This window comes from Talpa occidentalis, unplaced genomic scaffold (assembly GCF_014898055.3).
Source record: "Talpa occidentalis isolate TD23 unplaced genomic scaffold, MPIMG_talOcc4v2.1 talOcc4.13, whole genome shotgun sequence".
NCBI classification, from domain to species: Eukaryota; Metazoa; Chordata; class Mammalia; order Eulipotyphla; family Talpidae; genus Talpa; species Talpa occidentalis.
Genome location: NW_023601322.1, coordinates 1,006,304 through 1,074,213, shown reverse-complemented (window position 1 = coordinate 1,074,213; position 67,910 = coordinate 1,006,304). Strand labels below are relative to the sequence as shown.

The 67,910-nt window shown below is 60.7% G+C and overlaps 1 protein-coding gene across 4 annotated transcripts; it reads left to right on the top strand.

Moving 5' to 3' along the window:
* Positions 1–8,329: 8,329 nt before the first annotated feature.
* On the top strand, positions 8,330–64,177 carry ZNF236 (zinc finger protein 236). 4 transcript variants are annotated; one of them, XM_037508393.2, is made up of 32 exons: positions 8,330–8,384; positions 15,356–15,498; positions 16,601–16,765; positions 22,502–22,680; positions 23,922–24,046; positions 26,193–26,365; positions 28,017–28,160; positions 29,187–29,390; positions 30,243–30,471; positions 36,388–36,660; positions 38,022–38,225; positions 42,381–42,522; positions 42,978–43,238; positions 44,465–44,718; positions 45,367–45,468; positions 45,886–46,037; positions 47,294–47,397; positions 48,936–49,087; positions 50,482–50,691; positions 51,624–51,909; positions 52,384–52,487; positions 53,302–53,667; positions 54,280–54,425; positions 54,516–54,756; positions 55,070–55,249; positions 57,525–57,680; positions 58,289–58,476; positions 60,067–60,198; positions 61,272–61,469; positions 61,925–62,054; positions 62,776–62,952; positions 63,414–64,176. In XM_037508393.2, the coding sequence occupies exons 1-32, from the start codon at positions 8,330–8,332 to the stop codon at positions 63,536–63,538; spliced, it is 5,700 nt and encodes a 1,899-aa protein (XP_037364290.1). In that variant the 3' UTR covers positions 63,539–64,176. The 4 variants fall into 4 exon arrangements, with proteins under 4 accessions (XP_037364290.1, XP_054549960.1, XP_054549959.1 ...); XM_054693985.1 differs by lacking the exon at positions 8,330–8,384 and having other exon boundaries at positions 15,075–15,498; positions 47,312–47,397; positions 63,414–64,177; XM_054693984.1 differs by lacking the exon at positions 8,330–8,384 and having other exon boundaries at positions 15,075–15,498.
* Positions 64,178–67,910: the final 3,733 nt, after the last annotated feature.

The following is a 67,910-nucleotide window of genomic DNA, read 5'->3' as shown; positions in this document are numbered from 1 at the left end:
CACTTCAAGTGCCGTCCACCCATCGCACCCGCTTCCCAGCGTCCCCGAGAACACACCCTCCCGGGCGCCCCGCTCCTTTGCGGCTGTCGGGGGTGTTTGGTGAATACCCAGCCTGCCCTCAGCTCATCCTCCCTCCGCCACCCCGGAGCCTCAGGACCCGGGCATCAGGTGTCTGCTTGTTCACTGCCCGCCGCGCAGACGTGCCTGGAGCTTTCCACAGAGACAGACTCAAGGTCCTCCACCCGCGTCCCGTCGCAGAGCTGCGCCACTTTCTCCTTCCCGCCGTCCTTGTCACTGCGAGCCCCTGACGCCCCCCGCGGGCCTCCTGGCTGGCTGACGCCCCCCGCGGGCCTCCTGGCAGGGTCTCAGGAGGGGGCTGGAACATCACCGTGTCCGGGGGCACGCGCTGCGACCCGCCAGCGCTCTCCCGGGAGGCCTCGCGGACTGACACCGGCCATGGGGAGAATGAGGTTGGCGCGGGGACAACTTTAAAAAGAAAACTGGGCAAGAAGGGGGGGTGGAGGCCAGGAAGCGAAGCACCGAAGTTTGGGCGTATTTTTACCCCTAAACACGAAGCCATTACATGGTAAAACCGCTTGTACCATACATGAGACTTCACGCGGCACTGAAAAAAAAGCAAAACAAGAAATAAATGGCGTGGAGAGGGACATGTTGCCTGAAATATCGCGGGTTCTCTGTCTTTCCCTGGGTCGCACGCAACAGAAAGCGAAAACCCTGGTGGTGAGCACGGAGTCTGACCCCCAGGGGCTGTCCCTCCGCCGGCGTGGCGTCCCTTCTCCTCGCCCAGGACGCGTGGGGGCAGGGTCACCGCTCCGGCCACAGCCGCGACCTGGCCCTGCGGCGCGCGCCCGCCTGCCGGCCCCGGCTCCGCCCGCGGTGAGGCGCGTGGGGCATCTCACACCCACCACGCCACAAACAATTGATTTTGAAAGTGCAGTTCTGTGGAAGAAGTAAAGAGCAAAGTCCCCAAGGCAAGAGCATGGACCGCACCGCCCTTCCCCGACCCGCCCCCTGCGCTCGCGCGCCCGTCCCGGCCGCCCCCGCCGCGCCGCCTGGTCATTTTCCCATCAGAGTAAAACGCGGCCCGAGAGGAGCCTCAGACGCACAACTCAGCGGAATGAAGCAGCTCCGCGATGTTGCGGGGACCCAGTTCCTACCCCTGCCCGGGCCCCGCGCCCCCCGCCCGGGCCTCTCCCGCAAGGAGACGGCGGAGCACCTGCTCCCCGGCGCGCGCTGCGGAGGCGCGTCCTGCACGATGCTCTTTGGGCCAGTGAGACGCCGCACATGGAGCGACAACCCCTTCTGCTGCCCCCTCGCAGCCGGTGGACATTGGAGCCATGTCCACTTTCGGGCCAGCGTGACTAGTGCTCTGTGAACACGCGTGTGCAAGGTTCGGAGGCCTTGCGCTCACCTGCCCGGGCGCTCCCCGCGGAGCGGCGCTGGGCGGTGCGGGTGCTGCTGGGGGCCACCAGGGCGCGGGCGGGCGCTCCTCAGGACGCGGTGGGCAAGGCCCGGCCCTGGGGCAGCAGCTCAGCGGGAGAGCCGGGGGCAGCCCGCGGCTGCTCTGCCTTAACCTTGCTTGCAAGAGAAGAGAGGCCACAAGTAGGCAAATACCTCCGGGCCGGGGAAGCACCGCGCGCGGGCGGAGGCAAGTGAAGTGTCAGGCTTTCCCGCCCTCCCGCCATCAGGACGGATGGTGGCCCCTGCGGTCGTGCTTGCACGCCTGATGGCGGTGCCTGGAGCGGGGGTGGGCAGACGTGGGCGGGCACCACCGTGCTGAGAGACTGGGCTTATAAGGGTGGCGTCACGGCCGCCAGCAGAGCCTCCAGCAGAGGGAAGAGAAGAGAGTGAAAGAGAACAAGGCCACGAGAGAAGGCCGGAAAGCCCAGAGAGTGAAGATTCCCCAGGGGCTGGGAGGCCTTCCAGCCTCCTGCCCCCCCCAAACCCCGCCTGCCTTGTACCTGGTAAACTCAAAAAAAACCTGAAAAAGCACCCAAGGGCTGCAAGAGTCTCCTTTTCCCTGTCCGCTGGGGTCAGAGATTCTGCACCGTGTCTTCCCGCTGCCACGCCGTCTTTCCTGGAGGTGCTGACAGCCTGTCGAAGGCACAAGGTCTGGTCGCCCGGAGTGTGGGGTGTAACCCTGAGCCGGTCCACCCTATGCCCCAGGACAGCAGACGCCCACTTCCTGGCCCTGGCTGAGCCGTCATCCCAAGTGCCAGTCCCGTGGGGGCACTTGGACCTTCTGGAGACTCACTGCCCAGTGTCTGTGCCTCTCCCAGGACAGCAGAGCCCACAGCGCACTCCATCCTCCCCCGCAGACGTTGTCAGCCCCCCAGCTCTTCTCCAGAGTGATGCCCCTCTAGGGCTGGATGAGCGTCGCTGGAGAAAACCATATTCTTCATTCTTTGGCGAATCTGAGCTGGTCAAGCCAAGAAGAAATAGTGAAGGGGAGGGCAGCTCCTCGAGGACACGTCCTCGGCAGCTTGCCCCAGGCCCCACGCAGGGCACGGCAGAGAACTGGCCACTTCCCCACGGCCCCAGCAGCTTCCAATCCCACCACTGTTCACGAACACGCCTCGGGGGACTTGAGAAACAACCAATGTTTTCACCAATTATATTTGTGATAGGATGTGCTGACTTCATGACAATGAAATGTATTTCAAGGGTGATTCCTTGACCTCCAGGGGCCTGAACCCCTGGCCAGTGCTGCCTCTCAGCACTGGGCCACCTCTTGCTCTTCAGCAGTGCTGACTCCAACTGGGGAGGGGCGGAGGCGACTCTGGGCACCTTCACCTGGACAGCAAGCACCCCGCGGAGGGTTCAGGAGTGTGACTGACAGCCGAAATCCTTTCTGGGTATGTGGCCGGACCACCGTCGCCAGGAGGAAGTCACCGGGGATCTGGAGACAGGTAAGGAGCGGGTTTCCAGGAGGACGCCAGGGGCTCTCACCTCAGGCACAACGGGATCTTTCACACGCAGGGCCTCGGGGCGCCCCACCCTCCAGGAACAAAGTGCAGCCTGTTCCCCCATGGACCCAGCTGCTCACTGTGCAGTGACAGACTGGCCGGGACCCATTGGGGCGGGGCACCTGTCTGGAGGCCGGCCCCCACGTGTCCTGAGCTCGAGGGCAGCTGGGGACATGTACAGTAAGTGGAGACAGTGGGCGTGTCCTGAGCTTCCAGGTGGCGAGTGGCCTCTGTGCCCGTTGCTGGGTGGCACAGTGACAGTCCTTGTGACCACAACGGGGCCACCCTCATATTCAGCAGGAAGGCAGTGGCCAGAGTCTGCTCCAGCAGACAGTGACCCACGATCCCCTCGCAGGGCTGCCCCGGAGAAAGGCCCGTGAGCTCAGGGCGATGCCCAGCTCGGGAGCCGCTGAGGAAATGCCGGCAAGCTCCTGAGAGCAGGGCTGGGGCGGGGGCCTGCTGCAGGGCTGGGCCGGCCCTGTGGCCATGTGGGGCAGGGCCCGCCGTGACCCTGTCTTCACGGCTGAACTCCATCGAGAGGAAAACTCAGAAAGAACCCGAAAGCCAGATTTCAGGGATGTGGCAGGTCCTGCCCAGTCTGCCCCCCTGGGTGGGGCGCCTCGGCGACGGCGCTGGGCGAAGCCTTTATCTCTTCTCTTAGTGGGCTCACACCACCCCACGGAATCAGTCATTACTCTGGCCAAGGAACCGCACCGTGGTGCGTCCACTTGGGTTTTTGTAAAAAAAGTGACAAGGGCTCTGAGCGATCTCTGCTGGCGACTCAGTTCTGCGCTACATTTAAAGCTGTAAAAATAGTAAATCAATTATCTGAAAAATCCCCAGCTGCTCATTAGCAGACGTCAGCAATCACAGCTCCAAGTAGCCGGCACGAGCGCCCCGGCCGGCCCGCACAGGGGATGGGACAGCTGGCGCCACCCTGCCCCGATGGCAGACACACCTGACCGCTGCGGAGCGTGCCCGCCGCCGCCCGCCGTCCCTCGTCCCGGGCCCACCTGTGTGCCCTTCCGCTCCCCATCCGCCCACTGGCGCCAGCTCTCCATCTGTCCTCTCCTGCTTCTTCCCCTTCCTGCCCCGCTGCAGCTCAGCAGGACAGCGCCCGCCGGGTGGGCCGCAACCGGGTCTGGGGTCTGCAGCACGCGGGGGCACGGAGGGCTGAGCCCCGTCCTCAAAGCCCAGCCCGAGTTAGACAGGAGCGCGGGGTCTCTGTGATGGGGGGAGGCGCCAAATGACATTGAAACCATAATTTCCCAAATGACGAAGCAAGCAAATAGGCCACAGAACAGAATGGTCATGCTGACCATATGCATTTCTCTGGGGAGAAAGAAAAAATTCAGAATATATAGAGGGTTAGCATAGGCCACGCAGAAATACATGTCTAGTTATGAAAACAGGAATGAGAACAGGCAGATGAGTGAAGAGGAAAGGGCTGGAGTCCGGCCTCACTAGTATCCGGGAGGCCCCAACAGGAATCCGACCCCACGGGGCCTGAAGACGAGGCGGCCGTGGCACTTGGGCGCAGGAAGGACAGGACATTGCAGCCACCTGCATCCGCCCAGTGCGGGCCCAGGCCATGTGGCTAAGGAGGTCCCTGCAGTGTTATTTGTAACAGCAAAAAACTTCAAAATAGCCTATTTTGCCAGCAGAAGGGAGACCGGACCAGCCAGGTGCGCTGGCGCCAGGTAGGCAGAGCAAGCAGGTGCCTAAGAACAGACACCACAGGGCCTGCCCCGCCGAGCCCCACACCGCGGCCTAGACGGGGGATAGCACCTCCAAGATGGACCTGCCCGTCTCCCCGGTTACCCTGCAGGTAGGATCCTGGCGAAGCTGGCAGGAATAACCCTTAGGCTCTGAGGAAAACATGGTGACTGAAGGGCGGGGTTGGGGGTGGGCGAACAGGCCGTGGCCTGGAGGGGTGAGGGGTGCTCCCAAGGCGCAGTCATGTAGGTGGACGGCCTATGTCCAAATGTTTCACGAGCAAAATTGTCAGGCTCCCGGTCCAAAGCAAGCAGTGGGAAGCCCACAAGGGGCAAGAGCAGGACAGGGAAAACCAGCCCGCAAGGGACAGGAGGGCTGCAGACCCTGGGAGGGGCTGTCGGTGGCAGAGACGGCTGTGGCTGTTGGGCTGGAGGGTGCACAGAGGCCTCGGCCAGGGGCAACACGGCGGCCCTCAGCAGAGGGGAGCAAGGGGTTCCCGTGGGCACAGATGCTTGCAGGTGACGGCGGGGCCTGAGCGGCACTTGGAGGTGTGGGTCCGTGGGCCCCAGGCCTGGGGTCAGCCAGCCCCCTTGACACGCGCTCCCCAGCGAGGCGGGGCTGGGAAGGTGAGCCTCGAGGGGACTGCTCACTCACACATGGGGAAGGGGTTCCGCCTGAGGAGCTTGTGGAGAATTCCGAGGGGGCTGCTGACTGAGGAAATGCAGGGTTCAAGGAGCGCAATCAAGGGCTGGACTGAAACCTGGGTGTGGTGTGGGCAGGGAGAGGGCAGGCAGCCCTGGAGGACGAGGCGATGCCGAGGCTGCTGGGGGCCCTGTGCCTGGCCTGCCGTGAGGGGTGGCATGACCCCCGGCCTGCATGCGCTTAGGACCCCGGGGCCCGAGGGAGCAGCAGAGCTGCGGCAGCCCGCAGGCTAAGATGGCGGAGGCCAGAGCATCTCTGAGGGGGCCTGGACGGGGTGGGGGCCCGGGGCAGCCGACAGGTCAGCAGGACGGGCACCTCCGTCCTCTCTGTCCCTAGGCCTCAGGGTGACGCGCAGGCATCAGTGTGTTTAGAATCAAGAGGTGGGGTGGGAGGCGCCCCCATCTCAGCGAGGCTGCCTAGCACCCAGCCTGCAGGGGGCAGCTGACTCCGTGGCCTGCTGCTTGGGCATCTTTATCACAAGCAGGTGGAGCTCTCCCCGGGCACCCCAACCTTGGGCCAGCTTTCAGCCATTATCCAACAGGCTCTTCCTGGAAAGGGGTCCTGGGCTGCCGCAGGTGCCCAGGGCGGTGGGAGCTGTTGGCTGGGACCTAATAAACTGAAGGCGCCGTCCTGGGCTACGCACGCGGCACCTGCATCTCCGTGCAACGAGAGGCTCGCTGTCGGCGGCCACCTGGAGTCTGGGGACACCAGGCAAGGTCTAAGCCTCCCAGACTGTCACCCCCCAAATTGCCCGAGGGACGTTGGGACATTCCCCAAGCTGGGCGAGCCTGGTCCCAGCAGGCAGCCAGGCGCGGGGGCGGGGCTCAGGCTGGCAGGAAGGCCCCACTTGCACAAAACCTCTTATTTTGGGGGAGGAGCCAAAAGTCCCTCCTGCTTCCAAGCAGGAGACACACTGAGTAAGCTTTTGTGTCTGGGCTTCCCCAGAGCATCGAGGCCAGGCTCCTGCTCCTGCTCCAGGCAGGCGGGAAACAGAGCCAGAGGCGCGGCCCAGGGGGAGGGCCCAGGGGCGGCCACTCCTCAGAGTGCCCTGTGATCTCACCTGTCCCAGGGAAAGGAGGAAAAGAGCAGCCGCCACGCCCTCTCCCGGGGCCGCGCCTCCAGCGCTGTCTGCAGGCTTGAAATGAATGACCGACCAGTCGGTCCAGCTTCTAAGCTTCCTAAAGTGCCTCCAGACTCTGGCGTCACCCTATTGTGCCCTGCAGCCCCGGCCCCCCGCACCCCGCGCCCGGCTCCCAGCTTTGGTTCATTCCAGAGAATCCCGAAGCTGTTTCCCGCCTGCCTGGAGCAGGAGCCTGTCAGCAGAGGTCAACGTCCTTTCAGGACATAAACGCTCCACTGGGTGCCGGATGTGCCCCACCTAATACAGGCCATTTAGGGCGGACCCTCAGGGACCACCACAGTCAGCGGTGAGAGGTTGTCCTCCACCGTCAGGAGCAAGACAAGGGGCCCGGCTCCCCAGCAGTCAGCCCCGCCGGGGGCCGGGCCAGGGCAGGCGGGCCAGGCCAAGAGGGAAACCGCGTCCACATCAGAGGAGTGAAAGGCACCTGCCCGACCGGCCTCCGCCTCCCGTGCAGGTGCGCGCGGCACAAGGGACCCCGCGTGTGGCTCGCGGCCGCCCCGGCAGAGACTCCGGCAACAGCGCGGAGCAGCAGCGCGAAGCCTCTGGAGCGGGCGGCCCGGGGCGCGGCGGGTGGAGCGCGGGGCTGGGAGCTGCCCGAGGGCCCCACGGGGCGCAGACCCCGCCTGCCGCCCGCGGCTCCCGCGCGTGTGTGAGCCGCTCCGCTCCCCGCTCCGGCTCTGGGGCGTCCCCGCGCCCCTGTAACGCCGGCCCGGGCCCAGCTCTCCTGGAAAGAAACAAATCTTTAAAACAACAGCCCTGGAGGCCGCCCCTCGGGGCCAGGAGGCCGCCGGCCAGGCGCGCGTCCCCGTGGCCCCGGTTTCTCCCCGCGCGGGTCTGGTTGGCGGACGCAGGCGGCTCCTGCCGGGGACAGCGGAACCGACCCAGCGCGGCGGGACTGTCGCGCGCCCCGCCGCGCCCCCGGCCCCGCCACGACCGGCCGCGCCGGGCTCGGCGCGTGGAGACGGCGTCGCGGGCCCCGGGCGGGCGAGGGGTCGGGCCGCCCGCGACGCTGGCCGCGGCCTCCGCAGCGCGAGTTCGGTCCCGGCCGGGGGAGGCCCGCGGGCGCCCCGATTTCCCCCCCCCCCGCGCCCCGCCGTCCGGGGGCCTCCCGCCCTGCTCGGGCCGGCCCCGCGCGCGTTGCCGGGAGACCGCGGCGCCCCTCGCGGGCGTTCGACGACAAACCCGAGCGCGCCCCGAGGCCAGAGCCCCGAATCAGACGCGCTCGGCCGACACCCCACGCGGCGGCTCCGCCCGAGGCCCCCTCGGGCCGCCGAGACGCCCCACGCCGGGGCCCGGGCGCACCTGCCGGGGGGGCCGCCGGGGGGCGCCGGCCGGGCCCTGCGGCCGCCCCTCCAGGTGAGCCCCGGCCCCGCGGGGTGAGGCCGCCCCCACAGCCCCGGCCCCGTCCCGGCCCCGTCCCGGCCCCGTCCCGGCCCCGTCCCGGCCCCGTCCCGGCCCCGTCCCGGCCCCGTCCCGGCCCCGTCCCGGCCCCGTCCCGGCCGCCAGGAGCCGCGGCGCATGCGCCGCCCGCCGCCCCCGCGCCCAACGCCCAGCGCGGCCGCCGGGCCATGGAGCGCGTCGCCGCGGGCGCGGGGCCGGCCCTCCCCGGGTCCGGGCCCCCGTGAGGCCGGCGGGGCGCAGCGGCCTCCCGCCGCCCGCCCGCCCGGCCGGCCGGCCGGCCGCTCCGCCCGCCGCCGCCGCCGCCCGGCGCGCGCCGCGCCCCCGCGCCCCGTCCCGCGCGTGCGCGCTGCGCCGGCGTCCGAGGAGCGTGCGCGGGGCCGCGATGCCGCGGGGCCGCCCCCCGAAGCCCAGGCAGAGCCCGGCGCGCGGCGACTCCGGTAAGCGGCCGCGGGGCGCGCGGGGCCGCCCCCCGCACGGAGGCCCGGGGCGGCGGGCGGGGGCGCGGGCGGGCGGGCGGGCGGGGCCGGGCGGGCGGGCCGCGCCGCCGCGCGCCCGCCGCCGCCGCCGCCGCCGCCCGACTGCCGGACCGCAGGGCGCGGGCGGAATGATACGCGGCGCGGCGCCTCCGCCTGGGCCTACTTTCCTGGGCCGCGGCGGCGGCCGGCGCGCGCCTCCCCCGCCCGCCGCTCCCTCCGCCCGCCCCCGCCCGCCCGCCGCCCGCCCGCCGCCCCGCCCCCGCCCGCCGGACCCCCGCCCGGCCCCGGGCCCCCGCCCCTCCCCCGCCCCCCGCGCCGGCGCCCCGCGCCCCGCGCCGGCCCGGACCCGCGCGGCCCCGCCCCGCCCCCACCCGGCCGGCCCCGCCCGCCCCTCCCCCCTCCCCGCTTCCTGCTCGGCCCTGTGGGGCCCGGCCCGGCCCCGCCCGCCGCCCCCCGCGCCCCGCGCCCCCCCGCGCCCCCGGCGCCGCTGGGCCCCGGCCCCGCCCCCGGCCTGACCCGCCGCCCTGGCCGCCGGGCCTGACCTCCCAGCGCGGCCCGCGGCCGGGCCCGGCGGCTGGCGGAGGACGGGGCGCCCCCTGCGGCGGAGGCGCGCGCCGCGGGCCGGCCGGGTCGGGCCGGGTCGGGCCGGTCGGGGCCGGGTGCCCGGGCCGGCGGGTCGGGGGCGCCCGCCCGTTGGCCCGGCTTTCTGGACGCGCGGGGCGGGGCGCCCAGAGCCAGAGCCGGGCCCGGCCGCCAGGGTCGGGCAGCAGCCGCCGCCCGGACAGGGTGCCCGGGGCCAGGCCTGCGGCTCGTCCCCCGAAGCCCCGGGAAGAGTCCGGCTGCGAGGGTCGGTCCCTCCCCGAGCTCCGCGCTGGCCTCCGCTCTAGTCATTTTGTCACGGAGCAGCGACCAGGGGCCCGGCCTGGCCGGCGGGAGCCCCCGGGCGCCACCTGCCCCCCTGGGCGGACGTGCTGGCCTCGGGCAGGTGTGCTGGCCCGGGCAGGTGTGCTGGCCTCGGGCAGGTGAGCTGGCCCGGGCAGGTGTGCTGGCCTCGGGCAGGTGTGCTGGCCCGGGCAGGTGTGCTGGCCCGGGCAGGTGGGCCCCCACGTGGGGACCAGAGCTGGCCTGGGGCCCGCGAGGGGTCAGCGCAGGCCCATTGCTGGGCCTTGGCGGTCGCACCCAGTGTTTCCCTTGGGGTGTCCCGTCGGCATGTGTCCTGCCACGCCCGAGCAGCGGGGCCCCTTCCCTTGGAGGGAGTCTGGGGTCCAGGGGCCGTGGGCCTGCCTGGATGCCCGTCCCACTCCAGCCCCACACTTGCCAGTTGGTAAGCCGGGTCCTCAGGACGGCCTGACTGACCCTTGTAGTTTCTGCTTCCAAAAGGCGTTTCCGGGCGCGCCCACCCTCTGCAGCCCAAAGGCCCGGCAGTTGTCCAAGGTCCCGACAGGGCTTGCTCAGTGTCTCCCCCGGAACCCGCGGGCAGCCGCGGTGGCCTCAGAAGTCAGCCAGAGGCCTGCGCTCCGGTGCCAGCTCTGCAGTGGCACGGGGGCCCTTGACGGTGAAGCCCCTTCCTGGGGTTCCCCGGGGCCCTGGCCTCTTCCCTGGCTGCTCTGCTCCCCCGGTGTGCCTCCACAGCGCCCCAAGTGCGCGGGGCCCCGGCCGCCCGGTCCTGTCTGGGGACTCTGCTCTTGCTCACCCTGCAGGTCTGGGTGCTCCAGCTTCTGAGGCCCCTTCCTCACCCCGCGCAGCGGGCTGCCCAGAGGACCGGCTCCCGGAGGAGCTGCGGGGCCCACTTGCCAGAAACACTGAGCAGCTGGGGTGGGCCTGGAGGCTCTGGCCGGGTCTTGTCTGCCTCCGCCTGCCCCGCTGCCCTGCGCCCGTCTCCACAGCGTGGCGTCAGCCGGCCCCGCCGGGCCCCTGTTTACTGCTGGGGGTTGTTGGTGGTGCTTGGTTTCCCGAGCGCCGAGCTGCAGTGCCGGGGGCCCAGGGGCCGCCCGGGAACTCAGAGACTGGCCAGGTTCTCGCCTTGTCCGCAGTTTAGCCCCCACTCTTGCTCCATTTAATGACCGCCAGGGCTCGGGACTCTCCAGGAGAAGCGCGAGTGCGTGACAGAGCCGCTGGCCGGAGTCGTTGCTTGGCTGCATGGAGCCTCCGCCTCGGCACGCACAGCCCTCCGCGGCCCTCGGCGGCCCTCGCTTCCCCCTCTGCTTTATTGAGATTCAGTTGATGCCACACGTAGGCCCGGTGCGCCTTCGCGGGTCTGACTCCGGGCGTGTGAGATGATGGAGCAAGTCTGGTTAGTACCCGTCATCTCACAGGTTCCCCAAAAAGTGCTGTTGCTGAGGAACGGCAAGACTGGAGGCCCCTGTTGCCCCGTCCTCACCGCAGCCTCGGCGCAGGGCTGGGCCCCGCGAGTGCGGTGTCCGCAGGGCCGGGTGGCCTGTCCGTCCACGGTGCGAAGGGCGTCATGGGCGAGGTGGCTGTGCACGCGCGGGCTGTTGTGTGGGCGTCTGTCCGACTGGCCGCCCGCCGTTTGTCAGGTAAGTGCCGGGACACGTCGCTGGCTCCTGTGGCGACTCCTCCCAGGGGCGACGCCGTCCCTGCGCTCCTGAGTGGACAGCCTCGCCGCCGTCAGCCCCTGGTGTGCTGGCGTCTCCTTTTCTCCCCCAGCCGCTCCGCGCCTGCCAGGGGAAGCTCATGTCTCATTTTGCAGTTTCCTCGGGAGGCCGGGCGAGCGCCTGCGCCTCTGCTGCTTGGCCGCGTGCAGGCGGCGTGTCTCCGTCGTGGCTGCAGGAGTCCTGTCTCTGTCTGTCTGTCTCGCACATGCTGTGTTTGTGCTGGTGCGTTCTAGCCACTCTTGCAGGGGCAGCTGGGATGAAAAGGTTCCCAGCTCAGCGTCCCGGTCGGCAGTCCTTTGCTCTGGGACCTGCTTGGGGTCTTCGGCAGCTGCCGGCAGACATCCGCCTGCGTTTCCACCTGGAGGCGTTGTTCCTCGTCCCGCTGAGGGTCACACAGCATCTGCTGCCTTTCCTTCACGATGGGAACTTGTGTTCACTGCGGAGAGCCACCGGGCGGGCGGGGCCCTGCGGGCGGGTGGCATCTCGTGGGCCTGCCCTGGTCTCAGCGTCGTCCCGTCTTCATGGCGTCGCCTTTAACCCGAGTTTTGGTGCCTGATGGGTTAAGTGGAACCCTCAACTTTGGCTTCTTTTTTGTGCTTATCTTGATAATTTTTGGTACTTTTTGGTTTCCCATAGATTCCACAGCCAGCGTGTCGGTGTTCATGAAACGTGGCGGGTTCTTCTTTCAATTTCTGTGTTGCTAATTTATTAGTTTTTTAAATTTGATCTGGTGGCCAGTCTTCCCCCTCACCATTTATTATTTCCAATAGTTCCCTATAGCTTATTTTAGATTTTCTGTTTGATCACGTTTGCTGACATTAACAGGTTTCTCTCTTATTTCTCAGTCTTTATCACGCTGCTGCTTTCTCTGGTGTGTGTGGAACTGGCTGGAGCTTTCCTTAGTGCTGTCTGGTGGCCTTGTTTTTTAATTGAGAGGTTTAGTCTCATTATATTGAAGGCAGTTATTTGCTATTTGGGGTTTGAACTTAATATCACCATTAATTTTTTGCTGGATTCACTCCTTTATGGTCCACCTTCTTTCTGGCCTTATTTACTTAATGAAGTATTTTTAAAACGTCATTTCTGCTTTTCTGTTAACCTGCTGTGTGTTCTTTGACTGGTTTTCTAGCATTTGCTGTTGAGAATATAATGTGATCCTTGACCTTTACAGTCTAAGTTAATGCTTTTACCACTTCCCAGAAAATTCTGAGCTGTTTGATCACTTCAGTTCTATTCACTGTGCCCTTTCTGTCTCTTGATGTGCTGTTCGCGTGTGTCTCCATTACATACAGATCTGAGCCCTCAGAAGACATTTTTTTAAATTATGTGGTAAAATGCATACAGTATCACAGTTGTCCTTAGAGACGGTGTAAAGTCCACCACTCATCGCACTGAAGCTTGTTGTTGTGGGGCCGTCACCATGATTCGGTTCTAGAACTTTTTCATAGCTGCAGATGAAACCCTGCAGCCGCAGAGCCCGCACTCCCCAGCCTCGGGCGCTGTCTGTCGGCCCTGGCGCGGGTCCGTCGGTCCGTGCGTGCCGGGGCCTCCGCGCCCAGCACGGCTGTTCTGGGGCATGCTGCGAGATGCTTGAGATGCCTGTTCTCTGTTCGGATGCCTGTTTTTGTTCCTTTGGGCGCTACCTCGCGTGGCACCGCTGGGTCGGGTAGCAAAATCAGCGCACTAGGGCTGCTCCGCTTGCCCGCCCGCCTGCCATGGACGCCCCGGTTCCGGCATCCTCGCTGGCACTTGTTATGGTCTGTGGCTGTTATTTTTAAGATTCTGGTCAGTCTTCTGGGTGTGACGAGTCTCACGGCGCTGCGTTCCCCTGACCATTGTTCTCAGGCACTTGTCGGCAGAGAGGAGAGGTGTCTGTTCAAATCCTTTGCTCATCGTTTAAATTTTTTTTGAATCCTCAGAATTCTCGGTATATCCTGGATCCCTGCCCTGTGTCAGATGATCAGTAAATATTTTATCCTCGTCCTGCCCTTCCTCGATAGTGCCCTCTGATCGAGAGTTGTGAATAGTGAGGCTAAGCCCCCTCCCCCTCTGTGGTGCCCCGAGCTCAGGGTGATGGGCGCCCCAGGGGCTGCGGTGGGGGTGGCTGGGGGTTGTGGAGCCAAATTAGTAGTATTTTTTCACTGGGGAAGGGACTTACTAAGAAAGTTTTATTGTGTTTTGGGTTTTGTTAAGGAGGAAGTCTCGTCACTTACGATAAAAAGCCCTTTTCAGGAAAACTTAATTCATCGGCAAAACGACGTCATTTTTCAGTTCTGAATGTATGATCTCTTGTCTTTTCGGGTTTTGGCTTTGCAGTTAATGAAATCCCTTCTTGTTTTGGGGTAGCTAATTAAGTAGTTTGAACACACAGTCTGTGAAGCTGGTTTCCCTCTGCTTCCTGAAATAGCCTGTGACTTGCACTTCAGACGCTGCGGCGCGCCCCTGGCCATGGAGCCAGCCTGTAGGCTGGCCGCTGCCGCTGCCTTCTGGAAACGCTGTCCACCAGATAGCTTGCTTTTCTTCCCCTGGCCTCTGCACTTCTCTGTTCCCGTTGTATAAGCCTTTCCAAAGGGAATGAGAATGTGTACGTTAACGTGGTTCCAGCAGTCGTTTTGTTTGAAAGTGGGGACTCGTGACATTTCATTCTGTCTTTAGCACAGAGATTTTTAAAATGCAGTTTTTGAATAGAAGGTGGCTTCCGCGGAGAGAGAATACAGCGTCTCTTCTCGCTGGATTGCTGTGCCCGCGACAGGAGCCTGTCTGGAATTGCGTTGTGTTTTTCATAACTGGAATCTGCTTTCCGCAAGGATCCGCCCAGCTCTGTCCTGGCCCCCGCGCCCCCCGTGCTGCTTGTCCAGCCCGCCAGACCCGCGGCCGCGGCCCTGGGAGCCTGGGCAACTGCAGGCTGCTTCCTCGAAAGAGGGACTGACCAGTCTTGAGAGGAAATCTGGGCCCCTGTCTTGACTGCGTGGACCCCTGAGCTTGCTGGTTGGGTCTTTTTTTTTTTTAAAGCAATTTTTTTTTTTTTTTAAAGAGGCATGATTTATTTATTTATTTATTTATTTATTTATTTATACAAGCACTGGGTACAGTCAGAAGCGCGGGAGGGTGAGAGAATTCACCAGAGCCAGAGCGGGGAGCAGAGCAGGCAGACTGACGAAATACACTGCTGAGGGGAGCAGCGGGCGGCAGGAGAGGTCTGCGCGCCATGTGGGACCCTCCTCCGGTGGCCGGGGAGCAGCCGGGGATTGAACTGGCGCCGCGGAGGCTGCGGGCAGCTTCACAACCCAGCGCTCAACGCTGTGCCACTGAGGAGGCCCTGGTTGGGTCTTCTCCTTGACCAGTGCCCTGCTGTCCGGGTTCCAGCTTCGAACATTTTGGGGTCATATTATTTAATGCAAAGACTCTTGGGACGTATTTTTAGTCTTTGTATAGTTGGCACGTGCTACGTATTTGTGGCCGAAATGCTCGAATCATCAGACGTGGGCTCTTTTTGCCTATTTAAGAGAATTGTAGGGATTTAGATTTTTTTTTTTTTTTTTTGTGGAACCCTCGCCGGTGGCCCGGGAATGAACTGGCGCTGCAGAGGCTGCGGGCAGCCTCGCAGCCCAGCGCTCAACCGCTGCGCCACCAGGGGAGGCCCTAGATTTTCCTTTTTTTTTTAATGACATTCTGGATTCATTTTTATGATGGTTACAGGTTCTTATTTGGAAATACTTTCTAGGTTTAGGGTCATTTAACTGAATGAACTCATAGGAAGACCCTCAAGGCCACCACGGCCCGGCGTCAGGGTCCTTGATCCCTGAGGCCGGAGCCACAGGAGAGAACAGAAGGTTTTCCTTTTTGACTTAATTTTGCTTTGCTGCATTTTCCAGCATTAGGTTGAATCAGCGAATTAGCTTTTATATTTTCCTAGAGATCGTTTGCTGAGTGATTTAAAATGCCGTGCAGCTCACTGAGCTTCAGAGTGACTTGGGGGGCAGTGTGACCTACAGAGACCGGCGGGCAGAGTCTAGGACGCGTGGCCTTTGTGAGTTGGGTGTGCGGGTTGTCGAGGCTTCAGGGCGCCGTGTCGGGTCTCTGAAACGCCTCCTAGCGAGTGTGTAAGGTTCCGCTGTCTCATGTCTCAGTCACTCCATGTTCTCATTTCTAACTACGAAAACGCCCCCATTTAGAAAAATCTATGCCATTTATTTCATCTAAACTCAAAAATCCTTGACGATATTGGTTTCTACACAATAACCAAATAATCTAGTTTGATGTATGTCATGAGAATAACAACTGGTATTTATTGTCTATACTTATGCGATTTTGTAGATGGAGCTTTAACACTGAATGCGGAGAACGCTAATTATGCCTGTCAAGTTCCAAACTTCCATAAATGTGAGCTCTGCCTGCTGTCCTTTCCAAAAGAGGCCCAGCTTCAGCGCCACATGAGGGAGCACGAACGAAATGACAAGGTACGTACCTGCCGCCGCCGGGCGGGCATGGAGCCTGGGGGCTGCCAGTTGGCCATGGAGCCAGATGTTTTCTCACACTTCAGACCCCTGGATGGTGGGGATTGTGGGGCGTTCACAGTCATATAATAACTAGGCGTTTAGTGTGGGGTGTTCTTGCCGGTGCTGGTTAAGAGAGGGTGTTAGCGGTGAATGTGTGTGTTGACATCATAGATGAGTAGACCAGGGAATAGCTTGTAGCTTCAACCTCCAGCATGGCGGGACACAAAACTGGCATATCTTGATGTGTTTTCTCCAGCAGGGAGTGTTACCCTAAGTGGCCTTGCTTTTGACTTGGCGTCCTGGTATCTTAGGTCCTCCCCGGCCGGAGCAGCACCGTCTTAAGTGCAGACCTGAGCCCCTTCTGCAGTGCCCATGGCCTGCTCGGGCCAGCCGGCTGGAAGGAAAGCGCAGGGACAGCTGCAGTTCTAAAAGGCTATTGCTGACGCTCTCTCCGTAGGGGAATGTCAGACGGTGAGCCTGCTGAGAGCAGGGAATGCCAGGGGCCTCCTGAGCAGCAGACAGAGATAGCCCAGGCTGGCTCTGCCTCCAGCGCGCGTGATCACGCGGGGCCTGGACAACAGGCTGCTGCCGCCGGGCCGAGCCAGGGACTAGAGAGAAGGGCTCCAGGGGGCCCCCAGAGGTCAGAGGGAAACACCAGGGATCCCTTCACGTCTCTTTAAGTAAGTGGCAGAATATTTTCCATTTGGGGAAAATTTTAGACTGAGACCAGCAGTTCTCTTAAAAATCCAGTAAAAAAAAAATGTATGTTTACTTGTTTACTTGAAATGCTTTTGTTTAGAGAAGAAGAGGGAAGGGAGACCACCTCCTGCTGCGTTTATGCGCGCATTTCTGTTCTTCAGAAACACTCCACACTGATGGTGCCTCCTTCCTGGGAGACCTTCAGTGGGGAGCCCGCTGTGTCCACCCAGGCCGCCTGTCTAGGGTCCAGGCGCTCAGGAGCTCCCCGGGGAGGTTGTAGATGACGGTGCTTGTTAACATGTGCGCGACGCTGACTGCAGAGAGATTGCATTTCAGTGGCTTCTTGGTTTTTCTCTCCAAATAGCCACATCGATGTGACCAGTGCCCCCAAACATTTAATGTTGAATTCAACCTGACCCTTCATAAGTGCACCCACAATGGGGAAGACCCCACCTGCCCCGTGTGTCACAAGAAGTTCTCCAGAGCGGCCAGTCTCAAGGCGCATGTTATGCTGCATGAGAAGGAAGAGGTAACTGTCCTGGCCTGTGCTTTGTGAACTGATTTTTCTGATGCATCGGATCCTTGGGAGGACTTGACATATAAACTAGCTTAAGAAACCTTTTGTATCCGTTAGTTATCATTAGCGTTGCCTTGGCTGATCTCCGGTCCACTGAGAAAACATTTTATTTTTCTGGCCACGTCAGAACACCCATGTGGATGCTCCGAAGGGGTGAATACATCCATGCCCCACACGGCCCACAGAGGCCCCGCCGCACTCCTCCCCAGATGTGAGCCCTGCAGTGCTGCAGGGCCGGAGCTGGCACCTCAGAGGGCGGCGGGGGCCCGTGTGGCTGTCTGGGAGACGCGCCTTGCTGGCCTGCGCTGTGCGGGGCTGTGGGCCGAGGGCTGCAGCGTGAGAGGCTGTGGCTACGGAGTGTCGCCATCCTCTTTGTCGTTACTGTAGAAAATTAAGAAAGTGCCAAAACTGAAAAGGAGAAACAGTCACCTCTGATTCCACCGACCTGAAGGCAGTGCGGTGAATGCCGGTGTCTTTCCTTATGGCGCGGACGCGGGGTTTGGGCTGCGACGTGCTGTCTGCGCCCCAAGGCTGACGTCACGCTTGCATCGTAGGTGTGTGTCCTCTTGGTCCGTGTGCCTTTGATTTTTATTATAAAATAATGTTGTCTTCCTTTGAAACTGGATGAGTAATGCATGTTTGAGAAAATTTAGAGATTAAATAGGAGCAGGAGGGGCCTCCCTGGTGGTGCAAGGGGTTAGGGCACAACCTATCAGGCTGTCCACAGCCTCTGCAGCACGGGTTCGATCCCCAGCCGGCCGGGGAGCAACCCACATGAAGCAGCAGACCTCTCCTGACTCATCCGCTGCTCCCTTCAGCAGTGTCTTTGTTCCGTCTGCCTGTTCTGCTCCCCGCTCTGTCTCTGGTGAGTCCTCTCACCCCCCACAGCTTTGGTCTGTACCCGGGATCTTGTATGCATAAATGAATCTTTAAAAATAAATAAGTAAATAAATAAATAGGAGCAGGAGCGATGTGGCTGGCAGCACCCGCAGGGCTGCGGGTGGGCAGGGTGGAGTGGGCGCAGCTGAGGCCTCCCTCCAGGGCCCACGCTCTCCGCAGGGGCTGTGGGCTTCCAGGCGGTCCTGGCGTTCACGCGCAGAAGTGCTTCTCTGTCCGCGGGCTGGTGGGGCCGGCCCTCGTCCCAGAGGCCACGTGCTGAGCCGGCGCTGGCCCGGCTGGCTGTGACGCCTTGTCCAGGACTCCTGCACCAGGCGAGTGCCGTCAGACTTAACTGTTCCCTTTGCTAATGCCACAGACCTCAGACTCCTCCTCCAGAGCAGTGGACACGCTGGTGGTGGAGGCCTCCCTCCGTGTCCTCTGTGTGCCCCGGGACAGACTCCCGCTGCCAGGCTGCTTGTGCACCCGGCCACGGCGTGGTCTGGCAGTGCTGCTGCGCCCCCCCCCCCCGCCTGTCCCCTCAGGTCCAGGGCTCATTGGGAGTGACCATTGCCTTATTTTTAAAAAGCAGAAAATATTGGCACTGAGTGGCGGGATGCGCTGCGGGCACTGCGTGAGTGGTTGGGCTGTGCGGGACGTGGAGAGGAAGGCCAGTCTCTGCCCCTGGCTTCCAGTGGGGGGCAGTCCTCCTGAACACCCCCAGCGCACAGGCCAGCTCCCTCACAGTGTGCGTGACATGGCCCCGGTGTGAGCTCGGCACTGAGAGCCCCGGGTGTCGTAAATGTCTGAGAAGTCCCTAGAGGTGGGCCTGCCGGGCGGAGGACGTGCAGGTCCCAGACGGCGTGCTCCGGCGAGCTCAGGGGGTTCTGTTGTCTCCGCTCCAGCCGGCAGCAGATGGGGGGCTCTTCTTGCCATCTCGTGTCTGGGCCCCGGCCCTGTTGGTCGCTTGAAGACGTCCGACTCCCGTGTCATCGTGTGCGGAGCAGAGTCCTGCAGGATGTCAGTGTGGGTCTGCGCCCCGCTCTGGCCTCCCCGGGTGCCGCGGCGCCTGCTCCAGCCCACGCCCGCCGCAGCAGCTTGCTCAGGCCCTGATGCTGGTGTTCCTGGCAAGTTTGTTAAATGTCCCATGCTCAGATTTTCTGTTACCTTCTTTTTATTTGCAGATTCTGCTTCTTGTGACTCACTTGGGGGTATTTTCCAAGCCTAAAGTCATTCTTCCAGCCCCCGAGTGTCTGCTCTTGAAGGCCGTGTGGGCCGCCCGGAGCCCAACTGAGGACGCAGGCGGCAGGCGGGCAGCAGGGGCGGGGGGCCGGCCTGCTGACGGCGGCTCCAGGCTGGGTGGGAAACACGCGAGAGCCCTCTGATTGGAGGGGCCCGAGGACGAGGACGGCTGAAGGGCAAGGCCCCGGCTCATGGGGGAGCGGACGGCTCGCACTGAGGGCGCCCCAGGGTTCTGAACACAGAGAGACGTTCGTAGGGCTGGAGCCAGGACAGCGCGAGGCCCGGTGAGGACCCCGTGGACGCCGTCGCTGCGCGGCCAGGAGCTGGGTGCCGGGAGGCCGTGCAGCCGCCGGCACAAAGTGCTGCCTGAGCTGTGGGGACCATGGGAAGGGCAGGACGTGACGACGACAGCAAAGGGGGATTGTGGAAATGAAAACCCAGCGTGCAGAATGTTGGCGTGGACCGAGGACTCCCATGGCTGGAAAGACAGAGATCCGGGAGCCCGTCGGCGGAAGCTCCGGGAGCTCCGGGACGCAGCAGGCGCCTGTGCCTGGACCCGGTGCTATGGGGAGAGGGGTGTGGGCTGGAAACCACTCAAGTTTCCTGGGACGGGAGCCTGGTGCGCTCGTGAAGCCAAGCGGGCCCAGCAGGGAGTCCAGAGCCTCTGCCAAGACGCAGCACAACCAAGCGCTCGGGGGCAGAAGACACGATGATGCCCGCGGGGGCCAGTTCCGAGGGCCACCCTTCTCCTTGTGCGAGATGGGCGCCGCCACTGGGAATCGTGGGGGCGCCTCCAGGTGAGGAGTGCAAGCAGGTGGTAGCCTGTGGGGAAGGCGGCGGGGTCACCAGGCAGGAGCGCCTGGCGGCGGCCGGCGACATCACACTTCTTCTAGCCTCCTGGGCGGTTTGGGATGAGGCTAGTGTTGCAGTTGGTGGATTGGAGTAAAGCAGAGTTCCTCCTCGACGCCGTGTCCTTTACCCTCGGTGCCCGCTGCAGCCGCCGCTCATGTGCTGGGACAGTCGGCGCGGTCCGCCGCCCCACCGGTGAGCCAGTTAATCCTTCACACGCACGCCCTCCTGGTCTGTCTCGGGAGCCCTGGCTAATGTAGTCGAAGTGATGACGGCTCATCTCCCTGAGTCATACTTGATGGCTGAGGCGGACGTGACCACCTCCTGCCCCGTGTGCGTGGGAAATGTAGTCGTCAGGGCTGTCACGTCTGGTCCCTGCTCTTCCCTCTCTGCCGGGGGTGTGGCCTCCTTACGTAACGTGTTGCGTCGCCCAGCGCAGCCTCCCAGAGCACCGTGCGCACACACTGCACATCAGCCGGTGTCCGTTCGTAAAAGTTCTGAAAAGTCACCCAGGAGGGCAAGAAGGAGCAGCAGGGAGCGGGAGGCGGGAAGCAGCCGACGCGAAGCAGCGGGCGCAGAGGAAGCATTCAGCCTGAGCGCACGCTGGTGACGGCTCTCCGGACGGGACCGGCCCTCACGGCTCTCAGCACAGGGCAGAGCTCAGCAGGGGCAGTTGCTGAAAGCACTGTTTGTCAGAGGGCTCAGTACTCAGCGTTTTGTCCGGGACTGTCAGGCCTCTGCGCCTGTCTGCAAAGCAGGAGCAGAGCTGAGGCCTGGTGGAGGTGCCCTGACCCATGGGGAGGTCGAGGGCGATGGGTGAACCCGGGCAGAGGCGCCCCCTACACTCTGGCTATGGGAAGCAGGTTGCCCCCGGGGTTCAGCTGAAACCAGTCACAGGACGGTCAGAGAAGTGAATGTCACTCTCCAGTGGCTGCATAGTGCCGTACATGAAGTCTTCGATGCATTTGATACCAATAGGGCGTTTTCTTAGGTGCTCTCGGGGCTGCTCAGGCACTGTCGTTCGTGCAGGTGCTCCATTCTCCAGCGTCCTCGGGCACTGAGCGCTGTCAGGGCCGATGGCCTCAGCTCTGTGTTGCCCCCGCTCTCCACAGCTGTCGAAACCACCAGACACGGACTGGGAACGTGACCACTGCTTCGCGGCCCTTCCCCCCAGGGTATTGGGGCGTCGGAGAGGAGGCAGCACCCCCTCCCCAGCTCCCTGTGCTGGTGGTGTCTCTGCAGCGCCCATGGCTGGTGGGCTTTGGCCTTGCTGCCCCGAGACTCCAGGCATTCCTGTGGGCAAGGGGGCGTGGCGGCTGAGGCCCCGGGCAGGAGAAGGGTGTGGGGGCACAAGTGAGGGGGACTGTCAGAGGGGCGCAGAGAAAGACCCCGGGGCTGGGGGCTGGGGACTGGGGGAAGGGCAGGTGCTGGCAGGCACTCTGAGGCCACCCCCTGGCTTCGGCAAGGTGGAGGCTTGAGTGCCACGCATGTCCTGCCATGGTGGCCGCTGTGTGAAGGCTGGCGTCGAGCCTCTGGCCCCAGCGTGGTGCTCGCTCTGACTGTGCGGGGAGCCGCCCTCCCGCCGGGTGTGCCTTCTCCCGGGCTCCTCTCGGCCAGCGGGTGCAGGCTGCGGCCCGACACTCGATCGCGCTTGGCCGCCTGGCCCGGCCCGGGCTTGCTGGATCCTGCTTTCACCCTGGGAGCAAATTGTCCATAAGGCCGAGTTTTCACTCAAAAATGTGGCCATTTCTGAGATCACCAGGTAAAAGCGAGTGCACCGAGGCTGGTCTAGCCAGAGCTGTGCCGGGGCCACGGGAGGGCTGGAGGGGTCACACGTGCTTCCTGCTCACAAGTCGAGCACCTGTTGCCGCTGTCAGTGGGACGGGGGCATCTTGTGGTGAAAACAAGTGGAGAGACCTTTTTCTTTCAATGGAGAAAATTTTGTCGGGTATTTTTTGCCAGTTTCCTCGAAAGACCCGTCCTTGTTGTCAGCAAAACACTAACGGTCTGACCGTTCCTTCTTTAAATTATTACGAAGTGACGCCAACTTAAAGTTGGGCAGGTTGTGTCTTTACTGGATTGCTCAGAATATTCCCTTCACCCCCGGCTCCTCGCGCACCGGCCGCCGAGCAGTGCCAGCGCGCCGCCGCCTCCGATGGGCTCTCCACACGTCTGTGAGCGGCTCGCGAGTCAGAGTGTTTTACACGCGTGGGTTATAATTTGTGCATGAAGTTGTGAAACTATTTCGCACTCTTGTTTGGGGTCGTCATCCGCCTCGGAAGCCCCGTGTGCTCTTTCCACTCGCGCGCCTGCCCGCCCTGCCGTCTGGGCTGTGCTTGCCCTGGCCTGTGCCGGCGCTGCCGTGAGCCGAGTGGGAAGGGGCGCGGGGGCATCCCTCCAGCTCTGCAGCCATCCCCGTCGGGTCGCCGGTCAACCGTGGCCTTCGTTGACGAGGGCGACTCCCGGCCTCCTGGGGCTGACGTCAGAGCTGTCCCGCACCCCAGCGTGCCCACCCCAGGCCACGGGAGAAGGGCCGGCCCCAGGGTGTGTCTCCTCTCGCCCTGCCCCTGTGTTGTTGTTTTTTCTCCCAGTGAAGTGCTGTTTATATATTCACGTCAGGACAGGAGGATTGTCTGAGAGGTCAGAGTCGCGGGCGTGCGGGGGGCACGGTGTGGGCGTGAGCGCCGTGGGGGGCTCCTGCTTACGGGCCTCTCCTTGCAGAACCTCATCTGCCCTGAGTGTGGGGATGAGTTCGCGCTGCAGAGCCAGCTGGCCGTCCACATGGAGGAGCACCGCCAGGAGCTGGCCGCCTCCCGCGCCCACGCCTGCAGGGCCTGCAGGAAGGAGTTTGAGACGTCGGCGCAGCTGAAGGAGCACATGAGGACACACTACAAGATCAGGTACAGCCCTGGCAGCTGTGGGGCTGCACAGCTGGGGCGGGGCCTGCTGCGCTGTGGCTCATGAGCCGCGGAGCCTGGCGCGGCCATGCGTGTTCATGTGATGCTGACTGCTGCAGTGGGAAGGGCGGTTTGAAGATTGGGAATGGGCTCGGGCTGCATGGGCGGACTCTCAGCCGGTGTCATAGCGCTGCTGGCCGGGTGGTGAGGGACACACTGGGCAGGCTCAGGGGGTGGGTTCAGTGCCTCTGGGCTGCGTCGGCCTGTTCACACTCTGCATGGCGTGTCTGGAGATCGTCACAAAAAACGAAATCCTCAGGTAGTCGCTGCACACGGCCACCTGGCCGGACCCTTCAGGTCCCCGATTTACAGACAGGAGACCTGGTGGCAGTGCCCCGCCCCGCCCCGGCTGCGGACCCCCTGAATCAAGCATCGGGTTTAGCCTGAGCAGCCCGGTGAGCGTCCCGGCAGCTGTGCCCACGTCTGGACACACATCCAGCGTCACGCCTCGGGAGGCTGCCTGTCCTCCTGGTTCACTTGGGACTTGCGACTTCCTGCTCCCCCGCCTGTGCTGGTGCTTCCTTTCCACGGGCTGGGCCAGCACACCCCCGTGCCAGCAGCAGTGAGCTCTGCCTCTGAGAAGGGTGGGAGGCCGGGAGCCCCCTGGGGGGGTGGGAGCGGTGTGCGGAGTCTGCAGCAGACAGGACCAGGACCACCCTGGGAGTGGCGGCCCCACGCGAGCTGGGAGTCTGGGGGGGCAGCCCGAGTGCCTCTCTCACTGCTGCGCGTCAGGCCACCCCTCTGCTCTGAAGCTCTGGTGCTGGCCGGAGAGGCCAGATGGCATGTGGCCCGCTGCCTGGGGCCGAGGGAGAGGGAGGGGTCCGTGAGGCAGGAGCGCCCTCCCTGTGCGATGGGCAGCCTGGGGGACAAGCGTTGTTGGGGCGGGTCAGATCTGAGCTGCTCCTTGAGTGTGGTGGGCGACCCCACACTGCGGAGCTCCGTGTTGCCAGCAGGCGGGAGGGTGCGGCTGCCCGGAGCACAGGGCAAGGCCTGCCAATGGTCCAGCATGCTGCAGCTTCCTGAGCTCAAGAAACTTTCAGTTTTCATTTGATGTGGGGAGATGGACTTGATGCTGGAAGCTCAAAGTTAGCGCCAAGCGCGGATTGCGCACCTCTCGTCCCCACGGGTGTGGGCCGTGGGGCTGCGGCGGGAGCAGAGGCTCAGAGCGTCCCGTGTCTTTCCAGGGTGTCGAGCACGAGGTCGTACAACCGGAACATCGACAGGAGCAGCTTCACCTACTCCTGCCCGCACTGCGGAAAGACGTTCCAGAAGCCCAGCCAGCTGACGCGGCACGTGCGGATCCACACAGGTGCGCGGGGTGGGTGGCTGCCTGGGCAGAGTCCCTGGGCCAAGCCCCGGAGGTCACCTCCACTCTGGTGCCGTCTGCCGTGTGGTGCTGTTCCCGCACGCGGGGACGTGGCTGTCGCTGCTGTTGTGAAGGCACCGTGACCCACAAGTGGGAGTGCGTGGGGCGGCTGCGGCCACAAGTAGCGTCTGCTCTCTGCGGGGCTGGGGTGGCCCCCGGGCGCCTCCGCCCACAGAGCTCCGGCCTCCACAGTCTCTGCGGTCTTGTTGGCGCAAGCTGGGCTATTAAACAGCAAGAGTTAGAAAGGCTTCATTTCTCTGAGCCGCGCCCCGTCTCCTTCGTGGCTCTGTGTGAGGGTTTGGCGCCGTGCACAGCACTCGTGGCCCAAGGCCCTCCACGTCTCCTGCAGAGCTGTCGGCCGCCGGGCGGTGGGGGCACGCCGCCGTCTCCGGGCGCGGGTGGGCCTGGGCCGCCGCGTCACCGCCGTGGGCCTCCCGTCGTCCCGGGGCCCTCCCCGGCAGGAGCTGGGGCTGGTCGGCCCCTGGAGGTCCAGTTGTGTGTTAGTTACGTCGGCGTTTCCAGAGGGCCAGGGTATGGTTGCTCCTCAGAGCAGGGAGACGAAAGCAGCGTCAGTGGAGCTGTGGCCGCCCATTCCCTCGCGGGACGGCACGCTCTGTCTTCCTCGCAGCTTCAGTCGGTGAAGAATGAGTTTAGGAAACGCCGTGTGTTGAAGTGTGAGGTCGGAGCAGGAACCGTCAGGGAGTCGAGTCAGCATCTACGCCGCCCGCGGGCCGCCAGCCGTGACGCGCTGCCTGGGCTCGGGCCTGTCCTCCGCATGCGCAGAGCCCCGGCCGCACGGGCGCCTCTTCCCGCGGCGGGCCCCGTCCTCGCGCCAGTGCTCGCTGGACGCGTGTGATGGCTGCTGGGACGGGCTGCGGTGCGGGGCGACAGGGACGGTGGGGGGTCAGCCAGGCGGGCGGGGGTGGGGGGGCTGCGGGTTGAGGGCGGGGGCTGTGGGCGGGCACTCAGCTCCCTGGGAAGGTGGCTCGAGGGCTCTGCTCCCTCCGGTCGGTCCGGGAAGGGCCAGGCCTCATCCGCCTGGGATGGTGGTTACCACACCCTGCGGGCCTGACCCCGGGTGTCTGGGCAGGGCAGGGCCAAGTGGGGCGGCTCCCTAGATGTGGCCGCGGGTCTCGCTCGCCGCCTGTCTCGGCCTCCTCCCCCAGGCATCTGCTCATTTGTTGAAGCCTCGTCGGTCACGTCTTGTTCGTCACGTACAAGTGATGACACTGTTTCTTTGCCGTCCTGTGCAGTGGCGCTGCTCCTGCTGCGAGTGCTCGGGGGTGGGGCGCCCTGTGCCTGGGGTCGGGCTGGCCTTGTCCCCGCCGCGCCATTTGCTGGCACTGAGGGTGCAAGCGCACTAGACAGACAGACTTGCTTTTTTGGACTTGAAGTTCTTATGAGGAAAGGTGGATAATGAGTAATGTGAAGGTGCGTGGACAAGAGTGGAGCAGAGGGGGTGGGAGCACCCCAGAGTGAAGGGAGAGAGGTGTTTGTGTTGAATAGAAGTGACTAGAAAGGGACCGCTGAGGACCTGATTTTGAGCAAAGGCCTGAAGACATGTGGCCAGTGAGTGGGGCTGGAAGCATCCGCTCGGGGAGTGCGGCGTGTCTGGGCAGGTCAGTGGGAAGCCGGGTGGGTGGGCCGCCTGCGGAGAGAGCCCGGGCTCTGGCGCCCTCGGGCCGCTGGGACAGGGCTCTCCGCCAGTCTGCCTGCTGCCGCAGGGGCTGGGCCTGTGGGGCCGTGGTCAGTTGTGCTGAGAGCAGCCTGGGGCGGGAGTGGGAGCGGGCAGCGCCTTAGGAGGCGGTTTCAGGGAGCCTCTGGCCAGTGGTTGGGGGCGGGGTTGGCACCCTGGTTATTCTGAAGGTGGAACCCTTGGGGTCTCGGGGGGGGGGGGGCGTGTGGGCGTGGCCGGGGCGGGGCGGGGGAGTCTGCAGGGACACAAGGCTGTGGTGTCCAGGGCTGAGCAGGCGCCGCCTGCCTGGGAGGTGCTCTGGCTGGAGGGAGGGCGGGGTCGTGGGTGGCAGGGATGGAGTGTTGCTCTTAGCCCAGAGCCGGGCTGGTTTTGACCCTCCGCCTCCCTCTCCAGGGGAAAGGCCTTTCAAGTGCAGCGAGTGCGGGAAAGCCTTTAACCAGAAGGGGGCGCTGCAGACCCACATGATCAAGCACACAGGTGAAAAGCCCCACGCCTGTGCCTTTTGTCCTGCTGCCTTTTCTCAGAAGGGGAATCTCCAGTCACACGTGCAGAGAGTCCACTCCGAGGTAACCTGGCTGGGGGGTGCGTGCCAGGGGTGTGGTCTTGCTCTGGAGACCTGGAGGCTGAGGGGCTGAGAAGCTCTTCCCTCCTGGGGGACGCGGATTAAGCGTTCACGCAGAGCAGCCTGGCTCCGCACGCCAGGCCTGTGTGGCTGACTCCTGGGGGGACCACGGGCTCCCGCTTCCTGGCTCCTCAGCGGTCACGCGCAGAGGCTGAAAATCATCCCCAGCCTGACAGCCAGGGCCCTTCCTCCCTTCGGTGGACTTGAGACCGTCGAGTGTACAACTGGAAAGACAGGAATAAAACCGAAGGAGAGAAGTGCTCTTGCTGCTGCGGCTCCCTAGACCCTCACCCCACCCATGGCTCACTGGGCAGCTTCCCGGCCTGTTTGTTTTCCTCCAGGCTCTATGTCAGCAAAACCGATACAGTTTTGATGGTCCCGACTCCTTAGTAAAGTCCCCGAAAGTATGTGTCTGTGAAGCAGGTTAATCTCTGCTCTATTAATTGACGTGAAGTGGTGTCTTCCTTTTTGGCTGACCGATAGAATATAAAGAAGTGTTCAAGCAGCACAGTCTGCTTTGCAGAATGAAAACTACCATATTCTTAAAAGTAAATAAGTATCTTATTATTTTTTTTTCTTGGAGTAAGGTTTTGAGCTGCCCTGAAATGAAAAAACCCTATATAACAGACTCAGAATTCCATGAGTTACCTTTAAAAACTAAGTTTCATTATCTAAGACCCAAAGACCTTAGAAAGACCCAGGAGTGTGCTGGAGGGGGGAGGGGGTATTGACCTGGGGCCTAAGCCTGGCCGGCTGTCATTCTGTGGGGCTGCTTCTGGAAAAGTGAGTACTTTGCAGTTTGCTTGCACCCCCAAACCCCCCTAGACCTCAGAACAGCCCTTATGAGATGCTCCTCGTGCCCCTGAATGTCCAGGTTTCTCAGGGAGGGCAGCTGGCCCGGGTGGAGGTGCAGACAGGTGGCCCAGGCACGGCTTCCAGAGATGAGTTTGTATGTGTTCATCCTGTCGTGACCCTGGAGCCTAAGTTGGGTTCTTAACCAGGTACTTGAAGTAGAACAGACATCACCCCCAAGCTCAGAGCGGCCTGTCAATTCCCAGGCCAGCCCCGTGGCTGCAGCAAGGACTGGCCGGGCTCGAGGTGCAGACGGCTCCCTGCACCCCTGTGCCTCCCCGCTGCCACACTCTGGGCCACTGTCAGCTTTGTCGTGGTTGAAGAGCCGCCGCTGGGCCATTGGTGGTGAGACCGTCACCGTGCGACCTCCTCCCTGTGTGTGCCTTGGCCTGCAGAGCCTCGGCTGGGCGTGTCTGTCTCCCTGCGAGCGCTCGGCCCTGGCAGACACTCGGGACAGGTGTCGTTTTGTTGTCACTGAGTCAGAGTAGCTGAGAACTGCTCTTTTACTCCCAAACCAGCTCTAATTTACAGAAAAGACTGAAATTTCAGTAACCTCATACGCACAATGTTGACTAAAGGGCTGGGTTGTTGATTCTATAGCTAATTTAGAAGAAAGAAATAACGTTAAAGAGATTATTTCTGTCACTTTTTATAGAATGGCAAATTCTAGTTTGCCATGATTTGAATATTTTTATCTAATAATTGTAAAACATCACATTTTTCTTTTTTTTTTATGCTTTAAGGTCAAGAATGGACCTACCTACAATTGCACAGAATGTAGCTGTGTATTTAAAAGTTTGGGCAGCTTGAACACCCACATCAGCAAGATGCACATGGGGGGCCCCCAGAACCCAACGGGCCCCGCGGAGACCGCGCACGTGCTGACGGTGAGCGCCGGCTCCTCCCCAGCACACCCACCGTGACTGTGGGCTTAGAGCCAAGTATTATTTAGCACCATGGAGGTACTATGGGGGTTTCCAAATGGAAGGGAGGGAATGTACTTTTTTTCCTTAAATTAGTGAAAGAAAATCCTCGTACCCTTTGGAATAGTATCCAGTGACCCGGACTTACGGGCTGTCATCCGAACCAGCAGATGACAAAGATGTAGCCATTCATTTATGGAATTGTTGTTCACAAGTCAGCATTACTGAAGACTGTTACTGGAATTTCTTTAGCTTCAGGGAATAATTCAAGAGTCAGCCTTCTCTAGGAACATGCCTCCACCTCTGATGCCACAGTGATAACCCCCACCTTCGGATTTGGGGGCAGCAGTTACGTTTTCCAGTCCACTTTTTGGGATTTGTGTGATTCAAATCATACGTATTTTTATTCTTTCCGGTGGGTTCTGTGTTCTGCCCGGGAGCGTGATTGCAGAAACCGGCCTGAGCTGGTCAAGACCGGGACACCCGGTGGCGGTGAGGAGGCCGCCCGGCCGCCGTGGGCTCCTGCTGCCGTGCGCTCCCGGGCTGGGCGAGCTCAGGCCTCTGCCCCGCCACCGGCCTCCCCTCCTCCCAGAGGCCCGAGAGGCCACGGGATCCTCCACTCCCCTGTTTTAGAAGTTTGCTTAACTTTTTGACCACAGTGGTTTCTTTCTCCTTTTCTTTATTTTGTGACTGCTTTCCCCCGGCTTTCCCGGCCAACAGGAGGTTGGCCGTCCATGTCTCTGGCCACCCTGAATCCACTGTCTCTTACCGCGTAAGCCCTGAAGGCATGTAGACAGATTCCATGAGTTCTAAGAGCCAGTGCTGTGCCTGTCACTAAAGTCTCTGAGGGATTTTATTTAAAATTTAGGTTTGGCAGATTGTTAGATGTTAATGCTCAAAAGGAAGATGTGCCTGTTTCTTTTTTAAAACAACGGACGTGCAGATGAATGTGATTGTTTATATTTTTATGGGGATGTCGCTGCGTTGCAGGCCACGCTCTTCCAGACCTTGCCCCTCCAGCAGACGGAAGTGCAGGTCACGTCCGCGTCCAGCCAGCAGAACTCGCAGGCGGTGACCGACGTCATCCAGCAGCTCCTGGAGCTGTCGGAGCCGGGCCCGGTGGAGCCCAGCCCCCCCGTGCCGCCAGGGCAGCACCTGAGCATCACTGTGGGCGTCAGCCCGGACATCCTGCAGGTGAGCTCACCACGGGCGTGGGCATTTTGCTCCCTCTGGCCTGGGGTCATGCTAAATAGTAGCCGTGCGGGGCTTGTCAGGGTGAAGTTGCATCTGTGCTGAAAAGACTGTCGTGAAACATAATAAACTTAGTGCAGGAATCTAAATGTGTTTTTAATCTACCAATTAAAAATAAATTGAAACCGTCATTGTTACCCGTAAGTGGATGTACTTAAAAGAACAGGCTCTTCCGGCAGCACCTTCTGGTATCTGTCCTGTTCACCAGGCCTGAGGGCCAGCAAGACGACCTTGGCCTTGGGGTTGTGACTCAGAGACTGTCCCTGCTGCCTCGCTTCTCGCTTGTTCTCAGCGGGCAGTGCACGTGGTGGGGGCAGGGAGGGCAGGCAGGCTGCGTGCCTAGAGACGACCCTCACCTCCTCCGCCCGTCTTGATCATCTGTGGTGGCCCCTGGGCCGCCGGGTAAAAACGCCCAGGTTGTCACGAAAGCTCCTGTTGCAGGGTGAACCCGGCGTTGCCCGACACAGTGACTCTTGTTTGTTTAGAGACAAGCAGAGTTGTGTGAAGTAAAGTTTCTGAAAGTCAGATTCACTTAATTTCCTGATAATTTAGATGTGTGAATGCCATGCTGTTAATTAGGGTGGAGGTAAGGGGTTCAGGTATCAAAAGGGGTGTTTTAGTCTCAAAAAAGAGAAAAAGAAGTCTTGCTTATCAAGGTGACTTGTCAGGGCAGGGTCTGGTGTCTGGCCAGTGGGGGAGCGTCCTGTAGGTGACGCTTTTACACCTGTGGGGTAGATTTTGGTAGGCACAGCTGGGCGTCGTGTCTCCTAACCTCTTAGTTTTGTTCTGTCTCAGCAAGCCTTAGAAAACAGTGGGCTGTCTTCAATTCCAGTTGCAGCGCCCCCGAGTGACTCCAGCCATGCCAAGGCCACCGCCCCGCAGGTGCAGCCCGGCGACGGGGCCCCCGCTCCCGGTGAGCCCCCCGACGCTGCGGAGGCAGAGCAAGAGAAAGAACAGGAAAGCCCCGGGAAGCTGGACAAGAAAGAGAAGAAAATTTTAAAGAAGAAATCTCCATTTCTCCCTGGTAATTTGACCTCGTTCTAACTGGAGCGCTGCGGGCGTGTGCTTGTCTCTGAGTGCCGTGCGCCCCTCTCTCTTCCGAGGGTGGGGTGGTGTGTTTGTGGAAGCCTTTGACGGTGTCTGCCTGATATTTGATATTTGTTTGATATTTAAAATTGAAAACAAGCACCGGCTGTCGCGCTCGCTGTCTGCTCGGCTGCCTGTCCCCGCGGAGCCTGTCCCTCGGCCTTCCGGCGGGGCCCGTGGTCTCTGTCAGGCCCACCCGCCCCGCATCCTCCAGCCGCACCTGCTGCCAGGGCCTCCTCGCCTCGACCCTGCCCGTACCCGGCTGCCTGCGCCTCCCCACGCACCCGCCGCCCGCTCTGCTGGGGCCCACGAGCTGCCCCTGGCCCTCGCGGCGTCTGAGCAGGAAACGCCTCCGCGCCGCCCCTCGCACTCGCAGGCTTCAGCGCTCTGGGCCAGCCCAGGGCAGCTTCTCTGGCAGGCAGGGCCAGGCACCTCCTCTCCTCCACTCCCAGGCGGCCTCCGCCGCGGGGCAGGGGATGGGGGGACACCCCAGCCCAGCCAGACTCCTCACGTACCCCGCGGGCTCTTGGCCTGTGCAGACATTACTCAGTCTTTCCTGAATGCAATAGATTCCTGAATTTTGGGCAAAAGTGTCTCTACAGACATGTTCCCAGAGAGGAGCTATCTGGCCTCCCCGAGTCTCGGGAACCAAGAGTGTCCTGGCGTGCACGCACAGCATCTCTGTCTGGGCTCCGCGTTCCCCTGGCCAGCCTGCGGCCGGGCGCTTGCTCCTCAGGACCGGCACTGTGCGCCCCGTCTCCTCTCCCGCCCCGGGGCCCCTCTCCGTGCTGCGGAGTCCAAGCACCTTATCTCCTGGGTGGTTTGGCTCCCAGAGGCAAGAAGGTGTTTGTGGCTGGGGCAGCCTGCAGGCCATGGCTGGCCTGCCCTTCTGAATACCCACTCATGTCCCCAACAGACGGGTGGATGCCAGGCCCCCAGGAGCCTCCCTGGGCATCACCCTGGCCACCCGCTGCGGTCTTATTGCCGGTCCTTGGCAGGTCCTATTGCCGGTCCTTGGCAGGTGCCCTCCCCAGCGGGCCACCTCCTGGGGGCGAGGCCAGCATGGCAGCAGCGGTCCAGAGGAGAGGGGCGGGCGTGCGCTTCAGCAGTGCTGGGGCTGTGGGCTCACCTGCCCCCGCAGCGGGGCAGCCACGCTGTGCTAGAGGGGCCCACGGCCTTCCCCTGGCAGTGCCGGCACTAAGAAATCGTGAGCATCTCACTTTGTGCTGCCAGCAGAGCCTCCTCACGTGCTCCCTGCTGACTCCGCTGCCTCGTCCTGCTGCTCCCAGGGCCCCCGGTGGAGAGCGCCAGTATCTGCTAGAACCTGCCAGGACCGGTCCATGCGTTTGTCCCCAGCACGGACAACTGTGGAAGGCTAGCGGCCCGCCCTGCTCTTCACAGTCATGAGCACTTCCTGCCCTCTCTGCCCTGCCCTCGCCGTGCCTTCCAGCTCCCATCCCCGGGGCCTCGGGCTCAACTGAGTCATCCCCTGCTCCCCTTCTCCTTTGGAAACTGACTTCTAAGGAGTGCAGAGGGCATAGCTGGTGTCCTCAGGGGCCTTCCCGCACCCAGAAGGGCCCGCAGCCTCATGTGCCTCTGGAGCCACAACCCTGCTGGCCCTACTGAGGCGTCTCTGCGACCTCACCCCTGGCTCTGGCTTCTCCTGCCTGGTCTGCGCACTTCACCCAGCTCTGCCCTGGGTCTCCGCTCGGTGGCTTGCCCACGCAGTCTCTGAGTGCCCTCCGGAGACGGCCCTTCCCGCCGTGGCCACCTGCAGCCTGCCCTGCCTCTGGCCCACACCTCCACCCAGGAGCCTTCCTGAGTGGCCTGCCCTCAGCCCCAAGGGGCACAGGCTCCCTGGGCACCTGCACCAACTGGCATGGACACTGGGCCAGGAGCTGGTGGGGTTGGCGGGGAGGACGAGCGAGGAGGCCACAGTGTGCAGCGGCGGCTACACGCTGACTGCACGGTGAGCGCGTGGGCTTTAAAGTTGCCTTTTCAATAGCAACCCTTGCTGGTGCCACACACCTCGAATGCACCCCGCAGTCCCGGGGACACCCCTGCTCATCGCACCCCATGCCCACCGGGCAGCCGCTGCTGTCCCGGCTCTGTCTTGCGGAAGCTCTGGACATGCAGCCACTGCCCTGCAGCGGGGCCGTGCGGAGCTCCTGGACTCCTCCTCCCTCTTGACACCCGATCCTGTGATATGCCAGCGTGGCGCTCCGCCTGGCCGACAGGGGACACTCAGGCTGGTCACGTTTCTTCACTGGCAAGAGCCGCGGCTGCCGCGGCCACGGGCAGATGGGGCGCCGCGAGGCTGTCGTTCGCGCGCAGATGGAGCCGTGCCCGCCGGCGGTGTCGGGTGCCACGGTGTGGACCTGTGAAGGCCGTTTTAAGGATTGGTTTTAAAATAATTTGAGGCTTAGCAGAATGTTGCAGAAATAACACAAAGCATTCGCAGCGCGGGGCTCGTCCAGATCCCCCACGTGTTAACATTGAGCTCTGTTTGCTTTCTCGACCGATCTCCCCGCGTGCCCGCGTGTGCCGGGCGCCGCGGCCCCTCGGGAGCGCACTGGCTCCTGACACCGGCGTGGGGACCCATCTCGGCCTTCCTGGGTTTCCCGTCCAGGTCCCCACTGCGCTTGATGACAGAGGAGCAGACCTTTGCGCCTGCTTTCGAGATCCGGTACTCGCCCGCCCTGGCGGCCCCAGGCGGTGCGCTGGACGCTGTTGCCGCCTTGGGGTTCCATCCACCCCGGCTCCCCCTGCTCGCGCTCAGCTCCCCCCAAAGAGCTGTGCTCCCCCACCCCCTGAGAGTTTGAGGACCACCGCGTCGCGTGAGCTCATGGGGCGCGCGTTATGCCTTTCTAAGTTGAGTTGAAGGGAGACGTGTTGTGCGGTCACATAGCCACTGCGGAGAGAGCGCCCCGCGGGTGTGGCCAAGCGTGTGCTGGCCGGTGATGTCCGCAGCGGTGTGGCACGTGCCTTCACGCTGGCACTGTGGGAAGTAGCCGTCTTAGCCTCTCAAATTATAAACTAAATCCACAGGAGTTTATGGACCCGGTTTTATTCTTCTGTTCCTACCTGGGCACCCGCCGTGGGAACCGGCCGCGTCCCTGCCACAGTCACTGTCTCTGTCACCACGCGGGCCGGCTGTCCCCCCGGCCGCGCCCTCCGCGGCGGCCAGCCCTGACAGGCAGGAGGCCCGTCCTCTCGCCTGGCGCTTCTTGGAAATGGAGTTGTCACACCTTATTTCTTGGGAACGTTTTATACACACGCTGCTTCGACATTGTCCGCTGAAGCTCCGAAGACGCTGGTTCTGAAGAACCCGCCCCAGTGTTTGTGTAGAAGAGGCTTCACCGGGAGGAGCCGGTGTCTGACTTGGGCTTTGTGTCCAAGAATGGGTGTGCTGCCCTTGGGGAGGCTGTTTCTCTGTCACATTTTGGTGTTTTAAGACTTTCTTCAAGGTGATTTGTGGACATGAAGGGTGTTGATTTCATGTATTGAAATGTGAACCTCTTTTCTGAATTTTAGTTTTATTTCAGCCGTATGAGTGATATCATTTGAAAATAGTGATTTTACCTTTTTCCTTGTAGTTTATAGCATATTTTTTTTTTTTTTTTTTTTTTTTTTTTTTTAAAGATTTATTATTTATTTATTTGTTTGTTTGTTTATACATACAAGCACTGGGCACAGTCAGAAGCGCGGGAAGGCGAGAGAATTCACCAGAGCGGGGAGCAGAGCAGGCAGAAGGACCGAAGTACACCGCTGAGGGAGCAGCAGGAGAGGTCTGCGCGCCATGTGGACCTCCCCCGGTGGCCAGGGAGCAGCCGGGGATCGAACTGGCGCCGCAGAGGCTGCGGGCAGCTTCGCAACCCAGCGCTCAACCGCTGCGCCACCGGGGAGGCCCTATAGCATATATTTTTTATTAGCTAATTTCATTGGCTCGTGTCTCTAAAGCTGTGAATTAATATCAGTGATAATGAACTTTTCCATGGCTTTAATCAGGGTTGCTTTTAATATTTACCTGTGCAGCCAAATGTTATATTCAGCTAGGGTTTATTCACTTCCTCCTGCATCTAGGTATTTTTTAAAATATTTAGATGTTGGAGTCTGTCAGCCAGTGCCTTTCATCGTGATGGTGATGTGAGTGTGTTTGAAGAGAAGAGCCGTCCGGGCCGTGAGGGGACGCAAGGGTTCTCCTGGCCCCTCTGTTGCAGAGTCCGAGATCTGGGCCCAGTTTCGCGTCGTGATGTTGCCTGGCCGGGCGAGCTTGCGCACCCCGGCTCGGGCAGCGTCTGGACCCGGCCTGTGACCTCCGCTGGGCCTACTCCCAGGAGTAACTAGAAGTTGGCGGCAGCTTTGCATTGCCTCAGCTTACGTAACTGAAGATGCGTTTTCAGTTTTTTTTACCTCTGGGAAAAGAATCAGATTTTTGGGTTTGATTTTTAGCTAATAGATATTCGGCTTCTTTCACCTTTTACACCTTCCTGTGTTTACTTGTGGTTGCAAGTCTTTCAGGGAATGATTGCGCTTCTCTGAATAGTTTTTACCCGTTAGCTTTAAGCAGTGTCTCCTCCCTGCTTTCAAAGCTGTTTCCTGCTCAACCCCCCCCCCCACTTCTGCCTGTTCCTCTCTGACCTGACCCCACTGGCTCACTATTTTCTTTTTATTCTTATATGTAACTTTTTATTCTTATATGTAACTTCACTTTTCTTATGTTAATAAATTTTTCAAATAAAATTACATTCTGGAAAATACATTTTCTCTCCTTGTGGATTCTCTTTAATGAGAATTCTTTGTGTGTTTTTTTTTTTTAAGATTTATTTTATTTATTTTTGCATACAAGAGCTGGGGTGCAGGCCAGAGGTGCAGAGGGGTTGAGAGGATCCACCAGAGACAGTGGGGAGCAGAACAGGCAGACTGACTGAAACACACTGCTGAGGGGAGCAGCGGGGAGACAGGAGAGGTCTGCTGCGCCCAGTGGGTCAGTTCCCTGGCCAGGGATCGAACTTGTGCTGCAGTGGCTGGCGGTAGCTTGACAGCCCTGGGACTTTAACCCCTGTGCCACCAGGAAGACCCAGAGAATTCATTGTATTTACAGGTACCAGTGAGGAGGGCATAAGAGATATTCTTTTTCTCTAACAAAACTGTGTCTATATAGACATAGTTAAATAGTTAAAATTTTCTGATAAATTTCATTAACATGGTCAAACTTTTTTGATCCCAAGTGGATTCCTTACTTGAATTTTTACCTGTTCAATTACTATACATACTTAATTTAGTTTCAGATAAGTAAGTCTAGTAAACATTTTTTAAAGTGATTCTGCTGTGTTTAAAAAAACTTTTAGAAGTAACTTTACTTGTTATATAGTCCCATAGATTCTGCTTCTTATTCCTCTTCTGATGGGAATGGTTTAACCGTGATTCAGAGCTGATGATAACATTTAGAGTCACAAAGGCCACCGTCTTTATCTCGGCCTGCCCTGCCCTTGGCAGTGCACTATTTCTCTGACCTCACTGCTCGTCCAGCCCCTTGCAGGGCGTCACCGCTGGCTGCGCCGGCTCCCCGCACATGCACCATCCACTGGCCCCGCAGCAGCCGGCTCGCTTGCCCCAGCCTGCCTCGGCCCTCCCCATGCTCAGGCGGCCTGGCTCCTGGGGCCTGTGCCGCCCGCCCGCCCCCACTGCTTCCCCGTCGCCGCTGCGTGTCTGCTGCTGCTATGCGTTTCTGTGGTCATCAGTGTGGCTGCGGGCTGGTCCGACCCTGGACAGCTGTGCAGGGGCCTTGGTGTCTGCACTTGGAAAGTCTCCGGGCCAAGCTGGACTATTCTTTGTCTTGGTGTTGCCCCAGGTTCAATCCGAGAGGAGAACGGGGTGCGGTGGCACGTGTGTCCCTACTGCAGCAAGGAGTTCCGCAAGCCCAGCGACCTAGTGCGCCACATCCGCATCCACACCCACGAGCGGCCCTTCAAGTGCCCACAGTGCTTCCGGGCCTTCGCCGTGAAGAGCACCCTGACTGCCCACATCAAGACCCACACGGGCATCAAGGCCTTCAAGTGCCAGCACTGCATGAAGAGCTTCTCCACTGCGGGCAGCCTCAAGGTGCACATCCGCCTGCACACAGGTACGCTTGCACGCAGGTACACCTGCATACCTGCCTGCACACAGGTACGCCTGCACGCAGGTACACCCTGCCGGGCCGGCCCCTTTCCGCAACACCGCAAGGGCTGGCTTCCCTGTCGTGCCCGGGATGTCCAGCTGCTCAGGCCCTGATGTCGGGGGTCGCATCCCCACCTTCGTGGCCCTCAGATACCCGCAGCTTGGTCTGGGGCCCGCAGCTGGCCACTCAGACTGATTTTCTGTCTTTTCACACGTATCCATTGAGGGCCTTCTGCAGGTCGGCTGCAGATCTGCCCTGGTAAAGGGAGCCCTGGTGCCTGACCTCACGGGCCGGGTAGCCATGTCATGAGGGTCACTCACGAGCACTGGCTGGGAGGGAGCACGGGTGCCGTGCGGACGGGGCCAGAAGGTGTCCTGGCTAGTGGGGCCTTGTATGGGGGCCCATCCCTGCAATCTGTGCAGGCCCAGGGCTGGAGGGCTGGGCTGGGCAGGCGGCGGTGGGTACACAGCTACCCTGAGGGGGGCCCTTTGTGCCGAGGCCTGAGGCCGGGCGCCACCTTGTGCCGCCTGCACCTTTTGGATGCCTCATGGTCAGTGCCGGGAGCCCCGGCCAGGCTCCACCTTGTTGATGACAGCTTGGCCCAGGTGCGGTTCTCAGCTGCTGGCGTCCACGTCATCACAGCATAGGTCAGGGTGATGCAGCTCATGCCACTGCTGAAAGTGGGGAATATCTTTTATCACCTCCAAAGGAAACCTCCTGCCCATGAGCAGTGACTTAGCCTCGGGGTTCCTAGGCCACAGCTGATCTGTGGTTTAATTTAGTGCATTTTGTTAGACGTCCTTCTTTGGAATCCATGTTTTCATTAACCTATAATAAATTGCAAGTGAAGGAAACGTCCCCCAGGAAGGGAAGTGGAGGTGGAGCCTCGTGCAGAGGGTGCCACTGCCCTCATCAGAGGCGGTGACCCTGCCATGCGGGCCGCAGGCTCACCTCTGCCCCTCGGAGGTGGGAGTAGGGGGCACAGGTTGGGGGGGCACACGCGCACCCCTTGAAGCCTCACACTGGGCTGTTTTTAGGGACTGCTGGTGGTTTGGTTATCCTTATGTTACGCTTCAAGGCTGTCTCCTAAAAATCGTAAATATCCTTTTCAACTTATAATGCCGTATTACGTGCCTGACCAGCTCTTCCACACTCTGTGTGCACACAAGGGGATAGCTGATTGATAGCATCTGTGAGGTGAGAAGCGTGAGAGGGCAGGTATTTGGCTATTCAAATAAATATTGAAATGGCAGCATTGTATGCCAGGTTTGATAGGAAGGTGTCTTTTCTGGAAATAATTCTGCATTTTCTTTCATTTTTATTAGGAGTCAGACCCTTCGCTTGTCCCCACTGTGACAAAAAGTTCCGAACCTCAGGCCACAGGAAGACTCACATCGCTTCCCACTTCAAACACACGGAGCTGCGGAAGATGCGGCACCAGCGCAAGCCCGCCAAGGTCCGCGCGGGCAAGGCCAGCGTCCCGGTCCCCGACATCCCCTTGCAGGAGCCGATTCTCATCACCGACGTAGGTAAGACGTCTTCCCTGCGGCGCCACCGAGGGCTGCTCGGCCTCCGGCCCCCCCGGCTCAGCGGGCTCAGCACTGCGTTGGTAAAGCGTCTTTTACTTTCTTGCGGGCCAGTTAGTTCTGCAGTCAAAACTAAAACCCTAAAGCTCTGTCAGACAGAAAAACGGTGCGTAAGTGAAGGTGTGAGCGTATCAAGCCTACTGAAGGGAAATTTCTGCCTCCGTGGAACTGTCAGAGGCGACGGGCCTCACTTCGGGGCTCACAGCCCTTTGTCCCCCTCAGCTCAGCCTCCCCCCACGGTGCTGATAGGTGCTATGTGGGCTGCTGAGGAAACTGGTGGCCTTTAAATTCTTTGTACGTTGAGGGTCCTGTTATCATCAAGCCGAATTTCAGTTATGTTAACTAGAGAGAAAATACCGCTTGAGAATTTTCTGGAAAGTCATTTTTTTTTTTTAAAGGTTGATTGATTTATTTATACAAGCACTGGGTACAGTCAGAAGCGTGGGAGGGTGAGAGAATCCACCAGAGCCAGAGCGGGGAGCAGAACAGGCAGAAGGACCGAAGGACACTGCTGAGGGGAGCAGCGGGCACAGCAGGACTGGTCTGTCGCACCATGTGGGACCCTCGTTGGAGGCTGGGGATCGAACCGGCTCTGCAGAGGCTGCGGGCAGCTTCGCAACCCAGCGCTCAACCGCTGCGCCACCAGGGGAGGCCCGGAAAGTCATTTTTATAAGTGCTTAAATAAAATTTAAGAAACTTCATTAAATTCTGTTAGAATTTACATTTTTATGTAGTGCTTGTATTTCACCATTGTCTTAAATGCAAGAAATGTAGTCTGTCTAAATGTCAAGCAAAATGCAGTATACTGTAAATTCAGTTTAAGTGCTATAAAGGGAGACATTTTGAGTTAATATAAATCATAGTCCACTAGTAATTATGAACCTTTACGTTTCTAGGAGCATAGCATCAAAGTACATGAACCAAAGCAATAAGAAGAAGGGAAGAGTCACCTGTGTAGGGAGGTGTTGTCAGGCAGGTCTTACTGTGAACCACACAGTAAAACAAGAGGATTGAAGCATGCATATATGAAAACACTGATTTGCTAACTAACAGCCTCACAGATTCTTTCACTTTAAAACACACACACCCTTTCAAATGTCCATGAAGGGAAGTTGATCACATTGTAGGTATAGGAAAATTTCAAATTCTCAGAACAGTCTTTGATTGCTTTTATTAGTTAGATGAAAACATAATAGAAAATAGCCATGTAATATTTAATTATATGGGAAAAAAAGACCCAAAACTGCAATTATATACCACAAATGGGAACATTGTATAAACAAATTAGATGGACCAGAGTGTTCATCAGAAAAGCTAAAGCTCCTAACGAGTATATCTTAACAAAGCATGAAAGAATGAAAATAAGTGCATAGGTTAAAAGCTCAAAAATGAAAAGAAAGCAGAAAAGACTAGGTATAACATAACTTTACAAGACACAATTCCCGGCCTCCAGGTGGCGCAGGCAGTTGAGCGCGGTGCTGTGAAGCTGTCTGCAGGCTCTGCAGCGTCGGTTCGATTCCCAGCCAGCCAGGGAGATACCCCAGGGCGCGGCAGACCTCTCCTGTCCCCGCTGCTCCCCTCAGCAGTGGATTTCAGTACATCCGCCTGCTCTGCTCCCCGCTCTGTCTCTGGTGAGTCCTCTCACCCTCCCGCACATCTGGCCTGTACCCCAGCTCTTGTATGTATAAATAAATCTAAAAAAAAGGATCAATTCCTCTAAACTTAAGTAGTTTTACTTTTTCTAAGTGAACAGTCAAAAAGCAGATTTTAACTACATGGCGCTATGAAGACGGAGATGCATTTTCCCCAAACCATGGCAGATAAAGCTTTTTCTTCTGTTATTATCGAAGGAATTTTAGGAAGATCCAGGACATTTGTAGTTTGTTGTTGCTGTGTATTAACTAAAATTTAGTCATGCCTTTCTTTAGGAATTGTGGTTTCCTTCGACAACAGCAGCACACCGTGGAAAGCCCTGATGTCTAGTAGGAAGGGCTGCCTGCGGCCAGGACCCAAGGGCTTTTAGTTGTGTTCCTTTTACTGTAGGTTTTTTGCCTTCCAAGATTGTAACCTTGTAATTAGTCTAACTCTTTAACAGAACTTTTGGGTGCAAAATATTATAGATGAAAAATATAGCATTTTTAAAATGAGGCTGTTTTTTGCTTCCTAAAAGGCTGGAAGTGGGGATCTATCCCCCCGCGCCCCCCCTGTTGCGTAAGACCCAGAGCCAGCTGGGCCTCTGCTGCGCAGCCGGGCGCCTCCCTGAGACTGTTGCCCCTCTGCGGACTCAGGCTGCGCTTTGTGGCAACGTTGTGGCGATGGGCAGCAGCGGGGGTGTCTGGCCTGGAGGGCGGAGCTCGCGGCCGGCGCCTTGGAAACCGCGGAGGAGGGGCTGGCGAGATGCTGGCATCTGTGTAAACTGTTACAGACCAGGCGGGCGGCCCTCAGGTCTGCACACAGCAGCCTCCTTTGTCAGAGTTCGCCGGACTCGATGGTCCCCTTGGGATTTACTGTGCAAGGTCTTTAGTTTTTCTTTCATGGTTTTCTGAATGACTTGAGGAGAGGTCAGTGGGCGTGCAGCTTGCTCGTGTGGGTTGGCAAGGGATGGGGTCAAGCGGTTGGGCGCCTGGGGCCTGGGCCGGGTGGGGGAGGGGCAGACAGGAGCTGGCAGTCCAGGGCAGCAGCTTGACCAGAGACGTCTGTTGCAGAAAAGAAACTCCGTGAGGTTGTGTCTGATGGACAGTTGTGTATTGCGGCGCGTGGGTCCAGAGCCCCGGGGCAGGGGTGGGAGGGACGGCAGCAGGGGGCTGGCTGCGGGCTTCCTGGCTGCGGGTTTTCTGCAGAGGCAGGGGCGGGAGGGGTTTCTAAGATGCGCTGGACTCTGCTGTCAGGACTGGGGCTGCCAGTGCTCCTGCTAGTGGCCGCGGTAACGGGGCTCAGTGGGGTGCGACCTGAGATGTGTTGAAGCCACTCAGGTCCCCGCAGATGAGCTGAGTGTCTGCACTGCAGCGCTCAAGGGAGAAGCTCACCACCCCATTGGGTGGCTGACTTCCGAGCGGCGGCCGCCCCGGGGACCGTGCTCCCCTGTGGCTGGAGGTGCAGGGGCCGTGCTTCGTCTCACTCGTCGTCCGGTCCCCGGGGCGGCAGAGGCCACCCTGAGGGCCGTGCTTCCTGAGAGCCGCCCAGTGCTCATTCTCTACAGGCCTGGCTCTTACAGAATTCAACTAAGCGCTGAAATTATTTCATCTTCCCATGTTTTCCTCCTTGTTTTTGTTTTTTTTTTTTTAGTAGAGGCATGTTTTATTTATTTATTTTATTTGTTTGTTTGTTTTGTTTTTACATGCACTGGGTACAGTCAGAAGCACGGGAGGGTGAGAGAATTCACCAGAGCCAGAGTGGGGAGCAGAGCAGGCAGAAGGACTGAAGTACACTGCTGAGGGGAGCAGCGGGCGGCAGGAGAGGTCTGCACGCCATGTGGGACCCTCCTCCGGTGGCCGGGGAGCAGCCGGGGATCGAACCGGCGCCGCAGAGGCCGCGGGCAGCTTCGCAACCCAGCGCTCAAACGCTGCGCCACCGGGGAGGCCCTCCTCCTTGTTTTTTTATGTACATTTTGTCAGTAAAGCACATAAAATTAATTCCTACTGTTATACATTTGTACAGTTCATTTGAGTGGTGGGAAGATTGTTTAAACACTTTTACTGGTGTTTCAGAAGCTGCCACAGTCCCTCGCGTGGTCTTCGTACTGAGCAAAGATGGGACTTTAGGTCCCGTTAAGCTAAATTTTGGTTATATGTGTGTAAGTTCCATGTCCGCAGACGCTCGCTTGTAAGTGAATGTAGAAATTCATTAAAAACGGGCTCCAGCTTGCAGGGTAGTCATCGGCGATGCAGGCATTTCTTATGTTGAAAGTCTTTCCTGTCGAACTTCTAAGTATTTCCCAAGGTTCTCTTTCATGGCTGCCAACCCAAAGCAGCGCTTAGCTGCAGCGTCGGGTCGCCCTCGGCTCATCACAGTGCACCCTGGGTGAAGCGGCACCTTTGGACATCTGCCTTTTTTGGTAGCATTGCTGGTGACTTATTCCTGATTTTCTTTTGGTTTTAGGTCTTATCCAGCCTATTCCGAGAAACCAGTTTTTTCAAAGTTATTTTAATAATAATTTTGTAAATGAAGCAGATAGACCGTACAAGTGTTTTTACTGTCATCGCGCATATAAAAAATCTTGCCACCTGAAACAGCACATCAGGTAAGGCCTGCGGCCCCGCCAGGGCAATGTGGGTGCGGGGTGGCCCCGCCACATGGCGACTGGGAGGGCCCCATGAGCGTTGTGGCCCTTTTTGCGTTTTAAATGGAACATTGGACCCGAAATGTTTATTGACAGTTGACATTTTTATTCTGTAGTGTCTTGGGCCAGCTGCTTAGCGCAGAGACCCCCACTGACCCATCTGTCCGCCCCTGCCGTGCCCTTGGCCCGGCCCGCGTGGGGCCTCTGCCTCTAGAGCCCTGCCCTGGGGCTTCCTGGCGTCCTCGCCGGCTCCCAGCCAGCCTGGGCTCGCTGCGGCGGGGCGCGGAGGCCCTCATCCCGGGAGACGGGCGGCGAGGGGCAGCACACACGCAGGGCGGGTCCGACCTCGGTGCCATGGCTGGGAGCTGTGACCTCAGCAGCCAGGCGCCACCTCAGTCAGCCGCTTGCTCCTCCAGGTCCCACACGGGCGAGAAGCCCTTCAAGTGCCCACAGTGCGGCCGGGGCTTCGTCTCCGCGGGGGTGCTGAAGGCGCACCTGCGCACCCACACCGGGCTCAAGTCCTTCAAGTGTCTCATCTGCAACGGCGCCTTCACCACGGGCGGCAGCCTGCGGCGCCACATGGGCATCCACAACGACCTGCGCCCCTACATGTGCCCCTACTGCCAGAAGACCTTCAAGACCTCGCTCAACTGCAAGAAGCACATGAAGACCCACAGGTCGGTGGGACACAGGCGCTGCTCAGTGGAGTGGTAGCTGCACGTGCTGCAGGAGTTGGGGGTCCACGGGAGCCCGCCCCCTCGCAGCATGGCACCCCGCTGCCTGGGGCCACCAGGAGCCGAGGGGCTGGCTGCTCCTTTCAGTGGCCTGGCAGTTGCCCTGTCCCCACCAGGAGGCCAGGGGGGCCGCGCTCTGGTACTGGTGTGGGGAGCCCGAACTCGGCGCCGCGGGGCTGCTGCGGCCGTGCACAGGACCACCTATGAGGGCCACTGCTTGCCCTGGGTGACACTGAGGCCACCGCAGGCCGTGGCTGCTTGGGAGGTGTGTGGCACCAAGGGCCCTGCGTGCTGGAGTCTGCCGCCTCCAGGCCAACCTGCCAGCCCCAGGCAGCATGCGGATGCCCCAGATACCGTCTCGGATGCCCTAGACACCGTCCGTGCTTGCCTTGGGAGCGGCCCAGAGGGCGCTGTGGTGAGGTCGGGAAACCCTCCGGCTGGCAGGGCCTGGGTGACGCTCCAGGGCTTTGCTCTTGCTCTCTCCTCTCAGCCAGCGTAGACCTGGGTGGAGGAGAGAGGCTGGATCCAGCAGGGACTCTGGGGTCAGCCTCAGGTGGACCCTGCAGGGCTGGACATGGTATCCCAAGAGGGCTGCAGCCTCTGGTCTCTTGGTGCCGGCAGCGGCCGTGGCTTGAGCCCCCTTCAGAGTGGGCTGATTCTTCGCTCAGCTCCTGTTCGCTCCTCAGGCGCATCGCCGCAGTGGCGCACACGCTGGGTCCTGTCAGGGGCCCCTGGCCTTGCTGTCTACAGTCGGGGAGGGTGGTCGGTGGGACCTGTGGCCAACATGCCCTGTCTAGTTGTGTGGCCTAAACACGTGGTCAGGACGCTGTCTGGTCAGCGCCGCCGTCCGCTGAGCTGAGTCTCGGCGGCGCTTGTGTCGGGGGACTGTTACTGTGAAACATGAACTTGGCTTTACTTTCTCAAGCTCGAAAAAGTTCTGGTGCGTGTTGTCCTCCGTCCTCCCTGCTGCCTCACCCCTCCAGTCTGAGTGCTCAAAGAGGAGGCCACAGGACTTCTTCAGCACTGTGGCCAGTGTCTAGTTTGCCTGTGTGTTGCCGTCGCGACGTCGGGGTGACTAAGCGAGGGGGTGGGCTGGGCCTGCTCAGGGTTGCTCCAAGGCCGTGGCTGCCGCGGGCTCCGATAAGCCGCCTGTCGCTTCTGTTTTGAAGGTACGAGCTCGCCCAGCAACTCCAGCAGCACCAGCAGGCGACCTTGCTGGATGGTGGCGCTGCGGAGCCGCAGAGCGCGCAGGTGCCCGCGCAGATGCAGGTGGAGATCGAGGGTGCCGAGCTGCCACCGTCTGCAGACACGGTCACCGCAAACCCCGCGGCCATGCTGGACCTGGAGCCGCAGCACGTCGTGGGCTCGGAGGACACGGGGCTCGGCCAGCAGCTGGCAGGGCAGCCTCTGGAAGCGGAGGAAGGTGAGCATTGGGCTCGCGCGTGGAAGCGCACGTGTGGCTCTGGGCCCTTCCCACGCCGGCCGCGCCACCCCCTTTCCCCTGACTCCACACTCGTGCCGTGTGGATGTGCAGGTCTGCGTGCTGCAACCTCGGGGGGCAGGCGCCTGCAGTCACCGCCTTCATGTCCTGAGAACGTCTGGCTTTCGGCCCAGGACCGTGTGGCGGTCAGCAGTGTCTTGCAGCTGGGCCCGACTCGGGCGGCCTGCAGCTCCCCATGCTGGCCGCTGGAGGCCAGCCTCGCCTCTCCCTCCCGGTGGGGACTCCTGCAGGACGCAGGCCCGTGGGCTGGGACTTGCGCCCAGCACCCGCTGTGTGTGTCCTGCGGCCGCGGACAGCTGCTGACCCGCCCACTGCTCTGCTCATGGGCATCCCCGCGGGCACTTGGTCTGCGGGCGGGTTCCCACACACCCAGGAAGGGTTTAAATAGCTGTTGAATGCAGCTGTGTCTGGGGTGTCCCCTATGGAACTGACTGTTGCAGGTGGAACTGCGGGTGATAGCCTGGAAGTCAGGAGATTACAGCTCTGCACCCCTTCCTGCTCCTCAGAGTGGAGTCAGGTAGGCCTGAGCTCTTCAAGTCTGTGACCCTCCTTTCTCACTCTCGCCCTCAGACAGGTTTGTGGCGCCGCAGCCCCCGCTCCAGGGCCACATGGACCAGTTCGAGGAGCAGGTCCCTGCAGCGCAGCCCTTCGCGCCAGCCGGCCTGCCCCAGGGTCAGTGTGCGGCTTGGGGTCCGCGCGCTCGGGCCGCGTTGGGTTTTATTTCGCAGCAGCTTTGTTTCTTTACGGTCCCTCCAAAATTTAGGAAGTGAAATAACCTTTCACGTGGCTTGTGTATCAGCATGCAGACGTGTGCTGTTTCTCGGCCTGCTCAGATTTCACAGCCATTCTGCTTGTGCTTTCTAGTTGGGGGGAGGGTGGGAATTGAGCAGAAGAGCTTGAGGCTTCGGGGTGACGTGTGTGTGGGGGTGGCCTCAGCCTGCCAGCAAGCTGCCATTGCGTGTGCCGGGAGCGCCGGCCCGCCGCTGGCCCGAGGAGACACCGGGAGCACAGGTGTGAGAGCGCCCGTTGTTTGCCGCTTTTGCCTAATTTCAGTGTCTTTATAAAACCGTTGTTTTTAATTTATTTCAGGTTTTACAGTGACAGACACGTACAATCAGCAGACTCAGTTTCCCCCTGTCCAGCAGTTACAAGACTCTAGCACCTTAGAATCCCAGGCCCTCTCCACCAGCTTCCACCAGCAGGACCTACTGCAGGCGCCTGCCCCGGACGCCGTGCCCGTGGTGAGTGCGGGGGCCCTGCGCCCCCGCCCCGCCCCGCCCATGCTCAGGCTTTGCTCGCTTAGAGGACAGGACCTGCTGCTAACCGCTGAACACAGTGACTTTAAAGAAAAACTTTAGTTTTGGTGTGTAAGTCTTTCATTTTCCTGAAAACAGTTTTCCTTAAAGATTTCATTGCCGCGATGTAGCTTGTCTTCCTGGCGACAAGCGGGAAGGTCAGGAGAGGGTAGTGTCTCCCCACCGCCGCACCCTGTGCTGCTTTCACCCCGAACCTGCGCTTGTTATTTGTGAAATCTTAAATGTGTTGGAGGGAAATACAGTGAATGCTTACATGTTAAAATAAATATTGAACGCCACAATTAATTTTATATCCAAATCAAGTTAGAGGCATTTAAGTTTTGGTTTTGCTTTGATTTTTTACATTTTTGGAAATTTTTTAATTGTGATGGAGATGATTGGCCAGTCCGTTGTTCCCTATCCTTAAAGGCCGCTGTTGGTAGCTTGGCCAGCTGTTGGGCTGCCCCCAGTGACAGCCTTGGAGCCTGTTCTTGTCGAGGATGTGACCTGGTTGACAGCAGGTGCTGCCTCCGAGGCCTGGAGCCTGCCCTCAGCCACTTGCCTACGCTCCAGAGCCCTCCGCCTAGGGCTCGGCCCCAGCTCACTGGGGTGGGATCGGGCTCACCCCATTCGGTGCTGGGACTCAGGGAGGTTCGTGCTGCAGCACCTGGTCTGCCCAGGTCTGTCCCTCCCCCAAAGGTCACTTCCACTCCATCCTGTGGGCGCACGCAGCATCCTCGAGCAGCTACCCACCCAGCTCTTCTTGTGCCCCAGGGCTACAGTGCCTGGGGTGATGGCCCCACACTCCACAGCCCCTGGGGTGAACAACGTGTCCTGCTCCCTGGGTCTTTGTGATCAATGAGGGACTGAATGTCTTTAGAAACAGGACATTCTGCACGCCCAGTGCGGAGCAGGTGAGGGGCCGTCTCTTCCCAGGATGCGTCAGTGAGTATGGGAAGTGACGTGCTGTGCTTGATTCAACTTCGTAGTATAATGAATTAGAAGAAAACGTTTAATAAAGTTGGCCTCAGTGACTTTCAGTATTGGTCTGACCTCGGGATTGCGGTGATCTATTTGGCTTCTCTCTGCCTCTTAAATCCCATTGTGGAATGTTCCTGCAGCCAGGGGTTCGCTGTTCTTGAGGTCCTTTGCGTGCGTCCCTGGACATTCAGGAGTCTGCTTGTGCTTGTGTTAAATCGTAGACAACTCGTTTGATTCAGGAGTCATCCCAGGAGGAACTGGACCTGCAGACCCCCCGCCCCCCGTTCCTGGAGGCCAGCGAGGATCAGAGCCGACGCTCCTACAGGTGGGTCTGCGCCCGGGCTGGCAGCAGAAGGGTGAATGACCGTCCCTGCAAGGGGGCCCTCGGGCAGCAGGGCTTAGTGTGATGACCAGGATGGTTCTGGGTCATGAAGAGTGCTGTTCAGGCAGAAATGTCGCAGAGGCCGCGCAGGGCACCTGCTCAGAGCTTGGGGGGTGGCTGAGGCGCACATGTCAGAGCTCTCAGCACTGGCGTTTAAAGCCACGGGGTGCACATCTGTCAGCAAGAGAAGGCTCCCGAATGGCTGAGAGCCTAGCAGAGTGAGCCTGGGCCAGCAGGGAGAGAAGGTTGCACTCCTGGCCCTTGTGAGGAGAGGATGTGACTTTCTGGTAGGACTCATGGGGTCAGGCTTCTCCCCCAAGCCCAAGAGTCTTTTGCTAGACCTTGATCACGGCGCTGCCGTTTGCAGTGTGAGGTGGAAAATGAGGGCAAAGCCGCATGGCCTCGTGACCTGGCCACCTGCTCTGTGGGCTGCTTCTGTGGGCACCAGGAGCTTGGCCCCATACACCTCCTGGAGGAGCAGCCAGAATGGTGGCATGGCTGCCTCCAGCCAGACAGGGCCTCACTGTGCCTGGACCCTGGGGACAAGGGCTGGGCCAGAGTGGTAGCTGGAGTCCCGACCAGGGCCTGCACTGGGAGCAGCCGTGAGGCTGGGAGGCTGCGTCTCCACGGCTGCGCACTCTCTCCAGCGCTGGTGGTCGTGACTGCTGTGGAAAGTCTGCTTTCCTGCGCAGAGAAGCTTTCAGCATCGAGTGATTTAGTCCTGCAAACAGATCGCTTTCTTCTGCTGACACGTGGACTAGAATTGATCCCAATTTCACGCCCAGTATTCTCTGCAAAGTGACTGGAGAATGCTGTTTGCTTATGTCTGTCCTAGTAGGTGACTCCCCGGAGCCCCACACATGCGTGTCTGTGTGTAAATTATTGTCAGCTTTTCGTTTCCCGCGGACCCTGGGGGTGTCTGCTGCAGATCTGGGTCTTGGGAGATTGAGGCTGAGAGTTTTACTAACCTCCCAGCACAGAGTGAAACTTCAGAAGTAGAAAAATAGGGACATGGAGCAGAATAGGCTGTCTTAATTTTTATTTTTTTGTGGTGCATGAACAGGAATCCTGAAATTTATAATCACTAGTTAATTTTCATAGTTCCACAACTACCGTGGGGGAAAATACTTCATACTTACGTATGCAAAATAGCTGCAGGAAATCTGTTTCAAAAACTATTTTGTAATCCAGAGGGTCTCGTAACGGCCTGCCCCAGCGTGGAGACTCACGGGCGCTGCTGACCGCAGAGCAGGGGCTCACTGTGTCTCACGGCACAGCAGGGGAGCAGCAGGTGCTAAGTTTTCTTGCCACTGCATTTAAAGAAAGAGTTTCTGAGTGGTTAAATATGCAGCCCCTGGGCCACTGGAGGATTCACGGGCTGGGAGCAAGAAACTGGAGTCAGAGGGCTGGGGCGCAGGTGGCCGCAGGCGGGGATGGGGTGGGCCCGGGCGGGCAGTCACTGCGCTCCCTGTCGTGGGCAGGTGTGACTACTGCAGCAAAGGCTTCAAGAAGTCCAGCCACCTGAAGCAGCACGTGCGCTCACACACCGGGGAGAAGCCCTACAAGTGCAAGCTCTGCGGGCGCGGCTTCGTGTCATCGGGGGTGCTCAAGTCCCACGAGAAGACCCACACAGGTCCTGGCCACCCTCTCACCCGCCCCCCCAGCCCGTGCCAGGCGCGGCCCCACCAGCCACCTCCGTGGCCTTCTCTGCCAGTTGGCCTCCAGGGACGTGGCTCGTCAGCAGACGCTGTGCTGGTGGCCGCCCACCCTGTCGTCCCCCACCCAGCGGTGTGGAGGCCTTCCTGGTGCAGGCTGTCAGCACCCATCACTCTCACAGCTGAGGGTGACCCCTGTGGGGCAACCACTCACCTGCTGTGCAGCAGCTGTGGGCACTTGTGCGGCCCGCATCTTCGGGCTGTCACGGCCAGTGCTGACTGGCATCAGCCTCTGTGGCGCGTGTCCCACTCTGTCTGGGCGAGGCCTTGCTGGTTTAAACCTGAGCGTTGACTGCACCTCGTCTTCCCAAGCGGCCCCCCTTATTTGTACACCAGCAGTGGGAGGGGCTCCTGGTTCTCCTGCTCCTCAGCGCTGACCATTGTTGGTGCTATTCCTTCTGTGCGTGACATCGTCTGGCCGCGTCCTGACGTGCACTTCTCAGATGCCCGCGGTGTTGAGCATCTTTTCGTGTGCTTTTTGGAGAAAGTCTATTCTCACCCTACGCTGTTCTCGAGGCGCCCTCTGCACCCTAACTGCATGGTGGAGTTCACTGTCTCTTTGTCAGATGCATGGCCTGGAGTTAAGGGTATTTTGAATGTCACTTCCATCTGCTCATCGCCAGTGCGTCCGCGCCGTGTCCGCTCCTTGCGGTGGTGGTGCGGCGCCAGGCCTTGTCAGCGAGCATTGTGCGCAGGGACGAGCATTGTGCGCAGAGCCCACAGACAGCAGGGACACGTTTGCAGGCTGGTCCGTGGGTCAGCGTGGCAGGGACTGTGGGGCTGCTGGGCAGGTCGCCGGTGCCGGAAGCCTGCCACGCCTGAGACCAGCGCGTGAGCAGGGGGACACCACGTGGGGTGCCCGTGGGGAGGGAGGTGGCAGCTCTGGGACTGGGGAACCAGGCATTCCTGGCGTGCGAGGGCAGCTGGAGGCAGTGCCCGCTTCTGTGCATGCACCAGGTCTTCTCAGGCCCCGCCGGCCATGCTGCGTAGAGGCGCGGCAGGTTTTTAGGGACCTAATCTAAGTCACTTGTTATGGGAACGATGAAACAAGGTGGGTTTGAGGACTGATTTCTGCGTAGGAGCGACAGCTATATTGCCAGTATGATTCTGGGGGACGGGCAGAACCTGACATCGGTGGGGAAATGCCCCGTGGCCTTGGGTCCACGGTGGGCGTGTCCTCGGAACCCTCCGGCGCCCGAGAGCCGGAGACCGCGGTGTGGGCCCTGTGAGGGTGCTGGGGCACCCTTGGTTTGCTTCGGCCGCGGGTGGCTCTGAGGTCCTGACGTGCCCTTTCCCTGTCGCCGCTGTCCAGGGGTCAAGGCCTTCAGCTGCAGCATCTGCAGCGCGGCGTTCACCACCAACGGCAGCCTCACCAGGCACATGGCCACGCACGTGAGCACCAAGCCTTACAAGTGTCCGTTCTGCGAGCAGGGCTTCCGCACCACCGTCCACTGCAAAAAGCACATGCGGAGGCACCAGGCCGCCCCCTCCGCCGTGTCTGCGCCGGGAGAGGCCGGAGGAGGTACTGCCCGGGGTGGCGCCGTCGGGGCCATGCGCCGCTGAGGGCCAGACTCGCTGCCGGCGCCCTCGAGGCTCGCGCTTGTCTCCTGGAGTAGAAGTAGCGCAAGATCTGCGGGGAGCCCAGAGGGCGCCAAGGGAACGGCCGGTCACCACTCCCCACAGCCCAGACCCCATGCCGCAGCCCCGCCCCGTGGTCTCGGGGTCACAGGCCACTTGATTGCCCGCCCACCAGTGTGTTCTCGCTGTGCGCGAGGCTGGCGAGCACAGGCCTCCATCAGCGCAGACCAGTGCTGGCCGCGTTGCTCCTGGTGCTGGCCGCGGCGGCGTGGAGGACTGCAGGCAGTGCCCGCCCCCCGTCCGCCCACTAGGTACATACGAAGGCCGACCCGCCGCTGGGGCCTTCGTCTCCCTGTCCCGACCTGCTTCCCTGTCCCTGCCCCCCCCCCCCCCCCCCGCCCCACAGGCCTGTCCTTGCTGTGGGGTCTCAGCAGGGGGTTTGCTCCCACTAGTCGCCATCCAGGCGCAGCGCCCGCCCAGCCCTCCTTTCCTGTCACATGCTGGCGACCGTGGCGCCCATCCAGGCAGCGCGCGCAGCCTGCGTGTCCCCGGGAGCGTGTGGACATGGGATTCTCCAAGTTAGGTTTTGCTTCCGGGAGCCTGCGGGGGGCTGCGCTGGAGGCCCCTCCTGCTCTCTGGGTCACTAACGTTCCGCGTCGGAGGGAACGCCCCTTCCGCCCGAGGCGGCACAGGCGGCTTCTGAGGACACAGCCTCGGGCCCTGTGGGCTGAGATTCTCAGCAGACCCCGAGCCCGTTACTGTTCTCAGCAGCGCCCGGCGGGGCGGGCGTGCCCCTCACGGCTTGCTGAGGGTGCGCCGCCTGTTCTGCTGGCGCTCGGCTCCTGTGCGCGTCTGTAATGCCCGCGCTCTGCCCAGATGCCTGCCTGGAGGAGGAGGAGGAGGGCGCGGAGCGGGGCGCTGTCGCCAGGAAGGCGCGGCCCGAGGTCATCACCTTCACCGCGGAGGAGACGGCGCAGCTGGCCAGGGCGCGGCCGCAGGAGGGCGCCACGGTGTCGGAGCGCGTGCTGGCGCAGTCGGCCGCCGAGAAGGACCGCATCAGCGAGCTGCGGGACCGGCAGGCGGAGCTCGAGGCCGAGCCCCGGTTCGCCAACTGCTGCTCCTACTGCCCCAAGAGCTTCAAGAAGCCCAGTGACTTGGTGAGGTGAGCGCGGCGGCTCGGGCAGGCCCCACTGTCCGCTCGTTGTCACTTCATCTCCAGCGTCCTGCCCGGCCAGGAGCTGCCCGTCCCCCACACGCCGGCGCGTCTCCCGGCCTCAGAGGCGCCGCCGTGGGTGCGGCCCGGCCGCGGGAGCTCCTGGCGGGGGGCGTCTTAACAGTTGGGTGTGCTCCGGAGTCCAGCTCGGGGTAACCGTGGCTGTGCCGCTTTTCCTGTAAGCTGCCCCCTCGCACCCCATTTCTCTTGGGGCCGGCGGGTCTTGCTGCTCGTTGGCGAGGGCGCCTTGGCTGTGAGGCGCTGCCTCGCTTCTCTTGGCTGGCATCTGGGTTCCTGAGGGTGCTGTGTGCTGGCGTGAAGCTGTGTCAGCGCCGCGGGTCTTTGTTACGTGAGGAGTTGGAGCTTTCGGAGGCTTCGTGTGGGGTTGAACAGAAACGCTAACGGCAGGTGCTTCCCGGCCAGGCATGTGCGGATCCACACCGGGGAGAAGCCCTACAGGTGTGACGAGTGCGGCAAGAGCTTCACCGTCAAGTCCACGCTCGACTGCCACGTGAAGACCCACACGGGTGAGGGCGCCGCCTACGGCCGTGCCGCCAGGTGGCCTGTGTCCGCGTGCGGGCGCCCTCAGCCGCGGGCGTCGGGGGTAGGAGCCGGGGCACCAGGCGGAGGGCCGGGAGCCCACTCTGGGGAGCCCGCATGGCACGAGGGAGCGGGCGCATGTGTCGGGGACAAGGGGTCTCGTTTCCTCACTCAGCCTCGAGTGCCTCTGCCAGTTCGTCGCCCCTTGGGGCTGACAAGGCTTGGCTCCTCGAGGTCCTGTGGGAACCGGGGGCCAGGAGAACCCGGGGGAGGGGCATTGTGGGCACCGGGGTCAGTCCGGCTCCCGCACGAGATGGAGAGCTCCAGTCTGTCCCTGCCTCCCGGGCCCTCTCCCCACTCCCCCCACAGCTCTCGGTCCTGTAGGCGCCCCCAAGCCAGGTGTGCCCCTCGCTGCTCTCGGACTTGCGAGGCCGCGGAAAGCCAGGACGTCCTCTACCCCCGAGACTGTCCGGGGCGACCAGCCTTTCCCTGCCGGTGCCATCCAAGAGCTGGCCCCCCGCGGCTAGGCACAGGCCCGCCTGCCCAGCGCAGCCTCCTCTGCGGGCCTGGCTGCCGCCGCCCAGGCAAAAGCGGACACGAAGCGCTGCCCGTGCCCTTCGCAGAGCCCTGGAGAAGGGCAGGGACCATGTCGAGGGCTTCCGTCCCCGCACCCGCGGCCCCTGAGGACAGCCCTGGGGCGTGGGGGTGAAGTCGCCACAGTGCTGGGGCTGAGTGGCGACGGGTGTGCCGCCACTCCTGAGGCTCGGCAGCCGCCGCTCACGCTTGGCTGCCTTCCCGCAGGCCAGAAGCTCTTCAGCTGTCACGTCTGCAGCAACGCCTTTTCCACCAAGGGCAGCCTGAAGGTCCACATGCGTCTGCACACAGGGGCAAAGCCCTTCAAGTGCCCCCACTGCGAGCTGCGCTTCCGCACGTCGGGGCGGAGGAAGACCCACATGCAGTTTCACTACAAGCCCGACCCGAAGAAAGGCAGGAAGCCGGCGACCCGGGGCCCCGCGGAGGGGCTCCCACCCGGAGGCCTCCTCAGCCCGCCCCCCTCCGACCCCAGCGTGTTCATCATGAACAACTCCGTCCTCACGGGGCAGTTTGACCAGAACGTGCTGCAGCAGGGCCTGGTGGGCCAGGCCATCCTCCCCGCGGCCATGTCAGGTGAGCAGGCGGAGCGGCGGCTGGCAGCGCCCCTGCGTCCGGGCCGGCCACGCGGCAGGTTGCAGCCGAGACACCCCCTTCCCAGAGGCCCATGCGCTGCGGAGAAGCCGCATTCTTCGTTGAGACGCTCACCTGCTGGCCCATCTCCTACCCTGGCGCCGGCCTCTCTGCGCTTGGGCTCTGGCTCCCTTTGCTGCTGTCAGGTCGAGGCTGACTTCTTTCTCAACGTTCTCAGCAGCAGCGCGGGGTCACTCCCAAGTGCGCGGGGACGCTGCTTCAGGGTCCTGGGCGCTCAGGCTGCTGAGGCCCCACAGAGCTTGGCCAGTCCCGGACCGAAATGAAACAGCAGCTGCTGGCGACTCCCGCGGGTGAGGCGGGAGGGGCTGGCCCAGCCTCTGACTGCTTGCGGCCTCCAGCCTGGTTTCCGGGCGTGTTTAATGAGGACAGTGATGTCGTCTGTTCCGCAGGGTTTGCTCCGTGCCGGCTGAACACCGCATATGTGTGGCGTGAAGGTTGTACATGTGCGTGTGAGTGAGCGTGTGTGTTAGAGATACCCTTGTGCAAGGGAGTATTTCCTATCTGAGAGGCTTTTCTCACACCCACTCTCTGCAGCCGGCGGCGACTGGACGGTGTCCCTGGCGGATGGGGGCCTGGCCGCCCTGGAGGGCGTACAGCTGCAGCTGGCCGCAAGCGTGCTGGGGCCGAACGTCCAGATCTCTGGAATCGACGCCTCCAGCATTAACAACATCACGTTGCAGGTACCACCCCCGCTCCCCACCGCCCCCTGCACCTGCCGTGGCCCCAACTGCACGGTGCACGAGGTTGTCACACAGGGTCTTGCTTTCCAGATTGACCCCAGCATCCTGCAGCAGACCCTGCAGCAGAGCAGCCTGCTGACCCAGCAGCTGGCCGGGGAGCCCAGCTTGGCCCCGCAGAACGGCGCTCTCCAGACCCCAGACGGCACGGTCCCGGCCAGTGTGGTCATACAGCCCCTCTCAGGCCTGTCTTTGCAGCCCACAGTGACCTCTGCCAACCTGACCATCGGCCCGCTATCTGAGCAGGACCCCGTGCTGGCCACCAGCAGCAGTGGTGAGCACCTCCTCGCCTGCTCCTCCCAGAGCCCGCGCCCCCACCGAGCCTGGACAGAGTCCCTGGCACTCGTACCCACAGCGGGAAGCAGCTGGGCCCTCACCAGGGGGTGCGCAGATGCCCCTACCCCTGGTCTTCCACTGCCAGCTCCACATGAGGCCTCCTTACCTTTGCGGTGGAGGCGCAGGAGAGCACAGATGCTTCATTTTGAATCTTTCTCTTTCCGAAATTATGATTCCACTATCTTTAATGGAAAATAGGAGAAAATTAGTGTTTTTTTTCAACCTTGGTTTTGTTTTGTACTGTTGCCCAGGGACTCACGACCTCTCACAAGTGATGACATCACAGGGCCTGGTATCCACCTCCAGTGGCCCCCACGAGATCACCCTGACCATCAACAACTCCAGTCTGAGTCAGGTCTTGGCCCAGGCTGCGGGGCCCACAGCTGCATCCGCCTCGGGGCCCCCACAGGAAATCACCCTGACCATCTCTGGTCAGTCATCTCACACTTCTCCTGTGATTTGCGTTTACCTTGTGGTTTCTTCTGCAGCACTGAGCTTTGCCTGCAGTCAGCGCACAATCGTGCTTGTGACTTCCGTGAGAAATTCAAGATTAGAGAAGATGTCACAACTCAAATCTGGTTAACAAATGAGTGTGTCCTTGTTGAAGGCAGTTGTCTCTGTTGCACATTTTTGGTTTAGCAAAGAGCAGAAAACCATGGCTACCTGGCGCTTCCTCCTGCTTGTTAACCTAAAAGGGGCATGTATGTGGCAAGACCTGTGTCCACCAGGGCATCGTAAGATACCTACTTTCTCGTTTTTCCAGAACCCTGTTCAGATTGTGTTAATCATGGCAGCAAACTGAGAAGTAGAGAAGAGGGTAGACAATGCCTGATGGCAGTGGGGCTCCCGGAAGCCCCACACCAGCCCCGCTTCAGGCGAAGGGCGTCCCGGGTTGCCCCACTCCCGCCTGAGTTGTAACGTGAGACCCTGCGGTCCCAGCTGTGAGCTCTCCCTGCCACCTCGGAGGGACTTGACCCTTACCGCGCGCCAGGCACACCCGTAAACTCACAAATACTAGTTCATTAAATGAAGCCTCCGGGCCGCATGAGGCAGACTCACTGCGGCGCATCGACACAGCCTCCTGGAGACAGGTGTGGGCCGGAAGCTGTGTCCACCTGCAGACGCCAGCGTGGCTGGCCTGCTGCGAGCCACAGGCGTCACTTTGCCTTGGCGAGGTTCCTGCAGAAGCTACTATTGGCATAGAGAGACGTGGCAAACGCGCTCTTTTATGCGGGTGTCCGCGCTCCTTGTCACGTGGGTAGGAGCTCAGGAAACACCTCTGGGTGGGGCGCTGCGGGGGCACGGTTCAGCCGGCGCGGGCAGCAGGGTGGCGGGCTGTGGTGATGCGCAGCCGTCGTCTCCTCATCACGGTGTTTCTAGTTTCAGGTTGAGATCCCACAGGCTTACGTACGGAAGCTGTTTTGTTCAAGAAATTTACCTTTTAGCATGCCCTGGGCCTGCAGGGAGTCCTGCCCGGCTGGCCCCTACGTCTGCCTCGCCCGACTGTGCCAGTCACTGATGGTTTAGTCGTCGCCGTCATTGTTTGTTTTGTTTATTCATTTATTCAGAAAAGCAGATGATTTTAAAAAGAATTGGCTTAAAAGATTTCCTGTAGTTGAAAACTTTAAGGCAGTTCACTGCAGAAGGTTTCCCCAAACTTGGAGCTGAAGGTATCTGTACTTAGTCATCATCATGCATTCTATTTTTGGCCACCTGTTGATGGAGACGTGTAGATATTTAATAGGAATTTTCAATTTTGAGGGGTTATTATTTCCATTCATGCAGAGAAATGTTAAGGTGCAGATGTTGCTCAGCCACGTCCTGCGTCCACGGGGCAGCTCACAGCGCACTTGGGTAAAGCACACGGCTGCTCTGCAGCCTCTCAACGGGAAGAGCCTCTCACCTGAGGTCTTTAGTTGCTCTGTCAGAGTCAAAAAGCAGCGTCCACAGACTTCTGCGGGCCTCCTGCAAGTGGCCCGTCTGCTGAGAAGGGCCCATGGCCTCTGCCGCCCCTCCTGTCCGCGGCGGGGCTCACTGTCTGTGTCTGGGGTGGGGCACAGGCCCGTAGCGGTCGCGCACCCAGCACCACGGCCTTGTGTCTGTGTTTTCCTCCAGTCTGTGTGGTTGTCTTGCTGTGTCTGACCGGACGGCAGAGCCTCTGAAGGCAACTGTCCTTATCAAGTCTCCCTGAAGCCCTGGTGTGGTTTTCAGTGAAACACCCCTGGTTCTTCGTTCCCGTGTGCGCCTGTTTCCGTGCCCCGACGCTGGCACACAGCCCGGTCACTGGGTCCCCGCCGAGGCGCAGCCCAGCGGTCTCAGGCTGGTACTTCAGCTGCTTGTGAGCACGCAGCCTGCCCGGCACAGCCCTTCCTGGAGGCCAGTCCCACGACCAGGTCGCTGCGCCCGAGGGCTGTGGGCACGCAGTCTCGGTACAGCGGGTGGTGCTGCTTTGGGACATAGTCCCGCCACTGGCGGCCGGATCCCACCACGTGCAGTTCTGCATGTCAGGATACGGGGTTAGAGCAGAACCCGTAAGGAGCATTTTTGAAAATGTACAGTTTCAAATGATTATTTTGATTTAGAGAATGTATTTCGTGGTCTTCATCTATTCCTGTAAACGCTGTCAAAGATGAAATGACTGTAAAGGGCGTTGGCGCGCGCTTGGGCGCTGCTGGCTGAGGCGTCCGCGTGTAACTCTCCACGCAGGTCAGGACCTCATCCAGCACAGCGCGAGCGGGGGCAGTGAGCTGAATGGAAGCATAAGGTTGTCCGCGCCTGCGCTCGGTAGCCAGCCCGCAGGGGCCACCTTGACCATCAGCAACGACCAGCTGCTCCCCCAGAGTGCTGCCTTGAACTCCTCAGGTACGTGGGCGGGGCACCTGCCGGTCCCCATGGTGGAAGGGGGCGCAGTCAGCAGGAGTCAGCCCCCCACGCCGGGGAGCCGCTGCCCGCCGGATCCTGTGAGACATCCCCTGTGCCCGCGGCTCGTGCGGCGGTAGGGCCGAGCTCCCCAGAGCCGTTGTGCCTGCGCTGGGTAAGGTGGGCCTCTGGGTGCAGCTGCCAGGCGGGTGCCCTCTCAGAGCAGCCCTCCTGGTCCTGCGGGATCCACCCCTCTCCCCATGCCCCGTCAGTTCTCTGGCACCAGCTGACGTGGGACACAACTGGCAGGAGGCGTCTTCCTAAAGTCAGGGTGTGTCCTCTTGTGTTACAAGCCCAGTGAGCAAGCTCGGGCGAGGATACCACAGCTTCATGAGGGACGGTCGGGCGCTCAGGTGCCCTTTGTCCAGCTTCCCTACTCTTGTAGAGCGAAAGTTTCCTCACATGCTAGGCTTCGAGGCAGGAGGTGACTGCACCCTTAGAGGGAACGCGGCCCTGATTTCCTGGGCGCAGGCCCAAAGCACAGACCCGGTCAACCCTCTGCACGCGGGCTGCTCTCACGCTCCCTGAGCCGCTCCCTCGCTCTCTTGCAGAAATGAGCCCCGCCCCCAGCAGCCTCCCAGCAGCCACGCCCATGTCCCCATCCGCCGTGGCCGCACAGAGCCTGGTCATGTCTTCGTCGGGAGTGGGCGCGGACGCCAGCGTCACCCTGACTCTGGCCGACACTCAGGGCCTGCTGTCCGGAGGCCTGGACACGGTCACGCTCAACATCGCCTCTCAGGTGGGTGCACGCCCTCCAGCTGGCCGGGGCGCCCTCTCCAGGAGGCCCCGTCTTCCTCAGGAGTATGCTCTGAACATTTTCTTTCAAAACTGAAGTGGAAATTTTTTCTGATTAAAAAAGTCGTGTTAAATGCAAAAGTGAGAAAATAAGAAAATTCGGGAACTACAGAAAGTTACTCGAAAAAGTATCTGCCACCCAAACAGGAGCCTGCACCTCAGTCCGCAGCCGTCTGAGCGCAGTGTGCGTCTGCACAGGACTGTCTGCGACCGCGTCTGCAGGACAAGCTGTGGGAGGTGCCCCTGCATGTCCTGCTGGCGTTCGGACCCCTCCCCATGCCAGCGCCCTTGCTCCCCAGACAGGCACGCCCAGGGCCGGTGTGGGGGTTCTCGTGGCCTCGGCACTGGTGTGCGGGTGACCCCTTTCAGCACACGGGCTGTCCAAAGCCCGCGTTCCCAGTGCACGTTGAGCCAGACGCCCCGGTGTGAGCGGAAAACCCACCATGGTGCGCAGTGATGAGTGGAAGTGAGGCCGTGTCGTGGTCGAGCCGAGCTGACCTGGGCTCCCTCCCGCTTCCCTCTGACCGTGACTCCCTGGGGGAGCAGCCACACGGGCAGCAACGCTGGGAGGCCCTTGGCACACGCGGGGGCCTCACCTCTGCTCTCAGCTCCCCGGGCCAGAGCCGAGTGCAGGCAGCGGCAGAGAACAGGCCTGGCCTGCGCCGTGACCTGGCTGCTCCTTCTTCACTCTGGGGGAACACCTAGTTATAAATTCCCGGAAGGCGTGAAAACAGCACACGCTTCCAGGGCATGTTGCTGGCTGGCTTTATGAAGCTTGTGGAGGGAACTGGCCATGAGGAGTCAGGACAGCCCCCGCCCGAGCTTCTGCGCTGGCGAGGCTGCTCCCCTGGGCAGCTTTGCATGGCAGGAGGCTGGGCATCACCTTGAGCTCTGCCCATCAGGCCCTCAGTGACGACGCTGAGCCCACGCCTGCAGAGTGGCGCTCGGCATGTGTGTCCTGAGCCACCCTGTGCCCGGCTCACTCGGAGCCGTCACGGTGGAGGCCGTGTTTGTGTGCACACGTAGGTGTTTACTGCTTCGTTGAAATGCAGCGCACATGCGCTGAGACTCACCCGCTACCTGTAGTGCACCATGAGTCCTTGGTAGATTTACAGAATTGTACATTCTAGTTCTAGAACATTCCATCACCCCCAAAAGTAAAGTCTCTGCCCTCTGCAGTTACCCCACAACCCGTCTCCATGCCCAGCCACCCTCGCTGGCCTGGCTGCATGCACGAGCGGGTCACGGCATTTGGCTCTACGGCCGGAGCACGTGTTCACTCAGCCCTTGACCCGGACAGTCGCACACCCTGCCTGGCCTCCCACTGGGTGGCTGTCAGGTTGGAGTCCCCTCTGCTGCCTGGGTGGGCGGCTCGTTACCGCTCGGCTCGTTACCGCTCCGTCTCTTGCTCCGTGGGCACCCGGGGGAGCGGACCTGCCACCGTGTTGTCCGAAGAGACCACTGTAAGCAATATTGTAAGTGGCTCCTGGCTGTTTGGATGTCACAACTTCTCAAAGAGTGGTTGTCTCTGCAGGGTCAGCAATTCCCAGCCTTACTCACGGACCCCTCTCTCTCGGGCCAAGGAGGAGCGGGCTCGCCCCAAGTCATCCTAGTGAGCCACACCCCACAGCCCCCGTCTGCCGCCTGTGAGGAAGTGGCCTACCAGGTACACACTGCTCCCACCGGCTCTACCCAGGGCATGCCGCACAGCCGGGGCTGGGGCCGGCCTGAGGGGGCGGCGATGGGGCACAAGAGGGTCTGGGAGTAGCCACCGGGCTGGCTTGTGTGGAGAATTGGGGTCCCGCTGACCCCATGTTGACGACACAGCTGAGACATAGGACCGGTGCTGTGCAAATCTAGTTTCGAATTTGCTAATTCGAACTAAAGTGTGGGAAAAATAATTTGAATTTAAGAAGGATTCACTGCCTTCGTAGATGAGTTTTAGGGTGGCCGCTTACTGTTCTCTCCAGGAGAAAAGGTGTCGTCCGCTCTGGGGGCGGGGGCTGCAGTGTCAGGCTGGAGGCCAGAGGGGGGCTGTGAGCCATGGGCCCAGCTGGTGAGGGCGTCGGCTCGGAGCAGCCCTCTGCACCCAGCCCCAGCCTTTGGTCTTGCCGCAACTCCGGCCGTTTCTGTCCCTGTTCACCTCGTGGGTTTCCACAGCAGTGCCAGGACAGCCTCACCCGTTGCTCCTTTGGACTCGGGAGCTGTGCTGCGTGCGCCTGGCACCGCGTGTGGGGTCCTCGTCCCCGGCCACGCGGTCCCCACGGTGTCAGACGGCCTTGGGGGCATGAGCCTGTTTGCATGTTGGGTCTTCTGGTCTTTTTAGTTTATTCCTATTTTTTTCATTCCATTTGTCATTACGCCACAGAAGCACCTTGTAGCGCCTCTTGCTGAATGTTCTAGACTTGAACCATTTCTGCTCATCTTGGGGTTACGCAAAGGGGTGGTGCTGCTCGTGGCACACCTGGCTAGCGGGCAGGTGCCGTTGCTGCTGTTCCTTGGGTGAGGAGTGACCGGCAGGCCAGGCGCTGAGGCACGAGTCAGCGGGCGTAGCATCCGCCCTCGTCAGTGGCGCCCGTGTGGCCGCGCTGTCCCTGTCCCTGCCTGGGCGATTCCCCGCCCACTCTCAGGGCACGGCTGGACGCGCTGCAGCCCCCCCCATCCTGGATGGCCAGGAGGGTCTGGGCCGTGCAGGCCATCGCCGTCGCCCATGCGATGTCAGGTCTCTCCACTCCGCAGGTGGCTGACGTTGCTACCAGCCTGGCCGCGGGCGGCCCGGCCGAGAAGGAGGGCCGGCTACACCCCTGCCTGGAGTGCGGCCGTACCTTTCCCTCCGCAGCGCTGCTGCTGCACCACAGCAAGGAGGCACACGGCCGGGAGCGCATCCACGTCTGCCCCGTGTGCAGGAAGGCCTTCAAGCGCGCCACGCACCTCAAGGTAGGCCTGTGCCGGCCCGCCTGCTGGTGGGTCGGCAAAGGTGGGTGTCATCACCAGGCAACCTGGGCGTGGCAGGCCTGTGTGTGCAGACAGGGCCGCGTGCTCACGGGTGATCGAGAGCTGGTGTCTCTGCAAAGTCAAGTAATGGGAGCTGCGTCGCCGCCTGTCAGCGCACAGGGCCCTCAAACCTGCGGGGCCTGTGGCAGAGCTGCGGGGAGGCACCTGAGCTTACTGTGGGAGTGGCTCACTCCCCCCAGCCCCCCAGAGGGCTGTGGCAGGCAGGAGGGGGCGCCTCTGGGGTGCTGCACAGGGCATTTTAATACTTACACCTCATTTTCTCTTGATGATCTTCTGAAATTTGGGGTTTTTGAAAAATGAAATTGTGCCAGAAAATCAGGATTGTGTGCCCTGCTGCGGGGCGGGCGAAGCGTGCCGTGACCCTTCTGTCTCCCCAGGAGCACGTGCAGACCCACCAGGCCGGCCCCTCCGTCAGCTCGCAGAAGCCCCGACTGTTTAAATGCGACACGTGTGACAAAGCCTTTGCCAAGCCCAGCCAGCTGGAGCGCCACAGCCGCATCCACACAGGTACCCACGGCCGGGCCTGCCCATCTGCTGTCCCGGGGGCAGGATGTGGCCATGCCAGGCTGCCCTGGAAGGGGGGCATGTGGATCAGAGCGGCCTGTGCCTCCGCCACCAGCTTCCCGCCCCCAGTCCTGGAGGACCCTGCCGCCTCTTTCTCTCCAAGCTGCCCCTTCCTGGCTCTCCTGTCTCCAGTGGAATCCGCCACGAGCCTTCTCGGGGGCGAACCCAGCACAGGGAGGAATAAACTCCCGTCCCTGCCTCGCATCCGCCTGGGCTGCGGGCCGTGAGGCTGGTCACACTCTAGTGTAACGTTTTGAGCTTCGTTTCATGGCCAAACACCCAGCTCTGCAGCCCGTGTTTCCATCAGTCAGCGACCTTAGGCCTTCCCGCTCCCCGGCGGCCCCGCCTGCTGTGCTTCTGGGTGGGAAGGCGACCAGTCGTCGCTTGCGTCCCGGCCTCCTGCTGTCCTGCCCTCCCCTGCCTGGCGCTTGGTCCTGGGCCGCATGGCGTGTCCACAGCCTCGCCGTTCGCTGGCGGCTGTCACAGACGCTTCAGCCCTAGTGCGGTTCTGTCACCGCTGGGCGCCGCGGGGCCTCCGGCAGTCGGGCTGAGTCTCCCCGGAGCACACCTGCTGGTCCTGCCGTCTTAAACCCACGTCCCCCTCTCAGTCTCACCTGCTCAAGCTTGGGAAGTGCCCCAGGTGAGTCCCGCGCTGTCCCCGCAGGGGAGCGGCCCTTCCACTGCACCCTGTGCGAGAAGGCCTTCAACCAGAAGAGCGCGCTGCAGGTGCACATGAAGAAGCACACAGGGGAGAGGCCCTACAAGTGCGCCCACTGCGTCATGGGTTTCACGCAGAAGAGCAACATGAAGCTGCACATGAAGCGGGCGCACAGCTACACTGGTGGGTCGCAGGGGTTGGGGCAGAGAGAGTGCTGGTGCGCCTCTGTGCCCCAGCAGCCAGTGGGGCCCAGTGCTGCCCCTCGGGCCCGCCTGCTTGCTGAGGAGGGGGCGCCGGGACCGCCGGACGAGGTGGCCCTGGGCGGCATGGCCCCTCCCAGTCCAGCCGGCATTTGGCCATCCCTGGCTGTCCACTGCGGCTGTCTGCTGGGCCGGTGGGTGTGTGAGTGGGGCACGCCCCATGGGCGGGTCTGCGGGGTGCTGGCACGCATCCTGCTGCGCCTCCTGTCAGCCAGCCTGGCGTGGTGACTGCCACCCATAGCGTGATGGCCCCGCAGCCCAGCTTTGCTCTGGTCACTGTGTAGGAAGCAGGCCAGCCCCTCGTGCAGCTTCTGTTCCCCCCCCCCGCCCCCCGCAGCCTCTTGCCGCTGGCATCTGAGACACTCCTCTCCCGCCTGCCCGCAGGGACATTGCAGGACCCCGCCGGCCCCCAGGAGCAGGCCGTGGAGGAGCTGGGCCGCACGCTGCAGCTGGAGGCCGTGGTGCAGGAGGCGGCCAGCGAGTGGCAGGCCCTGGCCGACGTGTTCTGACGCAGCCCGAGGCCGGCGAGTCCATGCTGGGATCGGCGGCGCTGGGCCTGCTCCTAGGAGCGGCGAGTGTTGCAGATGTCACGGCAGCTTAGCTGTAGCGTTAGCTGAAGAATCACTGTCTTTCAGAGACTTTTAGGAAAAAAACTGGGAAAAGTGTAAGCACGTTGTTCTCACTTGTCTACGAATCACTGACCTCAGGTACCACGCCCGGCGCCTCGCCGTGGCCCCACGGCCAGCGTGTCCAGTTAAGGAGCTGACTGGGCCTCACTATCATTGCAGTGTGATTTCTCTGTGTTGGCCAAGACAGACGTTAACACGGAGAAGTAAAACGGGCCCCCCGCGCTGTCTGCTGTGGAAGCCGAGCTGCGGAACAGCGCGTGGTGGGCGCAAAGCCCAGAGGGAATGTTCGCGCACAGGGAGGTGTTTTCCAGTTGCTTTCTCTGTGCGTTTTGAAATTAGTAGAAATTGACTCTTTTTTAGGTGACCTTAAGTTACTATGACTCATGTCTTGAGAGGCGGCTGGACCAGTTCTCTCTCCGTCGCAAGCATCTCACCATCAGGTACACGACGCAGACCTGGCATGGGCGCGGGCCGGGCGGGCCTGGCGCAGGACTTCCGAGGCGCCGCCGCCGGGCGGGGGGCCGCGGCCTCCACAGAAAGCACAAGCCATACGTTGCCAGCAGGAAAGAACGGGGTGCCCGGGCCGGGCCCAGCGGGCGGCTCCGTGGCAGAGCAGCCCGCCTGGGGTGTCAGGCCGGGCCGCCGGACCGTGGCTGCCTCTCCGTGCGCGAACAGACGTATTTTTATTTCAGGGAATTCTTTAGTCTCATCGATGGTGCCACATTAAACGTGTCCCAAACCAAATCCCACCCCACGCTGGGGCAGAGTGTGCGTCCCCCGACAGCATTCCAAAGATGGAAAGTTCCTTCCTTCATGTGAATTTCTCCTTTGAAATTATTTATATGTTCTATATATAAATACCCGTGTACATAGACAGATATATGGGCCTCTGTGCGGCTGAGCAGTATATTTTGTAAATAGAGCCCTGGTCCAGGGACAGAGCATCCGGGTCTTACCTCCTGCGAGCACTTCAGATCAGTATTGGCTTCATTTTATTCAGAAATGGCTCTCTCCGTTGTAGCATAAAGCTGGGGTTCTTGGTTTTTCTTTTCCTGAAAAATAATTGCCTTTATTTCTCTCATTGCCTCCCTGGTTTCAGCAGAGAGTAGTTTTATTATAAATATTGTATGGACTTTGTATAGTAAGAGAGGAGTCATTTCAGATTCCAAAAGAAAGACATTTCACTGTTATTTTTTGAAAGGGCATCTTTAAACTTCTGTTGTTTTTGGCATATGTATATAAGTAATATTGGTGGTTGAAATAAATCTTTTGTTATGTGAGAATATTTAAGTCAGAAAACTGTTAAATAATATTACTTTTTTTCAAACTGCTTCGTGTATTGTATATTTTTTTATGAAAAAGAAGCCTTATTTGACTGATTCTTGTGATACTGGCCTCTCCTATCCTCTGAGTTTCCTTGAATGTCAGTGCGTGTACCTGGTCAGTCAGTGTGTTCGGAATAACTGTAATTGTGCCAGAGTTTTAAAGGTTCTGCTTTTTAAAATGCACTTTTCTTTTTATAATTTTGTATTAAAATATTTTAGAAATGTTGATTGATTTTGATGAACAGGTTGAAATCCCCAAAGTTGAAATTATTGGAATTTTAAAATTTGTGCTCTTACCAGATTATTTATTTTGGTTTTAGCATTAAACGTCATCTCAGGACAGTCTCTGAAAGGGTTTGTTTCATTCCTGATGGCACAGAAGGTGCAGTTCGTGGCCTGCGCTGGGGGCTGTCGCAGAAAGGCTTTGCCGGGTGAATCGAATGCCCGCTTGTATTTTGGTTACAGAAAAAGGGAGACAGGGTCTTACAGACGATTGGTTTTATGAGTTTTTGCGATTTATTAGCAACCCAAGAAGACGCCACTGTATGATCTTGACTGACTTTCTACTTATAAAAGCTGCTGCTTTGCAAGACATTCCTGGCAAATACAAGCTTTAGCAAAGACATCAGTTCACCTGAACCTTGGGCGGAGGGCAGGGCTGTCTTGTGTCTCGCTGTCCCGAGAGGGTCTCCTGACGAGAGCGTCTCCGGTCTGGGCTCCGCGCTGGGCGCCTGTGTTTCTGGACGTGGCGCGTCACCGCGTGTCTGCCTGGGAGCGCCGGTCCGCGCGGAGTGAAGTTAGGACGTGGGTGCTATTTTTCCCTTTTAGAACATTGACTATAAAATCATTCGGCATGTGAATTCATTTCTAGTTCAGGTAATTTTTAGCAGAAAAATCTCTCGCAACGGTTCCCCCCAGCGCTGGGCAGGCCAGGCGCGACGCCGGCCCTCACGGCCGCCCCGGGAGCCGCTCCAGACGCCGGGTTTGGCTCGGGCGGGGCGCCCTCGGGTCGTCTCCCCTGCACCCTGTGGGGCCGCGGTCTCAGCACTGTGGGGCCCGGCCTCTCAGAGCACCTGGAGGAGCTGGGGGCGGCGCCCGCTTCTTTCCCCTGGAGGCTTCCTTGAAACCGGCGGCCTCCCTGAGCCAGGCCCGGGGGTCTGGGGCGGGGGTCCCCAAGGCCTGTTTCCCGCCCAGCACTGGTGGGCTGGCGGCAGGCCCCCCGCAGGCGCGCCTCCCGCCCCCACGCCAGCCGCCCCCGCCGCTCTGGAGCCCCGCTTCTCTCCGGCTCGGCGCGAGCAGGGTTTTCCGCCACTCGCTGCTGTGCACTCCCGGGCCCCGGCCCCTGGCCTCCGGCCGCGGCCGCTGGTGCTCCCCGAGTCCTCGCGCAGCTCCGTGGCGAGACGCCGCCCTTGCGGGCACCCGATCGGTCTGCAGCAGACGCGGGGCTCTGCCCTTGCGTGGGGCTTCCTCCCCACAGGCTCCCCGCCGCGGGCCGTCTCAGGGATCTCTCGCGCCTGCTGCTTGCGTATCCTCGCCCGTCGCAGCCAGTGTTGTGCCCCCCACACATCAAAAAAGCAAAAGTCAGACTTAATCCAGGGGTTGATCTTTGCTACCCAATTTTCTTCCTGAAGTCGGCGTCTCCGGTGAGGCAGAGGTGAACCCTCCGTGGGTCTCTCTGCGCCCAGGCGTCTCCTCGAGGCCACTGTCCTCTGCCCGTGAGACGGAGGGTGCGGGCGGCTGATCTCAAGGGCGCCAGCCCTGCGGGGCCCAGCTGCAGCTCCTGCGCCTCGAGAGTGGAGGCAGGTGGGGTTGGGGTGAGAAGCCACAGATCCCCCGTAGAGACTTGTCAGGCCAGCGTCGTGGCCCCGTCCTGAAGGACTCCCCGGCCCCGCCCGGCCCCGGCAGGCGCTGCGCCGCCCGGACGGGGGACAGTGCGCTCGGCGGCGCTCGGCGGGAGCAACGGGCCGTCGCAGAGGCCTCGTGTCCTTACGCGCGATGCTCACGGCACGAAGCCTTTTGTGTTAAATCGAGATTTGTATCCGACAGTCTAAGGTGACATAATTCGCTCTTGATGCACCATGAGAATTTTTAAGTTAATTTTTTTATTTACAGAAGAATTCTTTTAATCTTCAAAGTCATTTCACGGTCTATTTATACATTGGATGGTATTTTATTTAATCCAATTTTGTATCAGAAATGAAGTTATGCCAAAAGCCACTGTACTGGCGTTAAGAATAATAAAAATAGTTTTTGTATAATTTCAAAACTCCTGTATATTTACTTCTTTGGGTCTGAGTGAGCTGTGGCCTGGTAACTCAGCGTGGGCCTGCACTGCGGCCGTCTGGACACTCGCATGGGTGCTTGGGCCCGAGCCACTGCCACCTCAGAAGCCGTTCAGGGACTGCGTTTGTGCCGCAGCTGGGACGCTGGTGACTCCGTTCCGGTGTCGGCGTCGGTCCTTCCTGGAAACAGCCCCAGACTCCCGCAGCCCAGAGCTCAGGGGTGCGTCACCCCGTGGCACCAATGCGCCCAGGGCCCAGCGGCCTCGCCCCTGGCGCAGCACGACGCTGCCCACGCAGTGCCGGGGTGCCCACCAGGGGCACGACCTCCTGGGCTTCGTGGAGAGGCTGTGGCCGGGGCTGGGGTGTGTGCTCAGCCATAGCAGACAGGCCGCCTCTCCAGGACAGCTGGCTGTTGGACGTGGCCCAGCCAAGCCTCCCGCCTCTCCTGTCGGGGCGAGTGTTCTTGCCACCTCAGAGCCGGGCGCAGGTGGCGGCCCCTGCCCCACGCTGCCCAGCGCCCGCCCTGACCACTGGGCCAACTCTGGCCGGCCTCCTCGTCTGCAGAGTTGGTGGCCAAGTGTGTCCCTCCCAGCTCACAGCCCTCCCGCTCTGCTCTGCGCCGAGAGCTGGTGTGTGCGGGGGATG

Bases quoted from the DNA above. Each gene is read 5' to 3' on its own strand.
- ZNF236 (XM_054693984.1), top strand. From the start codon at position 15,298: ATGTATGTCATGAGAATAACAACTGGTATTTATTGTCTATACTTATGC. The intron at 30,472-36,387 runs GTAATTTGACCT...GTGTTGCCCCAG, and splicing joins GAAATCTCCATTTCTCCCTG to GTTCAATCCGAGAGGAGAAC. The intron at 61,470-61,924 runs GTAGGCCTGTGC...CTGTCTCCCCAG, and splicing joins AGCGCGCCACGCACCTCAAG to GAGCACGTGCAGACCCACCA.